This window comes from Mya arenaria, chromosome 9 (assembly GCF_026914265.1).
Source record: "Mya arenaria isolate MELC-2E11 chromosome 9, ASM2691426v1".
NCBI classification, from domain to species: domain Eukaryota; kingdom Metazoa; phylum Mollusca; class Bivalvia; order Myida; family Myidae; genus Mya; species Mya arenaria.
The window spans coordinates 37,408,597-37,474,785 of NC_069130.1; the positions used below are offsets into that span (position 1 = coordinate 37,408,597).

The 66,189-nt window shown below is 35.3% G+C and overlaps 3 protein-coding genes across 8 annotated transcripts; 2 read left to right on the forward strand and 1 right to left on the reverse strand.

Moving 5' to 3' along the window:
- Positions 1–5,044: 5,044 nt before the first annotated feature.
- On the reverse strand, positions 5,045–41,974 carry LOC128246766 (zinc finger protein 768-like). Of its 6 annotated transcripts, none has more exons than XM_052965192.1 (5): positions 41,850–41,974; positions 41,459–41,550; positions 40,439–40,595; positions 39,034–39,633; positions 5,045–6,895 (listed from the first exon to the last, which is right to left on the reverse strand). In XM_052965192.1, exons 2-5 carry the CDS (start codon positions 41,543–41,545, stop codon positions 6,309–6,311), a joined length of 1,431 nt encoding a protein of 476 aa, XP_052821152.1. In that variant the 5' UTR covers positions 41,546–41,550; positions 41,850–41,974; the 3' UTR covers positions 5,045–6,308. The 6 variants fall into 6 exon arrangements, with proteins under 6 accessions (XP_052821152.1, XP_052821149.1, XP_052821153.1 ...); XM_052965189.1 differs by lacking the exon at positions 5,045–6,895 and adding an exon at positions 9,883–13,600; XM_052965193.1 differs by lacking the exon at positions 5,045–6,895 and adding an exon at positions 15,332–18,209.
- On the forward strand, positions 36,561–50,372 carry LOC128246767 (hyaluronidase-1-like). Its single transcript, XM_052965196.1, has 6 exons — positions 36,561–36,590; positions 43,259–43,871; positions 46,728–46,978; positions 48,033–48,173; positions 48,745–48,952; positions 49,516–50,372. The coding sequence occupies exons 2-6, from the start codon at positions 43,560–43,562 to the stop codon at positions 49,957–49,959; spliced, it is 1,356 nt and encodes a 451-aa protein (XP_052821156.1). The 5' UTR covers positions 36,561–36,590; positions 43,259–43,559; the 3' UTR covers positions 49,960–50,372.
- A 3,014-nt stretch (positions 50,373–53,386) lies between these two features.
- LOC128245981 (hyaluronidase-1-like) lies at positions 53,387–58,300 on the forward strand. Its single transcript, XM_052964195.1, has 5 exons — positions 53,387–53,494; positions 54,656–54,906; positions 55,961–56,101; positions 56,673–56,880; positions 57,444–58,300. The coding sequence occupies exons 1-5, from the start codon at positions 53,387–53,389 to the stop codon at positions 57,885–57,887; spliced, it is 1,152 nt and encodes a 383-aa protein (XP_052820155.1). The 3' UTR covers positions 57,888–58,300.
- Positions 58,301–66,189: the final 7,889 nt, after the last annotated feature.

Here is a 66,189-nt window from a genome sequence, read left to right on the forward strand (position 1 = left end):
ATCCACTTGCAAGACGACTGGCAATGAAAAAACATAGAAGGGCAAGCGACTTTTCCATGTCAGTTAAGAGATCGCACATACATCAAGTTCTTGAAGAGGAAGACGAGGAAAACTATGAGGTCAGCGATGATGATATTCAAATTCTGCTTGAAGATAAGTAATTCCTGAGACGTTGACAGATATGCGCAAAAGACTTCTACGCGAATATTTGGCAAACATTTCAGCTTCAAATAAACAGAACGCCTAAAAAAGCGGCATTCGAAGAAATCACACATCTACAGAATAAATTGGAAAAAAAAAATATTTAAAAATAGCCTTTAAATAACGCTGGTGCAAACTGAAGTTCTACAGAAGGAATTTGAAAACAAACAAAAACAACATTGAAAAATATCCTTGAAATTATGCTGATGCAAGCTGACGTTCTACCGACAATTAAAACTACAGGGATCCCATACAAAGTTGGTTGCCTTTGTAAAATGTATTCAGAACAAAAGAGCGCCAAACTACATTATCAAAGTCTTCAACCGATCACATATATCTTTGTTTACAATATAAAACGTTCTCAAGAAGAATAGGCTTATCATTGAGATGTTTCTTGAAATGAACAGCGTCACCAGAAGGATTTTTGAGATTCTGCACCTTGACCTCAACGAGTGCTCGGAGGCTCAAGGAAGTCGCATTGGGGAAAAAATTAATTTATACGACGGGAGACAGCTACAATGCAATATATCGACCGAAGTATGTTTAACTGGACCGAGAGTTTCATAAAGCTACATAAAAATTGCAGGAAATAAGTTGGTCAATTTCCGCAATAGTATACTGTATTCCTAATACTTACCTGCATCATTATAGTAATACCTTTAAAATGTTTATTGTAATAATCACAGTCACGTGATATGCCACGTTAAAAAATGTTTTACATTGCTGTTACTGCATGCATCATATAGTATGATACACACCTACAACTTTGTACATGAAACATATTTATATGTTTAACATAAGCAGCACCTGAATGTATGAATATGTTTTATGTTGTTGTTATTTAACTCTTACAATGTTGTTATTTTGTCTGTATTCAATAATACATAAATAAACTGAGCTTTGGCCTATTTTAGTGTTGACTATATTTTATGTGTTCCGTTTGTTTCTATGGGAATTTTGGGTCAAATTCAATTCTTTTATTATACCTCCTGTTGAGCCATAGAAACGATTACTGCATCTCACGAGTTGCTACGACATGAACACAAATCTCCTTCGGTATGTATTCGACATTGATACGAAATATACGGAACACCTCGGTCATTTTTTCATCGCAAACAACCTCGAAAGTATGTCAATATATCAGAATAAATTGTTTGTTTAATTTTAAATACTAGTACTAGTATTTATCAATTGTAGTCTTTTAAGGGTTATTTCGTATATCTAAATCACTGTCAGAGAAGTGTTTTATTGCATAAACTATTAATATGCGCATGAGTAAATTCAAAATGCTTTACTACTCACTTGAAAATACTACGCAGTCTACTTGCAGCGTAGTTAAATGTAAATATTTCCGATGTGTTAACCGTCCATATACAACCGATGTGGTTTTCGATGGAAAATGGCCGAGGAGTTCAGAATATAATACGAAAATGCACGTGTAGGTAGGGTGATTATGTGATTTTAGTTACTTCCAGTGTGTCAGAGTTGACAATAGTTGTGGGTTTTTTCCCGCTTTTTTCCGTTAACGGCAGATAACAGTCGCCATATTTAGTAAACTTGTGAACGATTATAGGTTTGAGTTTGAATGACGCAGCACAATTGTTTGAGGATTGGTGAGCGATTTGGGGCCCTTAATGGTACTCTTGCAGAAAAGAACTTAAAATCATATGCTATATAACATTTAATCGCCATTCAGAGCTCCTCGGCCATTTTCTACGAATACAACCTCGGATGTATATTGACAGTTTACAATGTCAGAAATCGGTACACTTTGACTACGCTGCAAGTACATGTAGATCGCGTAGTAATTTCAATTTAGCAGTCAGACTTAATGTCTTAACTCTTTGGAATCTTAATTATGTTTTCAATAATTCACTTTAATGGCATCATCTTAAACTAAAATCTAAAACACTACATTTAATTTATAATATAATTTAAATTTCTACGAACTACTTCTACTGATATACCGGTATACATCCGTGGTTGTTTTCGGAGAAAATGGCTGAGGAGTTCCGAACGATGTAATCGCCGGTTAACTGAAATATGTGTAAAGTGATGAAACTGAAATTACCACAAACGCGATGGGCACAAAGGAAAACGTTAGTTGAGCTATGAGCAGTTGTGATAAAATGGACAAATCATATCTTTTGCGGAGTTTTTTTGTCCATCAACTTTCACTGAATGTGATATTTATACCATCATGGAGATACATGTCCATTACATATGTCAGCCAGGTGTTTTCATTAGCGGGTCCGTGGTGGGATGGGGGGGGGGGGGTCGCACCCGGCGCGCGCCCAACTGAAATCGGTCGTTTTTACCTTTTGATTTTATAGGAGAAAAAGAAATGAAATACGTCCAAAATGTACTATTTTGGACAAGAGTTTGTTAAACAATTTTTGGCAACACTCCTGCTAAGACTTAACATATTATATATTTAGGTTCAGGGGGAGGAGCATAAGTCAAATGGCCATGCCCCTAAGTTACGCCCCCTCTTAAGTCAAAGCAAGTTTACAACCATTTACACGGAGTTTCGTCAATATAATTATACATTTAACGTTGTCAATGGATTTCGGGGTCAGGATATTTAAAAGTTTCGTCAATGTGTATGCATTTCTAGTTCTGAGTTATATGTCAGGGTATAAACACTATATAAGTTGAGTTCGATATGCGTATGAGTCAGTGCGATGTGCCGCTATGAGAAAGTTTATGAGAGTTTATTACCAAACAACGTTAAAACAATGCAAACTGATATATAGCCATTGATTTTGATTATTCCGATTCATATATAGATTGAATATGAATGTTTAAAACGACACAGCGCTGGCTTCCATAACTTTAATGTATATATTTATTTTCTTGATGTTTACTACACATAAAACAAAAGGTAATATAAAACGTGTTCGCTGACGTTCTTTAGCTAAAAACGACACTGCTCTTCTCAATCGGAACTCCTCGGTCTATCTCGAAGCTTGCCGGAGACGGCCGAGTTGTTACGATTGTGCGCTTCTGAATCTAGTCTTGAGACGTATATATGCAAAAGTCATTAAACACATTGATCATCTGCTCAGGTAATAGTTCAATGTAGCTCTTTGTAGTTCTCAGGAGCTCTTAGTAATTCTTAGTCGCTCTTAATGGTTCTTGGTAGCTCGTAAGTGTTCTTAGTAATTCATAGCAACTTTAAGTAGTTCTTAGTAGTTCTTAGAAATTGTTGGTAACACTGAGTACTTATGTCTACCCCCCCCCCCCCCATAGATGGGAAGACATATTGTTTTTGCTCGAGTTGACTGTCTGTCTGTCCGTCAAAAATCGTGCCCGCTCCATTATTATGAACTACTTGAAGAATTTTGAAAAAACTCGCCACAAATGTTCACCATATTGAGACGATATGCAGAGCGCATGTTACAGCCATCTGGTTCTTTGTCCTTTTAAAACTTCTTAGTAGCTCTTAATAGCTCGTACTAGTTCTAAATAGTTCTTAGTAGATCTAAGTAGTTTTAATAGTTGTTAATACCTGTAAGTAGTTCCTTCTAGCTCTAAGTAGTTCTTAGTTGCTCTAAATATTTTTAGTAGCACGATGAAGTTCTAAGTAGCTTCGAATAGTTCGTAGTAACTCTTGATAGTGCTAAGTAGTAACAAGTCGTTCTAGGTACCTCCTAATAGTTGTTAGAAGCTCTTAATAGTTCGTAGTAGCTTCGAATAGTTCGTAGTAGCTCTTGATAGTGCTAAGTAGTAACAAGTCGTTCTAGGTACCTCCTAATAGTTGTTAAAAGCTCTTAATAGTTCGTAGTAGCTTCGAATAGTTCGTAGTAGCTTCGAATAGTGCTAAGTAGTAACAGTGTACATGTAGTTCTAAGTAGCTTCGAATAGTTCGTAGTAGCTCTTGATAGTGATAAGTAGTAACAAGTCGTTCTAGGTACCTCCTAATAGTTGTTAGAAGCTCTTAATAGTTCGAAGTAGTTTCGAATAGTTCGTAGTAGCTCTTGATAGTGCTAAGTAGTAACAAGTCGTTCTAGGTATCTCCTAATAGTTGTTAGGAGCTCTTAATAATTCGTAGTAGCTTCGAATAGTTCGTAGTAGCTTCGATTAGTGCTAAGTAGTAACAGTGTACATGTAGTTCTAAGTAGCTCTTTCTAGTTTTAAGTAGTTCTTAATAGTTTGGCTTGTAGTACTACAGAGTTCTTTGTAGCTCTGACTAATTCTTATTAGTTCTTAGTAGCTCTCAATAGTTCAAAGTAGCGCTTAAATGTTCGTAATAGCTTTTCTTAGCTCTTAGTAGTTTCTAATAATTATAAGCAGTTATAAGAGGTTTTTAACATTAGTAGCTCTTGTAATTGTTAATAGCTCTTAATAGTTGTTCGTCTCTCTCTCGCTCTCTCTCTCTCTCCCTCTCCCCCCCCCCCTCTCTCTCAGTAGTTCTAATTGGCTATTAGTATATTAGTAAGTCTTAGTACTTTTAATATTTCTCAGTAGCTCTTAGTAGTTCTGTGTGTGTTTTGATACTTAGCAGCTCTTGATAGTTCTTAGTAGAACGTGGTAGTGCTTAGCAAGTCTCAGTAGTTATAATATTTCTTAGTACTGTAGCTCTTAACAGATTTAAGTAGCTCTTCGTAATTCTTAGTCGCTGTTTTTTTTCAGTGGCTCTCTGTAGCTCTTTATAGCCCTTAGTAGCTCTTTATATTTTTAGTAGCTCTAAATACTTCTTGGTAGCTCTAAAATCTTCTTAGCAGGACTTAGTATTTCTTAGTGACTCTTAGTTGCTTTCAGAAGTACCGGTTTCGCGCTCGCTACATCGTATCACGTGACAGGAAAGAACCAATGAAATATCAACATAATTATTACAATTCATTTTTATTCAACACATACAAGCAATGCAAATATATTATATTGAAAGCATGAGCAACAGATTCGTACAACTACACGTTACTATTGGTATCCATAACGTGGTGGATATTATATGCCCTAAATTATTAAATAGAAGATGTTTATACACAATTGCACATAAATAAAACATAATTTAAAGGAACTATAAAAGCAATTAATAACAGCAACCTCTAAACAACTATATTCAGACAATACCTGACTGTTGTTAGAAAGCAGGGTCCCATTTCAAAAAAGACCTTTAGGTTTAAGATCGTAAATTTCAAGGACGTGACGCTGTTTGGGCGAATATAATGAAAAAACAAACCAAATCGAACGAACGTTATTTGTATAGATTCTGCTGGTGCCCCCAGTGTAAGCTTTGCAACTACGATATCTTAATAAAACGGACGTGCTAGGAATAATATTTAGAATACAAGAACCCTGTGGAAACTAAAAGCAATTAAAGCAACTCAAGACAAACAGTAAAATCAACGGTTATTGCAATACTTATGTCGATTGTTTTGTTATTGAAATGACCTTTAAATTCACTGAAGGTCTGCGCCTCGACACCGACGATGGTCCCTATATCAATGGACAGTTCTAGTGTGTGTTACCAATTCTTAAGCCTCATGTATGCCAAGTGTTTAAGGACTCTTTTTTATTTAAAAGACCTTTAAATTCACTAAAGGTCTGCGCCTTGTCACCGATGATGGCGCCTAGTGGACAATTCATTTTTGTGTCACCAATTCCTAAGCCCAATGTATGCAAAGTGTTAAGGGATTACATTATTTTCATTTTGCTCACAAACGCATCCATGTGATGTTTTCTGAGAACCTGGGAACATGATTATGAAAAGTCTCAAGTCCACGTCTAAACTCAGAAAAGCAACGTTACTACATACAAAAAAATCTCTTTATTCCATTCGTTCTACAAAAATAACTATAAATCATTGTACAATTTCAAATAGTAATAAAAGTCATTAAACTTCATCACCAATACTCAACTAGAAGGAACGCTACAGTGGAATTAAGATTTGCAGTTTTGCCACATGAGTCTAAACGCAAACTTGAGACTGTTTGATATAATTCTATTCCAGATAACAAGTGTGTGCCTTTATAAAGGAAAACGATGTGTTGGCATTTAATAATGACCTTGATCTTTAAACTAAAACCACAAATAGAAACCCCTTTTAAGCAGACGAAGTAAAAAATCCAGTACGATTTTAATTTTACAATTAAAATATTGGCCTAAAATTTTGGAATGCAACTTCCTTTTTTCATGTGGCTTTTCAGGTTAAACCTTTCTCTGAACTTTGACTTACACTGTGGACACTCGTAAGAATATTCCCCTGTATGTATTTTAACGTGCCTAGATAAATCCGAAGGCTTTAGGCACCTCTTGCCACAGTATGCACAAATATGTCTTTTCAAGACCCACTTATCCTTTTCTTTTCCATAATTATCTTTTGTAAAAGGCAAACACTGGTCTTCTACACTCGACGGTAGAACAATTCTTTCATTTGGTGCCACTGTAAGCAGAGGAGAGGGAACTACATGCATTTCCGGTGGGAATGTTGACTTCCGGTCGGTTGGCACGTTGCCAGAATCTGACACAGCCTCGCTATAAGGAATAAGTGTAACGTTTGGCGGTGTGCAAAGGTCAAGTCGACGTAAGGTGGTGAATGATTGGTCAGCTTTATCACGTGACTGCTGAAAACTCTGCGCATGCGTGACGGGACTGACCGTTTGGTAGAACACGAAATTTTCTTGCTGCCCTTGGTCAGACGATGTGCTTGGAACTTGCTGGAATGTGCGGGCATCCTTGTCGTCGGTCCCTTGCAAATGAAAATAAAATGAATTGTAAACATACGTGTTCAATTTAAAACTTCAGTCTGCTGTTCCCTCAAACTATACTAACGGAATAAAGATATTTTACCTGCAACACATGTGTTTCCTAAGAATTCTTGAAATAACTTAATTATGAAGATTGTCATTACTATTCTGTCTCGTACCGATAGTCCCATTGATTGGTTGATGCAAGTCATTTCTTATTAGGAAGCATTAAGTGGGTAAACCATTACCTATTTAGAAGCAAGCCAAGTCTATTTTATAACAAGCAATACTAAGCATCATTATATTTTGCAGGCATAGTGTGATCTCATTTTAAATACACGTATTGTCACTTTGGGAAGTAAACTTGAACCCATTTGAGAGGCAAACCATTGCCTGCTTAGTTAGCATATAGTGAGCATACTTTGACCCATTTTAAAATATGTCACCGTTTTAGGAGCACTTACTGTCAGGGATTCCTCAATTCATTTTAAAAACAAGTCACATTCTACAAGAATATTATTTTAGAGGCATATACTGAGACGATTACCAGTTTTAGAAGCAAACCATGCTATAATATTAGAAGAACATTAAAAGAACATACCTTAGCCAACTTAAAAAGGTAGTGTGGTATATTTTTGGTAACTGAGCTCATATCAAACTTACGTATTCACTATTGCTGAATTGATTTTTAAACAATGTAGATCTATTTATAAAAAAACAACAACAAAAAAACAGGGTCTTGCAAAACATGGGATTTGATACACACTTTTTGTCATTGTTTGTTAAATATTACGTTTTGTAACCAAATTTTACATTTTGCAGTTATGGATTTGGACATCAGTCAAAATTTGCAAAAATAACCAACTACAGAAATCAGACAACATGAAGGCTCTTGCAAAACTGGACTTGAATCTTTCCAAAACACCATTTATATCATTATGTCATAAGAGTCATGTCTTGACATGCTTGTTTAAAATCTAAGCATTAATTCCGGAAACTGCTGACGAAGCAGTAGACAAATTAACGTATTAAGGCAGAAATATACTTGTGGTAAATTCGTATTTGTGAATTTATTAATATCTTGATAAAGGATTGCTGTTTTACCTGGCGAATTTCAATATTCTTTACTAACTTATTTCAAGGAATACATGGATAAATGTGGTAATCTCAAAAGAAAAACAAGAGGCCCATGAAGGCTACTAGCATGGCTCTTGTATAGGTTTAAAAGGGAGACAACACTAGAAAAATACTAAACCTTCTGTCCAAAGTTGTCTCCCCTGGTTTTTGGTCATTTATAATACAGACTGTAACCATCTGTTTTAAAAGATGACAGACACAACAATGAATTCACATCTCTCTTAACAATGTTATCTCCCATAAAAAGTACATTTCAAGTGCCATTATCCACTCATATATCGACTGATCTGGCTGGTTTTCGAAAGGAACTGATTCTTCTTTGATATCTAACTACTGTATAAGTAGTATTCAGTTTTAATAAAACTTTATAGCGTTCTAAAGCAATTATTTACAGATGCATGGACGCACACACTGAAGATGGACACCGTGCCATTGATTAAGGTCTTTTGGCCATTGGCCAATAAGAATTTTTGGAAAAAAGAATATGTCTTCGCATTAAAAGTGGCAGAACTTTGTCAGAATAAAAACACACTGCAGTGAATGGTATTTAATAATCATGAACTGAATTTCTTACATAACCAAAGTCATATTAAAAAGATAATACCAAAGTTATATTGACAAAGTAACACCAGAGTAATATTGACAAGGTAACACCACAGGTATAGTGACAAGGTAATGCCACAGTAATATTGACAAGGTTACACCACTTTGATATTGACAAGGTAACACCACAGGTATAGTGACAAGGTAACGCCACAGTAATACTGACAGGGTAACACCAGATATATATCGACATGGTTACACCACAGTAATATTGACAATGTAACACCACAGTTATATTGACAATGTAACACCACATTGATATTGACACGGTAATGCCACAGTAATATTGACAAGTTAATACCACAGTAATTTTGACACGGTAATGCCACAGTAATATTGACAAGGTAATACCACAGTGATATTGACAAGGTAATACCACAGTAATATTGACAAGTTAATACCACAGTAATTTTGACAAGGTAATGCCACAGTAATATTGACAAGGTAATACCACAGTAATTTTGACAAGGTAACACCACAGTAATTTTGACAAGGTAACACCCCAGTAATATTGACATGGGAACAGCAGAGTAATATTGACATGGTAACACCACAGACATATTGACAAGGTAACACCCCAGTGATATTGACAAGGTAACACCCCAGTGATATTGACAAGGTAACACTCCAGTGATATTGACAAGGTAACACCACCATTATATTGACAAGGTAACACCCCAGTGATATTGACAAGGTAACATCCTAGTGATATTGACAAGGTAACACCCCAGTGATATTGACAAGGTGACACCCCAGTGATTTTGACAAGGTAACACCCCAGTGATATTGACAAGGTAACACCCCAGTGATATTGACAAGGTAACACCCCAGTGATTTTGACAAGGTAGCACCCCAGTGATATTGACAAGGTAATACCCAAGTGATATTGACAAGGTAACACCCCAGTGATATTGACAAGGTAACATCCCAGTGATATTGACAAGGTAACACCCTGTGATATTGACAAGGTAACACCACCGTTATATTGACGAGGTAACACCCCAGTGATATTGACAAGGTAACACCACCGTTATATTGACGAGGTAACACCCCAGTGATATTGACAAGGTAACACCACCGTTATATTGACGAGGTAACACCGCAGTGATATTGACAAGGTAACACCACTGTTATATTGAAGAGGTAACAGCCCAGTGATATTGACATGGTAACATCCCAGTAATATTGACATGGTAACATCCCAGTGATATTGACAAGGTTATACCACAGAATTATTGACAAGGTAATACCACAGTGATATTGACAAGGTAACACCACATTAATATTGACAGTGTAACACCACAGTAATATTGATAAGGAGGTACCACAGTTACACCACACTAATATTGACAAGAATTGTTCAGCCTTCCCATGATATCAATAAGAACATAAATGTGACTGACAGTGATTTTTTACCTTTAATGAACATATTCAAGAAATAATTACACATGCAAATGAATTGTACAAAGATAACAAAACTAAAAATTCAGGATATATTACAACTGGAGTATGTACAGTTCCAGGGGCATATCTCTAGACCTAGGGCCATGAATTCAACCAGTCTTAAGTCTAAGTCTAGACTTTGACTCAGAAAAGCATTTCCATTAAGGATCAAACAATCATTTTTTTATTCCATTTCAGTTAAGAATTATATAAGTATATTAAGGTACAACATTGAAATAGTTATAAAAATGAGCAAATTTCACCATCAATGCTATGTAAGAGGTAAAGTTACTTAAAATTTGTAATATTTAGTCTGATACTCAAGCTTAAGATGGTTTGCAATCACTGCCCCAGAATTGATATTCAGGCCCCATTTGCTAGGAAGGCTCAGGGGGCATGCTAACTTGCAGATATTTCAATGAATGGTAGGCTTTGATGTGCATTCCTATTTTTCTTGAAATGAAAAAAAATATTACAAGTTCCAGAAACATGTGCTTAACCGGGCCTACCATTTCTAAATAGAGATATGCAAATGCGCTCAAACCTTGGAAACAGAATTTGAATATAATAAATTAGACCGAAATATAGAAATGTATTGAATTGAAGTAGTTTTAGGCTTCAACTGCAAGATTTATCAAGTTTGTATGTACATGTAATAAAACTAAGGAAACATGTTGTTATCTAAAGCATTCAACTACAAGAAGGTACAATGTAAAATGATGCACATGCTGGATTTTGCATGAATCAGAGGGATGATAACAGAAAGGGCAAGAAGCAGCTCCCTCCTAGAATTCATAAGCTTAACCCCTTTATCTGTTTACACATTAACAACTGCAAATCAAGACAAAGTAAAAGTATTTCATGCAAAAAAGTTTCATTTTCATTAACTACACCCTCTCTCATTAAAACTATTCAACAATACAATGTTCCCTCATTTGGCACAAAATGTGAAATATATAGTACAATAACTTGTTGTCCATCCAGAGGGCAAAGATAAATTCATTTTATTTCTGTTTATGCCTCTTACAAGTGACATGACGCCAAGCCACCCTGATATGAATATTCATAACTGTTTAACCAATGGAAGGAATTACTAGCTTCATGATAACCTTGGACAAACTTAAAAAAATATTTATTTAAACAATATATTCTTTCCTTAAAGCTGCACTCTCAAATAATGACAGTTTTGACCTTTATTTTTTATTCAGAATCTAACAGAAGCTCAGTTTGGCATCAGTGCCTTCAATTCAGTCATATAAGTAAACTCGCAATAGAACTTACAGGTTTCAGTTGTTTGGAATTGCCAAAAAAATCCATTTTTTAAAGCATTAGTTATGCTTTTAGCCATAAAACATCAATTTTCAAACATCAATATTAAAATTGTGATCTGCTCTTTAGTCAGCATATTAATATTACTAGTTTCCAGATATTTACACAAAAATTGGCTCATTCCAAAACAAAAAATAAAAACAAAGTTGTCAAAAAAAATCAATCTGTGCGAGTGCTGCTTTAAACAATATTGTCTTTTTAAGCAGATTCTAAGTATAATGAATTAGGGTGGTCATAATTCAAATTTAGTGTCAAATCAAAAGATGGTAAAAGAAGTGGGCTCCCCAGATCCACAAACAGCAGATTGTGGACTTAAGTGCATAAGGATTTTTATTATAATTATACCTATCATAAATCCACAAGCATTTACATATAGCAAAATACGGTAGTCCGTATTCCACTCCAGCGCAATACAGCTGTATTCCACTCTTGTGACATCACGTCATAAAAAGTATCGTTGCGCGATGTTAAAATGATGGAATAAAACATAATAGTGCATCGTTAAAATGACATTCACTATGAAAATATGTGGCTTTGAAGTGATCTACCCAGTAATGTGTATAATAAAAAGGTCATTAGTACTGAGTTTTGATCCGGATTGTTGTATTCAACTCTCGTGGATCTTTGCAGATTTCGAAGAGAGCTGAATACAATCTCCCATATCAAAACAGTACAGTACTAATAACCTTTAATTGTATTTTTACTCAATATAGAAACAGAGGGCATTTTCAACTCTCTTGTGCCTAGTGAAGTCTATAAATACACATACCGGTACGAAAAAAGGTTTCACAACTGCTCTTAAATATGTAATTTTCTACATGTAGTTTGTCTTTACATTTATGCATAAAATACAAAAGCATGAGTCTATGGAAAACTGAATTTCAAAACAAAAAACTTTCCCCAGGCATCTTTGAAATTGTTCAACACCAGTGTATACCACAGAACACCACTGAACACCACAGTACACCACTGTACACCACAGTACACCACTATACACCACAGTACACCACAGTACACCTGTAATCTAGTATGTAAACATTGTCAGATTAACCTCATGTACACTATTGCTCTGCTGCATTGAGAACTGTGGGACATTTTGCTACGAAAATCTTGTAATCATGAACATGAGGTAGTTTTATTGGTGCTAAATTGGGACCACTTCGGAATCTTAGCAAATGAAATTAGGTCCTGTATTCTTTTTTATATTTAGCAACAAAACCTCTTTATGCTGTCATGGTTCATCTTTAAGATGAAAGGTATCAAAGTTGTAACATGCAATTTCATTAGTAGAAGAGTTTTCTCCCCTACCTCACAAATATTCATGAAAACAAGATTTTAACAGTCAATTTTCCCATTGTACTAATGTCTGAACTGACGCCTATGCAAGTACAAGTTATGTTTCTGACTGAAATTTCTCCCACAGGCAGGGCATCTGAATGGTCTTTCACCGGTGTGTGTTCGAATATGTCTCTCCAAATCACTCTTCTTCAACAATCTTTTATTACAAATATGACAAATTTGTTTCTTCAACAAAATTCTGGTTTTACTCCGACCATAGAACTCCTTATTGAATTTCACTGCTTTGAATGGATTTATTGGTATGGATTCTAACATAGGCTGGCTAGGGTCCTGATATGACTCTTCAATAACTGTTTCCTCCCCTTCTTCAATTTCATAGGTGGTCTGCGTCAATGAAGAGCTTTGTTGAGTCCAAGTCGCTGAAGAGCTTGCATCAGAATATTTCCATGACCTTGACATTGCTTCATCAGCAGGTCCTGAACTAAGATTAACAGCACTTGAAACACAATAGTAACCAGAACTACTGTATGTAAGACCAGGATTGTTCACATCATTTACTGCAATAGCAGCATTTTGAGTTTGAGAATAGTTTGCAGTGATGTTCCCAGAACTGTCATATAAAAAACTTGGGACCAAAGTGCTTGGATTTTGAAAGGAGTTAGCTTCAATTTGAGATGTTGAAAGTGAAGACACATCAATAATGCTTAAATTACACACTGGGTCTTCTGACTGGGCAATATTAGGCACTGTTGTCACAATGAAGGTCCCTGCACCATCACTATTGTCATGGTAACTATACACCACCCCCTGGTCAGTGTCCTCTTGGTCATCATCTGCTGTAAGGTCAATCTGGTCGGCAGGTGGGCTGGAGGCTGGTTGAGAAGGCTTGGCTTCAGCTGAAATATGGAAATAAAACTTCAAGAGGAATTCTGACGTTGCTATAATTATGGGCATAGTAATGGTAATAGTGTATCACCGTTAAAAATATTTTGCTTGTAGTTCTAAAATGTCTTTCAGACATTATTTAAATAAACACCAAGAACAGGTCTTAAGTATATCTAAAATGTTTCTGGTGTGGATTGAAAATTCTGACTCAAGGGGCTCGTGCTAAAGCCAGTAACAATGCATGCAGAGTTTCCAGCTAAGCAGCTAACACAAGGGTTGGATTTTCCAACCACACCGCAAAAACATGATTGGTTTGTTTTCTTGCATACAGTATACTTTAAAAATTAAAACTTTTCACCAAAAGGTGTGTTACAGCATACATTATGAAGTAAATATGAACTTTGGATGAAATGGTCAAAAATATGAAAATCTCAGTTGCTGTCAAATTGTTAATAAAAAAATCATTTTTTTCACAGAGTTGGAACACTATTGTAATTCTTATTTCTAAAACATTTCTTAATTTAATTCTACCATTTGAAATGTCATAATTTAAATAAAGCTTAAATTTATATACTAACATATCAGGATATCGATTTTTCCTGCACTGGTCACATGTCCAGAAATCCATGTCCGGTATGCAAGAAAACCTTTTTTTGCAAAGGTTTTTTCTAAGGTTGGCTGCATGCAGTTAAAGGCCTAGTTTAACCATTCCATAAGTCTGTTGGTCCTTAAATATAATCTCGATTGAACTCTGGTGTCTGTTTTCCTAAATAAGGGGCTGTATTCATAAATAAGGGGTTGTATTCATAAAGTATCTTCAGTCATGTCCTAACTTAAGTCGATTTCTTAAAAATTGTATAGCCCAATTAAAAGGAATTTAACATTCAAGTATGTTTTTTTTTATAAGGGCAATGAAATTAATGGTTTTTGGAAATTCTTGTTTTTATTTCATATGACTGAGGAGTGACTAAAATCAGGGAGTGACTCAAGTTGGGAAATGACTAAAGAAGTTTAATGAATACTACGGTAACCAAGATCTCCGATCTCAGTGCTTATGATCATTCAAAGCATACATGTACTTGAGCGGCCCCTTTTTTAACACAGCCGTGAAAGGCATCAGGGGCCATATTCATAAAACATCTAAACTAATTTCATAACTTAAGTCATCTTCTTAATTTAAGTATCGGACATATCTTATGATATAATTTCTTCATAACATCTGAAATAATTTATTATCATTGATCTGATTCACATTCTTTCATATTAAAAACACTAGCACTATTCTATAAATTTAACTATAAATTTTTTTGGAAATTGACTCAGAAGTTGACTTAAGTAGATTTATAAATACTGGCCCAGGGCTCGCAACAGGTGCTCAGGTCAGCCAGAAATAAACAATCTAGACAATTCTTAAACTAGGCCTTTAAGCGAAATTCCTACTAATAGCATGCACATCCTTTCTACAAAGTTAAATATGTATTCAAATTGATCTAACAATAAAAACATGCCTGTTTGGTTTTATATTGGTGTTATTTTTTATGACATTCATGCTGTCAGTATAATCAAAGTTATAAAATTATCCTGAGTTTTTTTTCCTGTAAACTGAAAAAAGTTTGTGAATCTGTAAAAATGATGCCACCAAATTCCAGACAGGCGCGTAGCTGCCTATACGCGAGTGTGCGGCTGAATCCATATGATTCTGACAAAAAACAACAACAGCCATCTGCCGTGTCAAGGTTTTATTCGTTGATATATGATCCTAAAACTGTTAATTTCCAAGTTCTAAATAAAGCAACACAGAACACCCAGAATGCACCATTGTTCCGGGGGACCAATATCCCCTAGCCCCCCTACCACAATTATGAATCCACATGAATAGAAGGCCAGCTAAGCCCCTGCCAGAGATCAGAATTACACATGAGTGTGTAGTGTGAGTTATATATTTTTAATCAAGAGTAATTGTTTTTTCTACTATCCAGTCAAGGACATTGTTCAATAACTAGTGTGTGTATAAGATAATACCATTGTAATTTATCTGCACGTTACTGTACACTTAAGCACCGCCTACTTATTACCATTCCAATATCACAGTAAATGTATAGACAAAAAAACAACAACACTCTCCAACATCTTATATAAAATAGTTGCTTAAGATAAAGCATCAGAAACTAATGAATTACATCGAAATAAGGTGATTAGGAGTACAAATTTAGCAGAAAAGGACATTACTGATGTGTGTTTTTTTAACTTCCATACACTTTTGTGTACACCGTACATATAATGCACTGACATTTCATTGAACAAAGCCAATGGTAGTAATAATACTGGGAACACATCACAAAATGAATCTCGAAATAATCAGTATTAACAGTTACTTTTAAAAACTTAAGATTTTACATTCTGCTGATGTTGATTTCCACTACAAATATTCATGAAGCAATTATGAAAAAAATATTGTCAAATAAAAAATGCATGCACAAGTAACTGCTTCAATAATTTTTTGTCCACAAATTTACTCCAATGATATTAAAACATAAAACCAAAATATTTTATCTGCAAATTTACAAAAGTGTCCACCAAGTTTAATATTAACTGGTAATATACTCTTTATTCACTGGGCTGGAATTCATAAAACATTTAAAGTCATTTCTTAACTTCAGTTGATTTCTTTAACATTTCTTAAATTAGTCAAATTTAATGAAAGTAGAGCCAATGGTGTTTTTTACATACGTATGTATATTACATAACATGAAAATGAGATATTTTAAATATTATTAAGTTATTATATCATATGACCAGTGAGATACTTCACTAAAGAAAATGACTTAAGATAGTAAATGAATTAAGTTAGTAAATGACTTAAGATGTTTTATAAATACTGGCCTTGGTGTCTAAGGAGTGGCAATCAGAAAGTTTTTGCTTCGACAACATTGCTATAACAATATTCCATCTGCTTTTTTTTAAAGTAAAGTAAATAAAACTTAATATTATGTTAATTCAATTCATGTACTGGTATATCAAAGTGGTGTCTAAATTACAGCTCAAACTCATATAATAATAAATTCAATTTTATTCTAAGTGTTTTATTTAAAATTTGATGTCTTTATAAACCATGGTGCTGATAATAATTCAGTAACCACCTAAGATTTCACTAATTTTTTAGATTAGAATCCAAGTGTTTTGATTGGACTGTAAAAATAACTGGCCAATGGAATCACTGAGGCATGTCTAAGGTCAAGAATAAGAATTATACTGAATACAGCAACATAACTGATCACAAATCACATGTACTTCAACTTTTCATGTTACTTATAGATCACTGTTTTGAACCAGCCAATCACGGCCGAGTATTTGTGCACTATAACTAACCCGTATTCATGGGCTAACACACTTAGTTCTGACTGGGGGCCATTTCAATAAAGATCTTAGTCGAATTGAAATAATCTTAGTGTCATATTTGTTTCATTACTATGCTAAATATATAGTGTAAATTGTTTAAAGATGCACTCTTACTCCTAAATAAGACTTATCACAATTAATACAACTGTTTTAATATACGAAAATGGATGAATACATGTAAATGTTGAAAACAATGGTTCTAATGAAGGATATACCAAGTTTTATTTGAAAGACAGGTGCAGAAAACACGGTTTTTCTACCTCATGAGGCGAAAGTAGATCACAGTAAATCTTTTAGCACTCACCAATCATTTAATATTTTTGTGTTTTCAGCTATTAAATATACGTTTTTTTATATTTTCCATAAATGCATTATTTTGTAAGTTTTTAAAGGTTTATCACACAAAATTTATGATTATCATATATGTGTATGTATTGATTTCGAATAACAGTGTCACTTTAAAATGGACACATTGTTGAGGCAATAAAAAAAATCAATGTCTTGCTATTGGTGATGTTTACAGAGATTTAAGATTGATCAAGTTGCAACTATAATCCTTTATTGAATTGGCCCCTGAATTCTAACAAAGGAACAAATGATGAACAAATTTCTTTATTAAATACAAGAAAATCTGTGATAATGTAAACAAGATCTAAACAATAGTTCAGTATGTACGTTATAATAAGAGCCACCGAAAAACTGAGACAGTCAAAGGTGCAATGGACTGCACCATAAATCATTTACTTCATGATCATATCTTTTTCATGTAATGTCGTTTCTCATGACTCCTCACAGCATGTTGCTGAGTGAACCCCCTTCCGCAAACACGACACTTAAATGGCCTTTCTTTCGTATGTACCAGCTCGTGTCGCTGTCGGTCCCGATTTGACTGGGAAAGTTTTCCACAATACGCACATGGGTATTTGTAAAGACTTAACAATCGTGGCTTGCCAGAAGATTTTCTTCCTCTTGTGCAGTTAAATAGTTCTGCATCTATCTCTGATGATGCTGTAATATCTGTATTTTGTTGCATAGATAAATCCATACTTTGTTGCCATGGTGAATCAACGCTTTGTTGCGCCGGATCATCCAATGGAAGTGGATCTTGAACTTCTGGTTTTGCCAAATTCAAGTGTACAGGAATTGGCAAACTTGTTGCCATGGAGATGTTGTTGCTACGGCAACTGGTAGGTTTTGGCTTGATGTAGGACGGCCACCATTCTGAAAGGGGGATAGAAATTTACATGAAAAGTGATGAAAAATGTTTTTCTTTTTATTTAGACAATTAAACAAGAATATCTTATATTGGGGACTGTGAAGTTCGACCATTTTGCTTTTCTGAAACGTAACATTTCATGTAAGATCATCCCAGTATGTCTCTTGAGAAATACATTGTGTAACCACATTTGAGTATGATCATAAACCATTCCTACATTTATTTGGTAGATTGTACACATGCGGCTGATTGTATAGAACTTTGTTGAATAGTTTAAGCCCCGAATTATAAATATTCTGGTTTTCAATAGCTAAACCTCCGGTACAAACAAAATAATACCGTCTTAGTATACACATACTACCTCGAAAAGAATAGAGTCATTGGTCTTTAACATGAATTTTAATAGCTCGAAATTCACCTTTTATTTGTACCGGCATGGGAAAACCCAGTTATGTGAATTCCGGGCTATATCTTTTAAATGACATTGTTTACGACATAATTGTAATATCTTCAATCTATATTGCTCTTGAACCATTATGGTCACATTCTTGATCTGATCATGTATTTCTTACAAGGTTTGAGGCTAATTCAGCTGTACATGTTTTACTAGATATAGATATATGAGCATCATAGATTGTTACAGAGTTAAAAATAGTATTGTTAACAACGTTGTTAACCTCAACAATCCGACCATAGTTGATCAAGACTAGTAATGTTGATCTTTGGCAGTTACATGTATCAACAATATATACATGTCTGTCATAACTGCCACATACATTGCATGGCCAAGAGATATGGATGAAATGGTCAAATGGACAAAATAATATTCCAACCTTTTATTTACATTTTGTATTTCATAGTCATTGAACAATACAGAAGACTTTATGACCTAAAAAAATATAGTAATAATTGTACTATGAGTTATGAGTAAAGTTTAATAAACATTTTATACATTTTCAATACGAATGATACTTTAATCATAATATAGTGATTTTTAAAAAATAAACAATCATAAAATCAATTTTATTCACTCATTAAGACTCACTCAATGGCATTAGTTCTTTCAGGTCTGTAATTCAAATTACTAAAGTGTGCATTTAAAAAAAACACTGAAACATCATTAAAATTATATCTTTATTATAAGCTTTGAATGCTGAATCTAATCATCTTTATTACTATGATAAATTGTACTAGCATCCTTCATGCTAATTTAAGGCCACAAAAATTATGAATTATAGTGTCATTCATTTCTCCATCACAAAATAATTCAACATTACCGAAACTAAATTTAAAGAAAAATATACCAGCCACTGTTTGTTGTAAACTGTTTGCATATTAGCACCATTGGGTATAGTATTTTATCATCATAATGTACATTATTTCATGACCATACTGTTCAGTATTTCATCCCCATAGTGTATATTATTTCATCACCATACCTTACATTATTGCATCAAAATACTGTATACTATTTCATCATCATACTGTATAATATTTCATCACCAAACTGTATATTATTTCATCACTATACTGTATATTATCAATTTACTGTGTATTATTTCATCCCTATTCTGTACTATCACCATGTTTATATTATTTCATCCCATGCTGTTTATTTTTTTATTTCCATACTATAATCACAGTACTGAATATTTCTTCAGCATCTTACTATACTATCACCATACTAAATGTTATTTCAGAACCATACTGTTTACTTATTACTGTTAACAGTTAAGTATTTCGACACCAAACTGTACATTATTTCATCAACATATTGCAAATTATTTCATCACCATACTATACATTATTTCATCAGCATACTTTACATTATTTTATCAGTATCACTATACTGTTCAATATTTCATCACCATACTGTACATTATTTCATCACCATACTGTGCATTATTTCATCACCATACTGTACATAATTTAAAAAGCATACTGTATTATTTCAGCACCATACTTAATATTATTTCAGCACCATACTTAATATTATTTCAGCACCATACTCTATATTATTTCACCACAATACTCTATATTATTTCAGCACCACACTGTAAATCATTTTAGCACCATACTGTATATTATTTCAGCATGCATACTGTTAATTATTTCAGCACCACAATTTCTTTTTTAACCTCACCATACAGTACAGTATTTTATCACCAAACTGTATGTGTTTTTATTATTTCATCACAATAATGTATATTATTTCATCACAATAATGTATATTATTTCATAACCATACCATATTTATTTCATTTTCACACAATTCTTAGCTAAGTGTCTTTTCTCATGATTTTTCATCGAGTGTTTCTGATTAAACCTCATCCCACACACGCTACACTCAAACGGTTTCTCATTTGTGTGGATTAATTCATGTCTTAGTCGATTCCTATTTGACTGGAATAGCCTTCCACAATATGTGCACGCATATTTGTAGAGATTCAATAATCTTGGGTGACCAGAAGATCTTCTTCCTCTTCTACAAAATTGTTCAAAATTTGCTTCATACTTAACGCTTATATTCGGTTGTATGAAGCTGTCCATATTCGCTTGTGTGAAACTATCCATGTCTGGTTGCCACTGGGAATTTAGCTGTGAAGATTCAAGGTATGCAGGGAGTTCAAAACTTGTTTCCATGGAGATGCTGTTACTATGTTTACTGGCTACCTTTGGCTTGACGTAAGATGGCCAACGTTCTGAAAGGCGGAGAGAAATGTGCATAAAAAAATAAATCAAACAATTTTCAGTAACACATTTTGTCGGCTCTAGCTAGCTTTGCTACAAAGTAAACTTGTCTGATATGTAAATCTCAGTTTAGACACATAATTCCAACAATAACTTATGCGAAGACATGTAGCTGTCCAATTTAAAAATTGGTCAATTTTTCAGAACTTTACTTAAGTTAACAACGCTGGTAACCTCATCGTTTGTCCACTTTAATATCATTACTGCTGTGAATTTTTTTGGATCTGCTGTATTTTTAACAAGAATTGAGACAACTATTTAAGCTGAACTTGTTTATATTTCAACATGTGAGCACACCATAAAATATTTCATGTTTTAAAGTTAACAATGATGTTGTTAATCATGTTGTTAACTTTCTGAACAATCAGCCAAATGTGTATCAGATTGTATCAGAATCATTTTGTTTGTTTTTTCAACATGTGTCTGTAATACAGTTTTCAAATGCAATCTTAGAAGAAGAAAATTTACAAACCATTACTGTTTTTTTTTTTCTACCAATAGAAGAAGTAAATACAACAGTTTCTAATCAAAAGGCAAATATAAACTAATTGCTAGACTTCTATTCAATTTCTTTTGAGTAAGGGCCGGGGGTAACATTTTTATTTTTCATCTTTCTTCAGTGACTGTCAATATGTGTTCAAGCCCTTTCTTATTGCATAAGGGGCCATATACATGTGTTTCTAGACAAACCAAGAACACCATTGTAACAATTCCCCTTTTTTTACATGTGAATGTTTACATCAACACGGTTTGGTATGAATAAACACTGTTCACTGACATTACCCGATGGATACGCAATTACCGACCCGAGCTCAACATTTTTAGTTGAGTCAATAAACTTTAAGAGAAAGGTGGAAAAAAGAGGGGGCGGGCGGGAATGAAAATCTTGAGCAATTAATTTATAAGCACCTAACGGCAAATACCATCTTCACCTCTCTATAAATTATGCCACTAATTCTAGTAAGAGTTTAAATGTTACTGGGATATGGGAAAACCAACAAAATCATTTTAATATTTTAATTTTCTAAATCTAAAACTATAAATAAACATTAACAATATACTGGATCAATAACAACATTTAAAATACTTAAAGCAATATACATGCATTAATAGTTTTGAATATTAATACAATAGTTGTTCTTTATCTAAATATATACATAAATTTTAAACATAACTTTCTTCTATCATTGGTCATGAACAACAAAATGATCATTTAAAAAACTTTTAAATGGCAAGAAAAAAGCATTTGTTAAAACTTCTTTAAAGGGACTCACTCATGTTTTGTAAAATGCGCTCTTTTTTATGATGAAATCAAGTGTCGCAAATCATTAGGATTTTTAAAACTAAGTCACTGACGGCTTAAGAACCTTTCAACAAAATGTTAATATAGGCTGAAATATTGCCTTTGAGTCCACAATTTTGAAAAGTATATCAGCAAAAAGGCTTAAAGGTTAAATTATCCCTCAGCTGATGTAAGAGTCCTCGTGGGCGAGTGGTTTTGTTGTCATTTTTCTAAGTTGGTTCACTCCCAAATAAAACTGGGAATTTTTTGCGTATTTGCAATTACGATATCAAAAAATAATATAATTATAACAATATTAGTGTTTCAGATGCATTCCTGTTAAAAAAAAATTGGCCAATAAACATGAGCAAGACCCATTAAATGGTAAACTAAAGTAAGCTCTACTTCTATAGTCTACCTTAACATGTAGGCACAACAAATTACAATAGAAATACATAAAGATAAACTTTAACACAAGTCAATTACTGGCGCTGCATTAAATAAACACCTTAGATATCACTTAATTATAAGAATAGAATCCAAGTGTTTTGATTGGACAGTAAAAATAACTGGCCAAAAGACTGAATGGAATCACTGAGGCATGTTTAAGGATAAGAATAAAATTTATATTGAATATGGCCCTTCCACTTGAGATAAGAACTTTTACTGTTAACTCTCAAATGACATTTCATCCTCGCCAAGATTCTGCACATGGTTTCGGGTCAGACATATCGCTCCGCCCTGCATACATGTGAAAGAAGAATTTAAGACTTTTGCATGATGACAATGACACCAAGGCTATTGTTGGCCATGAGGTTGAGTTTTTTGCATGATGAAGACACCAACGCTATTGTTGGCTATGTGGTCATGGCTTTGGCATGATGACAATGACACCAACTCGTTAGTTGGTCAGGAGGTTAAAGTTTTGCCAGGATGACAATAAAACCAACACTATTTTTGCCAGGAAGTTAAGGTTTTGCTAGGATGACAATAAAACCAACACTATTGTTGGCCGTGAGGTTAAGGTTTTTGCATGAAGAAATTCACATCAAAGCTATTGTTGGTCATGAGGTTAAGGTTTTTGCATGAGGACAATGAAACCAAAGCTATTGTTGGCCATGAGGTTAAGGTTTTGGCATGATGACAATGAAACCAAAGCTATTGTTGAAAATCAAGGTTGAGGTTTTGGCATGATGACAATGACACCAACGCTAGTGTTGGTCATGAGGTTAAGGTTTTGCTAGTATGACAATAAAACCAACGCTGTTGTTGCCAGGAGGTTAAGGTTTTGCTAGGATGACAATGAAACCAACACTATTGTTGCCCATGACTTTAAGGTTTTTGCATGAGGACAATGAAACCAATCTTTTGTTGATCATGAGGTTAAGGTTTTTGCATGAGGACAATGAAACCAAAGCTATTGTTGGTCATGACTTTAAGGTTTTTGCATGAGGACAATGAAACCAAAGCTATTGTTGGTCAAGACTTTAAGGTTTTTGCATGAGGACAATGAAACTAATGCTATTGTTGGCCATGAGGTTAAGGTTTTTGCATGAAGACAATGAAACCAATGCTATTGTTGGTCATTAGCAAGTTTTTTGCATGACAACACAAAGGCTATAACTATGCATGCAAAGATAAAAAGGAAGATCAAAAAGAAAACATTCTGACATGTTTACAGATGTAGAGTGTACCGTAAGTGTAATTATGTCTTACAAAAAACAGCACTGAAATCATGCATTTGAACTGCTTTCACTATCCAGTTAACTCTTTTCTTTAGAGAAATGCCATATTATAGCTTTAATATATGAATTATAAAAAAATCATTCTCTGATTAGTTGTATTCTGAATTCTTAACAAAGGAACACCACATCATATGTCATAAGCACCTACAACCATTTGTGGGTAATCATCCAGTTTGTGATGGTAATCAAGTTATATTGAACAGTTAATAATTAGCATCAAATGCTCATGGCTATAAATAAGTACATAGGGCTAATTCCGCCTTCAATATGGGAATAGTGTGTGTGTAATGACATCATACTCCATAGCTTAAAATAAAAGTCCATATCTGTATAATGTTCTTAGTTATGCAACGATGCCTCATTCTCGGCATACAATGACTCCTCTTCAATATAGTGTCTCTTTTCGTGCATCTTCATCGAGTATTTCTGATTAAAAGACTTTCCACAAACACCACACACATACGGCATTTCCCGTGTATGAATACGTTCATGTCTGACCCTATTGTGCGATGTCTGAAACAGTTTTCCGCAGTATACACATGCATGCGAATACAGATGCAGAGTCCCCTCCTTAGCCTTCCGGCCTCGTTTACATAACCTCGTCATATAAGTATCAGCCAACGGTAAATCTTCTGTACTTTGTTGTTGATTAATTCCCAGTTCGGATAATTTTATGGGTATTACAGGGATTTTTTTAACAATTGTGGCGGCATTTTCGTCTGTCTGCTTACTGGTTTCCTTTGGTTTGATGTGTATTGGCCAATGACCTGAAAGGGGAAGTGAAAAGTGCATCTTAGACTGCCAAATCAGAAACAAGATTGCATAAGGTAAGGATAAGTGTGCAGTATTATATACAGTGTCTTCAAGCTTGATACAGATTCCAGGAATGCGACTGACCTGGCAGCCTGAACCCATTTCGTTGAGGGTTTTTTTGGGGGATGCTTAAAATTGGCAGCTTCCTATGGATTTGCGAGGTTGCCTTGCAGAGGGTGAAAGCTCTTTTGAGGGCTTTTCTGGCTTCAAATTGGATAAAAACTAGAGTGCAATAATGTTTTCAACTGGGAAGCTCAAAACCTATCCGTCCACCAGACGCTAAACATAGAAACCTAATGAGGTTAAAGTGGGGAAAAGAAACAAGACCCATAAGATAGGAGTAGATCTTAACCATTTTGGATGTTACAGCTACAGAGAAAATACCCTCCATAACCCCTTTCCCTATGACCCCTTTATTGACAAACCATGTAACTAATTTTAATTTTTGAAACTTATGTTACACATGTGGTTAAGTCTATGTATTAAACTAGTTACGACCCTTAGTATATCACTGGACTTCTACATATGAATGCAAGGCTCTTAATATCATAATTTTATGTAATATATATATGTAAGTTACACCATGATATCAGAGAGAATAACTGAATTGATCATTTCTAAATTTATGATATTAAATAAAATACAAACATTCAATTTAATACATTATGAAGAGAACAACCATTTCCATGTGTGGATTATCACAAAAGGGCTGTTCTTCCATAACACGTGATTCATGGTCCTCTTCCTTCGTGTGCATGAAAATCACTCTAGTAGAAATACGCAGGGGCTTTCCACAAGTTGCATTCGCTTCAGTGTACGTGTTCCCTTCAGTGACAATTCATTTAATACCCATTTTCACAGAATCAAACTAGTTGTGGACATACATTTCTGTTGTCAAGTTATGAAATATCAAGCAGAAACTTTTTTTGCCATAAATAGAGAGGTCTATATTGGGAAAGCGTGAGGTCTTAATAATGAAATATGTTTACTCATCTTTCTTCTTATTCCAATATTAACAGTTATTCTATACCTAATTTACTCTCGTACACAGCTGTGAAAACCATATTAGATTCACCTAGCGGTTTTCAGCAGCTGTGTACTTGTCCAAATATATCTCCTTATTGAACAAAACAAAGTTAACTATCATGTAATCATTATACAAGCATATTATGTCTCTGTTTGGTTAATCAAATTATGGTGTATCTGTACTTTTACTCAAAATTAACAATTTTAACTCATACAAATGTAACTTATTTTCAATGTATGCACACATTGATTGAAAAGCCCTTAACAGAAAGCTTGGTATGCTGAAAAAAGAAAACAGAGGCAAGCAGGTATTCATGGGAAATCGGCCTATAGTCTTCGGCCTATAGTCTTCGGCCTATAGTCTTCGCTTGACTCACACTGCTTATTCACAGTCCAGTCAAGTAATTACCAGTGATTGCAATTGTGATTAACACAATTTCCTTTATAGGCTGAAACTTCTTGCAGTAGTATTTGTAATTTATAAAATAAGTACAATAAAATATCTTTTTTTTTATTCAATTTGCATGAAATACAAACATGACATACATAACTAATGCATTTATAATAATAAAACAACAAGCTGTATACATGTAACTAGATTCATAAGTATTGTACGTTTATTTAATAAGTTTTAAAAGGGAAGTAACTCCTTAGATTTTGTATGAAATGGCTATAAATCTAAACTTCTTAATATCATAAAACACATTGGTAGCTAAAAGATTTAAAGATTTTATTCATTTTTACCTGACACTGCATTATTACGGCAAATTCATGTCAACGTCAAGTCATATTACAGTTATGTAAAAAATATATAATGGTTGTTAAATACATTCAAACAAGCAACATCATATGATAAAAATATTGTATAAAATATTATTATTAGAAAATTTATACAAAATCTGAATAAATAATAAAAGAATACATAAAACATAATACAAATTATATCTGATCAAAATTTCCTGATCTTAATTTTTATTGTATTTAATTACTGAATATTTAAATGACAATAATAACTTTTAACTTTGTGGCAGCTTCAATTTATGATATTGGATTTAGTAACAAGAGTGCTGCAGAGATTTTTTTGTTGCTTCAGTACAGTCAAAAAAGGGGCATAACCATACAAGCTACAAATCACAAGAAAATAGAAATATTAAGCTTGAGTAATGGCTCTTACTATACAGTGCATATTGACAAATGGTAACATGTGTCCCAAGTTTTGGTGCAATATCTTGAACAGTTTTTTATTACATGGCCATAAGGTTAGGGTTTTGGCGTGATGACAATGAAACCAATGCTATTGTTGGCCTTGAGGCTAATGCTATTGTTGGCCATGAGGTTAAGGTTTTGGCATGATGACAATGACACCAAGGCTATTGTTGGCCATGAGATTAAGGTTTTGACAGGATGACAATGACACCAAGTCTATTGTTGACCATAAGGTTAAGGTTATGTCAAGCTATTGTTGGCCATGAGGTTATGGTTTTGCCAGGTTGACAATGACACCAAGGCTATTGTTGGCCATGAGGTTATGGTTTTGCCAGGTTAACAATGACACCAATGTTATTGTTGGCCATGAGGTCAAGGTTTTGGCATGATGACAATGACACCAAGGCTATTGTTGGCCTGAGGTCAAGGTTTTGGCATGATGACAATGACACCAAGGCTATTGTTGGCCATGAGGTCAAGGTTTTGGCATGATGACAATGACACCAAGGCTATTGTTGGCCATGAGGTCAAGGTTTTGGCATGATGACAATGACACCAAGGCTATTGTTGGCCATGAGGTCAAGGTTGTGGCATGATGATAATGACACCAATGCTATTGTTGGCCTGAGGTCAAAATTTTGGCATGATGACAATGACACCAACACTTTTGTCGGCCATGAGGTCAAGGTTTTGGCATGATGACAATGACACCAAGGCTATTGTTGGCCTGAGGTCAAGGTTTTGGCATGATGACAATGACACCAAGGCTATTGTTGGCCATGAGGTCAAGGTTTTGGCATGATGACAATGACATCCAAGGCTATTGTTGGCCATGAGGTCAAGGTTTTGGCATGATGATAATGACACCAATGTTATTGTTGGCCTGAGGTCAAGGTTTTGGCATGATGACAATGGCACCAAGGCTATTGTTGGCCATGAGGTTAAGGTTTTGGCATGATGATAATGACACCAATGCTATTGTTGGCCTGAGGTCAAGGTTTTGGCATGATGACAATGACACCAATGCTATTGTTGGCCTGAGGTCAATGTTTTGGCATGATGACAATGACACCAAGGCTATTGTTGGCCATGTGGTTAAGGTTTTACCAGGATGACAATGATACTTATGTTGAATTATTTAAATAATATAAATGCAAACAATGAAAAGTTACCCCTAAGACGAGTTAAAGAAAAGTCAACATTTTCTCAAAATGATTAAATGATCATCCAAGCTAAGTATATAAGGCATTACTGGACTTCTAAGTGCAAAGCTTGATGCACATATCTACATCACTAATAACATGCCAATTAAATATGTTACACTGAGGACACAAAACATTTTGTTTATCTTGCATAAAAGACTTGTTATTTTAAAAAACATCCAAAATGAGATTATATCTTCCCTTTTCATTCTTCTAACACTATAAATACAGTAAGTCAGTATTACTAATTAGCCACAATCCAATCAACTATACCCAGTGATAAAAGATTGCTGACAAAAGATTAGATCACTGATTTGCATATTTCCGTTCGATGTTTTATGGATTAAACCGTTACTAACGGTTTAAGACAAATGCATAAAACATTAATTTTTGAACTTAAATATAAAAATCTGTGATTTTTTTTTTTTTCAGCAGTCTTAAATTAATTGTTTCCATGTATTTTCACAAAAATTGGCTTGTTCCAAGACAAAAAATAAAAAAGTTGTCAAAACAGCAAATCTGTAAGAGTGCAGCTTTAAACACTACTGAAAATATGAAGTGATAAAATCTTTGGACAACAGAAATATTATGTTTAAGATGAAAGAACAACATTGGTATGCAATCCACTATGTAATTTAATTATTCACGGCACAGAATACACATGTACGCATCAAGTATATGTTAGGGGCATATCAAGCCCCAAGGCTATGCCTGGATGCCGAGAAGACATGTGATATCTTAGTGTTGACTTTCTCGAGAACGAACTATCACATTCGCGGCATTTGAATGGTTTCTCTCCAGTATGGCGCCTCAAATGACGCACCAACACAATCTTTTGCCCGAAGCATTTATTGCAAAGTCCACACTTAAACACCGTTCCTCCGTCAGGGGTCTTCATTCGTAACACCATGTCCTCAGCCTCACCAAAATCCCTTGTTTGAGGAGCGGCTCCACTTACATGTATCATTGAACCACTCGGCCAAAGCATAGAGTTAATTGCTTTTTGGTCCAACTGGGTAGAAGATGATTCTGGCCTCATTGACAGAGGTGAATCAAACTTCGTAGCGAAAGCATCAGTTGAAGATAAATCAAACTTGGAAGACGGTACATCAAACTTGGTAACAGAAGTATCAAACTTAGGAACAGCATCAAACTTAGTCACAGATGCACCAAACTTGGTAAAGGAATTAAGCTTGACATTTTGCTGTTCAAAGTTCAAAGAAGTAGCTGATTTGATTGAAGAATCATACTTGGTAGAAGACGGAAATACTGAAGGTCCAAATCCAAGACCCACAGGAAAGGGAGGAGCATGGAAAGTTTCTTGCACTGAAAGTACACAAACACATCCTCTGTGAATAAATCCACTTCAATTCATTGTTCTTCTGTGTCAAAACACTTTCAACTTTGCAAGTCGCTACTTCAGCACACATATTGTATAGGTCACTGATATGGTGAAGGTGTTTTGGGACACACATAATGGCAGCAAGTTGATGTTCATCACAGAGGTTCCAAAGCTAATTAAAATACATTCACTATTCCATGGAGAAACAAACATGTAACTTTTTTTTTGAAATTAACAATACTAGAACAACAGCTGGGTTTACAGCACTGTTTTAAACTCAAAAAGGCTCAAGAAATCATAAATTTGAGCAATATACCATTGTGAAATATTTTTACTGCACAAACTAATGAAAGCAGAAACTAGCAACACAAAGGTATTGATACAAAAGAGTTGTATAATTTCAGGGCTTTTTCTATAGTACCTACGTGTCTGACTATCGAACCCATTCTCAAAGCAAAAAATATGATATTTTTCCCATCCCCATAAGAAAAAAAAAATATTTTTTTTTTAGAAAGTCTTTTTACCTGTACTGGTTCACTTTCAACATCCTAATACATGTAAATTATGTGATGTATTTTTTTTTTGATAATTGAACTCGGAAATCATTGATTTTCAACACATTCAGAGACTTCTACCAGAATGAAATATTATCTGTCATGATTTATTGCAATATATATTTTCACCCAAGGATTGATATTTCAGCCATTTTGGGTCTTAAATAAACTAATATTAACCATTTCCTAATTCGCAGGAGACTAGACAGCTTTTTCTTTTAACTGTAAAATTTCCCAATTTCGGCCTTTTTACGACGCAAAATTTCCTAAAATGTCTAGGGTCTTTTTCCCAAATTGGGTAGAAAAAGCCCTGAATTTGCCCAATGCATATATGCTAAAAATATATGACGGTGTTTTCAACATGTCATGGGTTATGTGTATGATTGTGACTCAATAAATGAAAGTTTCTTGGCTCAGCAATAATTGCCATCTGACCACAACTGTCACCCCAACAGCATATTGTTTGCCTAGCATGTTAAGACCATTCACAGGCTTGAAAAAAAAAGTATATATCTTATAACTGGCACTGCTCAACTTTTTAAACATCAGTGTTTTTTTGGTCCTTTATAGGGGCCAAACTTTGGCCCCATTCCCTCATGACTAGATGTACTATAATACATGTATATAAACGGCTAAAACACGGTATTTGTCCATTTTATATTTTTTGGTTGTTATACATAGATTGAAGGAAAGTGTGTGATTTCAAACTTAATTCTTTGCAGCCAAAGCATGTAACCTAGTCCACTCCTGCTGGCCTCCAAATTTCAAGTGAAAATATCAATTTGTATTCGAGTAACAGCAAAAAACATATCCCAAAAATGGCCATTTTCAAGCGTTATGCTGTCTCATTTGATTTTTTTATATATTCAAACTGTTATATATCTATTTTGCATGATGATTTGGAAAAAATGCATTACCTCAGCTTATAGAAAATTTCAAGTGCTAAATTTTGGTGGGTAAATCAAGAAAATAGACAAATTATTACTATTATTACTTATTAACATAAAGTGGTGCTTTTGCCAATTTTTCAAAATCACAATAAGTATCCCTTGTTATATGCATGAAAAACATTGAAAATTCACCCATTTACAAGTGATAACTGTTTTGTAAGACTGATTATTAATCAAACTTCCAATTTTTTGTTGCTTTGGGCATTCATGATTCACATTCTTAAAAAGAAGGAGGTTCACCTGTAAGATTTTCAGGGTTAAAAAATCTGTAGAGTCCGTAACCATGGGTTTGTATCTACATATGTATTAATGACAGAAATGTGGCATTCCACAAATAAAAACCTCTGTATGAGTATGTTTAATGGCTGAAATATTTTTGGAATATTTTGATTTTAAGTTGCATTTTTTTACATATTTAAATTAATGTTACGGACACTACAAAATCTGCCTTCAAATTTTGATTTGAAATTTCCATTGTTTTCAATAGCATATTTCCTTAAATTTTTTCATGGTAAAAGCAATTTTTTTATTGTGCAATATTGCATCATCTTTTAACTATTGGAAAATACCAATAAAACGGCTGATGCAACAATATTTGTGATGAATTATTGCATCATCCAAAACAACCGCCTTTCTAAGAAATACAACAGTCCAGCTGTAATGATGGAATCTAAGAAAATGGCTTATTTTGGGTAATAGTCGGTCAGATTCCAGCAAGAAGTCCTTTCAAATGGAAAACACTAAAGGTGTTGGTTCCAGTGATGCTCTAGGTATGTATTATCCTTATCTAAACATTCCATGCTATGTTACGTAGGGTCCGTAACCAAAACCATATGTCTGTCCATGATGCCCTGAATTAATGCAATTGTCCACATGAAATGCACATGTTGTGATGCTTATTTGTTGAAATTGCCATGCCCAACATATAACAAACTAAAATGGTCTTAACAGGTTGTTTAATGGAAATCCTATGACAGTATGACACACAATTTCATTTTGTGTAGCCTATTACGGAGCCGAGATGAAATATTTTTACATAAAGATTGGCGTGTATGCCAATGAATACAATCAGTGTTATAATATACAGATCACAGACACAGTGGATACTTGTTAAATGTACAGAATTGAAGCTTAAGTAATATTTGATTTGTACTTGTACTCAGGTTACAGACTCTACAAAATACGGCCACTTGTTTCTAAGTCTACTGTAAGTATGTTCAAAAACATTTTTATGAACAGAAACAATACAATTGAACCATATAGGGACATTTATACCTTTCGAGGTTTTTCTTTTCACAAAACCTGTCTTTATATGAAGATTTATATACCATATATATTAATATTCTAAGGTATACATTGAACCCAACCGTTTAAGGTTAATTAATATTCAGAATGTCTTTTTACAGAAGAGAGCCGAAAATCATCACTGCGATCCCGGAAACTTGAAAAAAATGCTGAAATGAATGCTGAAAAGAATGAAGACATAGAAAAGAAGCAGAAGGAGAAAAACAGGCTGAAAGTCAAGGCATGGAGAATGCGTCAGAAAACAGAAAACTCCACAAAATATTCTGAAATCAAAAAGAAAGACACAGAAAGAAAGAAGGAAGCTCGAATGAAAGTGAAACTCATGGCCAATTCAGATCCTGAATTAAAAGCCTCCTTAAGAAAGAAAAAAGCTGAAGAAATGAAAAGATACAGACAGAGAAAAAAGATGAAAACAACATGTTCTTCTGAAGATCCTGGTGTTAAAAAGAGTAAGAAACCGGCTCTGGAAGAAAAAAAGAAAAAAGCTGTGAAGCGAACACAAGCCTGGAGAATGCGAATTAAACTTAAGTCTCCTACAATTCCAATTGTTAACACAGTTGATGAAAATGACAGTCATGGAGAAAGCAGACAGAACAAAAGTATTTTATCCCGTGCAACAGTATACAGACGAGCGCAAATGGTGAAAGGCATTCTGCCTAGGACACCAAAGAAGAAAGCCGCCATTTTAAAGAAGCTTATTGAGTCACCTTCAACATCCAAAGTACTTTCTGACCAAGGAGTAACAATGACACCAGCTTGTAAGAAGAAACTTGAAGTAGCAGATGCTATAGTGAATTCCTTGAAAGAAAGTATTTCCGAAGTAAACATTGGTGTTCGAAAAGACAGAGAAAAGAAACATGCATATGATGTAATACGTGATTCAGTACTAAGGAAATACAAAAAGATCACAGTTAGTAAATATTTCAATGTGTCTTACAAGACAAGGAAGATGAGAAATGAATGGTGGAAAAAGGAACAGGGAAAAACAAGATGTGATGTGATAAGTGATCATGTGAAACAATCAGTGAAAGAGTTCTACCTGAGTGCTGAAATTAGCAGAGAGGTGCCATCCAAACGAGATGTTGTTAGAATCAAAACTCAGACTGGTATGAAAGAAACACTACAGAAACATGTGATGACAATGACACTAGAAGAAGCACACAAGTTATACAAAACAAGAAACCCCAATCATAAAATAGGACTTACATCATTCAGCAAACTAAAACCAGTTAATGTAAAGAAAGTGTCAGAGACAAGCAGACGGTCATGCCTGTGCCAGACTTGTTGTAATGTAGCCCTGAAAGTAGAAGCACTTACAACATTGAAACGAGTTGTAAAAGAGACTGACATGACAGAAGACATTAAGATTGATAAGAAGAGTCTGAGTGATGCAACATTCTGCAGCTATGAACAAGAGCCATCTTTAAAATGTGTGTCAAGGAATTGTGAAAAATGTGGAGTACAAGGCCTTCAAAAGTATTTGGCGACTATGGAAGAAAAGAACAGAGATGGGATGGTGTCATGGTATCAATGGGAAAGCATTGAAATAAAGAAATATGACAAAGTAAAGCGCTGCGTTTCTTGTGTGCCCAAAGAAGCTGATTTCAAAGTGTTTTTGACAGCTTTAGAGAAAGACATGATGGTGTACCCAGAGCATGCATTTAGAGCATCCTGGCAACAGAAACAAATGGGTGTATGTGTAGAGAAATTAACAAAGGGATCTGTAGCCATGGTAATGGATTTCAGTGAGAACTATGCATGTGTCTTCCAAAGTGAAGTGCAGTCAGGGTTCTTTGATAGAAACCAGGTAACTGTACATCCAATGATGTGCTACTATAAAGAAAGTCTTGATGACAAAGATGTTACAGTAAAACATGCCATCATTGGAATAAGTGAAGAAACCAAACATGATGCGGATTTAGCAATTGTCTTCGAGAATCAAGCCATTAAATTACTAGAAAGCAGAGGGGTGAAGATTGGTGAACTCCATGAGTGGACTGATGGGTGTGCAGCCCAGTACAAGGGGAAAAAGGCGTTTGCTGATATCAGTCTCAGAAAGCAGCCCAAAATGACTCGAAACTACTTTGAAACGTCTCATGGAAAGAATGTCTGTGATGGGTTGGGTGCAACTGTAAAGAATGCTTGTTATCGTGCTGTAATAAGTAACAGGAAAGTTCTTGGCAATGCTGAAGACGTTTACCAATTTTGTCAAGAAACTCTGAATATGGAAGTAGTGGACACTGTAAAAAGCACTCTGTCGAGAAGAGAATTTGTATTTGTTGAAAATGTGAATAGAAACCGACCAGAAACAAATGTACAAACATTAACTGGAACATGGAAGCTGCACTCTGTTAAGTCTGTTGGTAAAGACTATGAGCTGAACTCAAGGAAACTTAGTTGTTACTGTGATGCTTGTGTGAATGGTGTAACATCAAAATGTGAGAATGTAGACATAGTTAATAAGTGGGAGAAAAGAAACCTTGATGTTATTAGTAAAGTCCAAGAAAAACTAAATGTAAAGAAGAAACAACCATCTAACAAGGAGCAGCCTAAAGCAACCTGCAAAGAACAAACAAAAGGACAGAAACAAATAACTTTGAAAAGAAAATCGGAGACCAAGCAACCAAAAGCCAAGAGGAGAAAAATAGAAGAGACAGCAGCAACAACATCCCAACAAGATACAGCCTTTCAACCTGGTGATTTTGTTACCGTTGGGCTCAAACCGAGAAAAGGACCCATAAGTGTTTACGTTGCTGAAATTACAAGTAAATCTGAAACAGAATATGGGCTTAAATATATGAAGAAAGCTGGAAACGCATATGTGTGGCCTGAGAAGTCAGACGTTTCTCAGGAGCCAACAGAACATATCATTTCAAAGCTAGAAGCTCCTGAACTTGTCAATGAAAGAGGTCATTTTAAATTCAATACACAGGAACTCAGCAAAGTTAGAGTTAATCTGTTGAAAATACACAAACATGTGTATTTCAAATAGAAAATGTTGAGCATGTGTTGGTTCTTACAATGTGTAGAGTCCGTAACCGTAGTGCAGTCTATTTCTATCTCATACAAAAAATATGTTCTATTGATATAAACAGCAGAAACTGACTATACTTGATAGGAAAAGTGTTTATTTTAGAAAAACAATGTGCTTGGGGCACTTGGTTCTACAAACTTTAAAAGTTACATTTAAAGTTGTGTGATCATTTTTGTCAATTTTTAGAGTTCATCGCAACTGGGATGAAATATGTTTTTTTTTATGCTTATCTCAAGCAGAGATTTTATGCATTTGTTTGTTAACATTCTAATTGTTAGTTTTCTGTGTTAACCTGAATAATACAGACTTGTTTCCATTAAAATCTTTGTTGTTATATGCCTGTTGTAGTGTACACTGACCTGTATATAAAAGTCGCCAAAAAAATTAATTTATAAAAGCGACTGTAGGAAAACAAATATCATTTCCAATGACTGAAACTTTAAACTAAAAATGGACAAAATTTCATGGCCCTGCATGGAAATTCATTTTTCCACCTTGGTGAGACACTTAGGTGGACAAATACCGTGTTTTAGCCGAAACGTCAAGTTGGTTTACATACATGTAAGACAAAGAGACATGTTATTGTGTGGATTTAACAACATAAATACAGAGCTACAATTAACACTAGAAGTTGACAAACATTTGACATCAGCATTCATTAAAAAGTTCTAATTAATTAAATGTTGCATGAATATTTTACATCATCTGTACAAGTTGATGTTGCCGATTGTTTTTATTGCAGAATGGTGCTCTAGAACAAACAAGCAATGACCACTGTGTGTCAGTAAATTGCAAAATTTCAAGAAAGCATGTTTGTCCTATTAAAACTGCAAGGTGCACACTGCATACACGTCTTTCTGTGGACCCTGCGCGTTAACCCCTCCCCACATTTTTCGCTATTCAGCAACTTTTTAAAAACCACTTAATTTGAGTCAAAAACATGAAATACCAGATGAATCACATTATCTTTTGCATCGTAGCTGTATACATAACCTGCTGTGTAAATCAATAAAATGGTCCAGTGAACACAGATTTATTTTAGCGCATTGTCATTGTGTACTATAGGGTATGGGTTTTTCCAGATATATGCATAACATCAACATGTTCTCTAAAATGGCGGCCTAAAGCATGCTTTCCATCAGGAAAAAAGACCGTTTTGGGGAATTGAGTGGTTAGGTAATCATTGTGCATGTTACAGAAGCGGAAAAAAAGACCCCAGAATGTGTACTGGTATTGAGGAATGCATGTTTAATGGGACATGATACGGTATGAGATGATGAGATGAAGCTTAGCCCATGAATTTTGGAGCAGAAGAATCTCTTTTAGATGGGTTTTCTCATGCTGGTACAAATAAAACAGCTATTGCAGTTCATGAAATAGTTCAAAAAGCGTATTATTTTTTAAGTAACATGAGTCTATTAAAAGGGTACAATGTTGTTTGTATGAGGATAAGTATGGATCAAAGACCAGAATGTCTACACACACTTAAATGTTAACTAGTGGTACACTGTACAGCATCAACTGTTTGTACATAATTATTATTGTTGTAGCAAAATGATATGTAAACATTCAGGGCTTAACAATATGCATAAAAAATGAATGCATTAAATATACACCAGGGGTTTCAAAATGGACTGATAACCAGTCAGCTTAAAAACTAAAAGCAATTAGTGTTGGCCACCCACCTTTCTGTATGCTGCCCCTTTGAAACCTTGTGGGGAAGTTCCCCTAAATCTCTGCCTACATTCAGCAATCATCTTCTAATTTGTCCAAACAAAATGAAATCACTGATACACTGTACACTTACTTTTATAAGTGTATGTATTCAACAATATCCAATAAGCCTATTAACATAAAATAGTGATGAAAGAGCGTGTGTGTATACAAGCAAAAAACCCTTTCAAGACTTCACAATAGCACCATAGGTGTACGCCAACTGTCTTCCATTCCTCTCAAATATCAACAAAGTCAAGCCAGAGTTATGTGCCTTGCCTATTGGTAAAATCACCGTATAGGCAGTAAAACTCTGTCAATGGGATAAATCTTACACAAAGTTATGTCATACATGATGAACACTTACAAAAATGCACTAGTATACATGAAATACCTTTAAACCCCAAGCTTTTAAAAGCCATTAATAGATTTGAGAAGGCTTCAAGCAAGCTATACTATTGAAAATCAGGGCTTTTGTTTTGTTTTGATTAAAATAATGCACATTAAGTTGGCATAATTTGTGTTTACCAGAGCTCCAGATAAGAATTTTCAATAAGTTTAGGTAAATGTACAACCCACTCACAATTTTTGCAATAGAGAAATCAGACTGTTGCATCAGGTACATGTAGGTATACTGTTCTATTTTTATCAATAAAAACAGTGCATGGAGAGCCTATCTCGTAGGTAGGGTTGGGTAACCTGAACCAAATGTATTTTCTTAAGCCCAGTCAATTGGAAGCCAGCAGTCATGTTTGCAATGGCTGTTTCTGCTTTATAGTATGAATCAATTCCATTAGCTTGCGGTCATTTTTTAAATCCTACCATTTTGATTGATTAATTTCCAGACATTTGAAGTTGTGTGTGATTAGTAGTTCATATTACTAATAAAAAACTTATTTATATATCAGCAGTTGCCTGATTTTCTTTGTTCGACTGCTGACAATGACAAGGCCTTGAAAAAACATTTCTGGTTCAAGTAACCCAGCCCTACCTACGAAACAGGCGCAGACCCTACAGTTTTTATAATCAGTTGGTTAAAATAAATAAAATCAGTTTAATACTGAGTATAATTTTAACACCATTCCCCAATGATGATTAAAACATCCTTACACAAAATCTATTTTTTTTTAAAGCCTACCTACCCTACATCTTTTTTTTTGTTTTTGGACAATATGTAACCCTAACTATACATTATTACTTTTTTAAATCAGTAGAACTCGTGCTGATTGTTTGTGATTTTATAAGCTTCAAAATACTTTTAATTGCCTTTTCTGTGATTAAAATTTCATACATGTTCTAATAAAGCTTATCTGGAGCTCTGGCGTTGACTTGCTGATTTAAAAAAATATTTTGTGAGAAAGGTTTTTTTTTCAGTGATTCAGAAAATTTGTTTTCATTACAATATTTTGAACATAATTATTTTCATAACTGTTACAAAAACCCTGAATTGTACATCAAGGCACAGTTCTTCAAAACGTAATATATCTTCAATTGAATTTTTAATAGCAGAAGTAGTATGGATTACATGCAGTTACTGAAGAGGAGCAACTGAAGAATTGATAATTAGTATTAACAAGAAGTTATCTCAAAAAGGCTACTAGAAATCAATCTCAGAATTTTATTAAGTTTTAAAATAAGGCAAATAAAAGATATATATGTCTCCAAAATCTTCCTAGAGCTTGATTCCTGGCTAATAGCAGTAGTAGAAAAAAGCAGGCATTGCATTGGTAAAAATGCTTTCAAAGGATGCTAAAATTCTGGATTTGATATAACAGGGCCTGTTCAAAGAAATCATGTCAGCCAGTAGCGTAAGTCGAAGAATTCAGGCTTTAACAAGAAACTTAAGTTTTGAAAAAAACTGAGCCTTGATGTGAAAAGATTCATGCTTAATCCAGACTGCACTTACTATAAGCTTCTGAACCATCGTCTGTAGTTTCTTCCCCTTGGTCAACCTCACCCCCGCTGGTTGTGACAGTAAACGCGGGGCCCTGGGGCCAAGTCTGGGTAGGTGGAGCTTTTGGTTGACCTGGTTCAACTCCTGTGATTTCTAGCTCCATTTCGTTCTCAGTTATTGGTTCAATTTTTATACTGGTTGGGTTCGACAAGTTTTCACTTTCAAGAGTGGAATCAGGAGCTAGTTTGTGTCCAAGTTTGTCCATTTTCTTCAGTTCATTGTCAGACTGTTCACTCTCATTAGCACAACTGGTTTGGGTATGGTTTAAGTCAAGTCCTGCATCGAATGTCACTTTTGTTGCATCAAAGTTCACCATATTCTCACCTTTATCCATATTCACATTACTCTGACTAGCTGAACCAGTTTTATCTGCCAGCATCTGAGCGATAGTCTTGTCACCTGTATGTTTATTATACCCCTCCCCAAAGTTTTTCAGAGCTGGGGGTTGGGCAAGGGTTTTGCTAGATTTAGGCACATTTTTTTTGCTAAAAGGGTCCAGAGGTCTCTGGTACGGTGACCCTCTGGTTTCGGTTGGTGCCTTGCTGTGGTGTGCTGCAATAAATCAATAAGTAATTTTCTAATATTAAAAGGAAACAATTGATGCATAATATTTTTGAAAACAAGAGGCCAATAAGAGCCTTCTGACATGATTTTTGTTTGTTATATACTGAACTCACATTCAAAGTTAAGCAATCACTAAATCAGTGAAACCTAGGTTATGTTTTCCAAAGGGCATGTACTTCAATAATTTGGCAACTCTCAAAGAGAGTTGTCTCCCCTAGAAATACTGCAGCATTTCATGGGCCTTAAATCCTTACATGCATGGAAGAATCTGGCTGGTTTTCGAAAGGAATCGAGCTTTCAGGGTTATCTAACCACTGTGGCAGTTTGATTAAGATACAATACAATCTGAAGGCTGTTTCATTTTCACTAGCAATGTATTTCAGATGATAGACGACAGACACTGTGCCATGGCATAAGCTCTCTTGGCCTTTGGCCAGTAGAGCTAAAAAAAATAGGAAATAATTAAATTTTATAAAAATCAGGTAAAATGGCTTAGTTTGTAAACTGCTTGATTCATTTACTATCATTATAAATTGATCCTGACTGTAAATGATTTAACAATGACTAAGAATGGGGTAAAAAGTATGGTTTTTTATCTTCATGTTCTGTGTAGCATGAGCCAATTTTCTCAAATATACATTCATTCAAAATATTAATTGTAACTCTGCATTTGTATCGATAAGACAATGCAAATGCATACAATATTTAACCTAGGTAATATGGTCACCATAGATCAAATCAAAATTTACTTCAGTTATTGAACTTGAATAATCCAAGAACATCATATTCTTACTTTTCAAGCAATGCCCAAGAAACTGAGACTTTATTTCTTCGTGCCCTTCAAGGAAGCCCTTTCCAGTTCCCGAGCCCAGCTGGGAAATGGTTCCATCATTAACGCCTGCTGTTAGCACCAGCGATTCATCATCAGCATGATCTGATAGCTGCTGTAACTGAAATTGAGAAAATACTTCTGTTTCATACACATAATGTATACACAATATAATGTTAGTTGACCGCAAAATCATGCCCTACATCAAGGTGAGCCATGCTAAGCAGTTGATTTGGCAAATGCTTTATCTGTCCCATTCAATTTTTACCAGAGGGAGACTGTTGCCGTAGGTCAGTCAGGTTTCTCAATATCTAAATTTGACTTAGCAATATTGATTTATCATGGACATAGTCAAATAACAATTTGTTTTTGTATTGTATTTGCAGTTTTTTGTTACTTTTTATTTTAATGGTAAATTTTCTCCAAAACATGGAAGTGCAAGTCTTAACACTACAAAATATGAAATCATCATCATCACCATCATCAATTGGGAAAAATACCTTCATCTTTAACAATTTATTTTATTTATGCTTCCTAAAGAGATGGCTTAAATCAACATTGATATCGACTTTTGAGATTTTCAACTTCCAACATTTCACCTTTAAAATTTTAATCCAAAATGTTTGAACCTTTAGCTTGCAACAATTACATAGACACATTGGCTGCCAAATATTAAAACAGCATCATGGGACAAAAAGTTATGTTCCACTGCTTTTTAGTATATCAGGGGAGATAACCCAACAGTTATTAGAGCCAGAGTTATCAGCATTATTGTACATATGCATATTGATTTGTATCTTGAAACAAGTGTTCCAATTCTATCGATAAATCTCCATGGTTTTTGAGCTATAGTTAAAAAAGATCTTTCATTTTGCACTACCTGACCACAACAACACTCGGATATGAAAATACAGTATCTAAAAACATTGCAGTTTTAAACAGAAGCCATGCCATCTATTAATACGGACTGACTAATGAACCTACCAACAGCTGTATCTGGGCCTTGATGACTGCACGCAGTACTGCCTTGAATCCCGGCACTTCCTTCAGGTTCTCCAACTCCGTCCCCATCGTCACTATGAAATTCGATCAAACATTTATTCAAGAACTGCCATTAAAATGAATGAAGCTTTGAATTTGTTCCCAAAATTTCATTATAAACATGGGTTAATCAAGAAAGCAGTCTATTATCTAGTGACTCGAAACGAAATTAGCTGAGGGCACAAGAAAATGCAAATCTGCAAAACTGCAGATACTGCTGTAGTGAATTCGAAATAAAAAGGTCATTTTATGTGGAATCTAAAAGCTGTGGGCGGTTGTCAGTTGTACAGGCAAATACGTTGACATTAATTTCAATCATATCAGCCCGGCTTACCTTCGTTTGCTTGGCGCTATCTTTGATATTTAGCAAAAAGAACCATAATTTCCAACAATGGGAATTTCTTGTTACCTCCACTGATAATTTGTTGAAGAGCGTAACATTTTAAAAATGAACCCAAAGAAAATTGACGAAAAGAAATATTATTGAAGCAGGTAACAGTTTCTTGGTTTCGTCGCTTTTGGGCAAGTGAATTGTTGTTGTTGTTGCAATATATTGACCCCCACTACGTATTATTTACTCAATGTTTGTTTCGCCGATCCAACGCCCCTCATGTTTATAAATAACGAATAAAATGGAAATTATCCCAAAATATTATATTTCGGACGAATGTTTACTGTACCATACTGTAGTAGGCACGGAACTGGTTTATAGGTCCGTGCTAGTAGGTAGCTTCAGTGTCGAGCATGCTTTTCTCTGAAGGGATCTGTTGGCCTTGTTGGCCTCACACGTTACATATCTATATAAATATATATACAGGCGGTGCTATAAGCTAGGCTATAGGCGATGGGTGCAACTACCCAACGTACGTAGTCTCGTGACTATGGTGTTGAAATACATAAGAGGATAGTACTTAATTGATCGTAAAAATTGCATTTATAAACCGTTTTTAACTACTGCAATTTACCATTTGTATCGTCTATGTATACCATAGTATTTCAGTATTTCGTTTTCAATAATTTAAGAAAGCCAAATTTTACTGTCTATTTTTTATTGTAAAGACACGGAAAAAACTGCACAGAATAAAATCCCAGATTGTTTTTATTAGTTTGACCCACGAGCAATTGAACTTCATACATCATTCTGGGTAGTACGGTTTTTAGGTACTTTATCTTGTAAGAAACTTGAACATATTATTATCATGCATTCCGTGTTTTCGGCCTGTCACCTCAATTTGACTTTTCTGACATACTAGTAAGATAATATATTAGTTTTGTATTGAAGACATTTATTTGAATTTTAAAATATCTTTATTTTTTGTACAAGTTATAAAACAGCTTTTAAAAATAACATGCCATTACAAATTGGTCTACTTTTATTTTCGACACAAACTAGATAAAACAAAATACAGAGTGTTTATCACTTCTTTTTTGGACAATCCGCTTAAAGCTGCACTCTCACGGCTAGATTGACTGCTTTGACAACCTGCGATCTGATATATTTTCAGCAGTCTTATATCACTGGTTTCCAGCCATTAACGCAAAAAATGACTGATTTTAAGACAAAAAACAGTTGTCAAAACGGCCAATCTGTGAGAGTGCAGCTTTAAGAACGTCTTAAGTAGAGTTTATGAGGATGATTATAATCGGATTGGGACTTGAACAATCATTATTGTTCTAATTGAAATAGCGGAAATTGCTACTTCAAGCATTCATATATTCTATGAATCACATGACACCTCGTAGATGCTTAAAACTGGAGTACTTTGTCAGCAGTCTTATATCACTGGTTTTCATATATTTAAGCAAACATTGGCGCATTTCAAGATAAAATATAAAAAAGAGTTCAAAACGGTAAATCTGTGAGAGTGCAGCTTTAAGTCAGACAAGTGGATGTCATCCGGTTCTCCAGTGACCATACGCGTACCATCGTGTCATCGAGAGTGATAAATATAATGTTGGAATGACTTGGTTCATAATCGTTGTGAATTTATTAAGTTTAACATGGAGTATATATGTTAAAGTTTATTAGTGGTGAAAATAAATCATGAACGGGATCGTAATTGTGTTGGTTCTCTTAAAAGCTGTTATTGTGAACACAAATGTGTTAACAAATAATGTTATACTCGCTGGGCTTGAAGAGAATTTCAACAAACCGTTCATAACAATTTGGAACGCCCCAAGTCTTACCTGCTTCCGAAAATACGGAATTGACCTTGACCTTAGCTCATTCGATATTGTCGCGAATAAAGGTGACACGTTTGAAGGGGATGAAATTGTAATATTCTACGAAAACCGCCTTGGGTTCTACCCGTGGATAGACGAAGACGGGAATTACATCAACGGTGGTCTTCCACAGGTACGGGTTTTATACATATAAAAGGTACAGTCGAAACTCGCTATGTCGAACTCGGTTGTCTCGATTTTCTGGTTAGACCGAACTTTTTCGAATGTTTTGTATTTCGGTTATATCGAATTTTCAAAATCTCGAAGCATTTCCCGAACGACTTCGACATAGCGAGTTTTGACTGTATTAATTTTGTTGTTTTCTTGAGAGCTACACCATCGGTGACGCATATGTATATAGCGTTGGTTGAAGGAACGTACCTCAATCATTTTGAATTGTATGCCCTAATACTTGAAAGAGATATCTGTCATAAGCTTCTAGTATCTGCTGTATGGGCGAGGCGTGTACCCCCTGTACAACACATTGATGAAAGAACCGATTTCGAGCAATCCGAACCTTTATATTCGGCAAAACTACAGTGAACCTGTTAATCGTTCCATGTAAATACATCTTCTTAGCCTTTGCTTTTCAATTCTGTTTTAAGAGTTATAAGCACTTGCCATTTCGGGGGAAAACAAATCGATATGTACACCCGGACGTACTCATTCGGAATTCCTCGGCCATTATCCACCGAAAACAACCTCAGATGTATGGCGAAGTAGTTCATAAAATTTTAAATACAAGTAATAGTAAAAATGAATTGTAGTGTTTTAAGATGTATTTTTATCATATACATTCAGGTTGTTTTCGATGGAAAATGGCCGAGGTGTTCCGAATGGGGAGTACTGGCAGTATTTGCAAATAAGACAGGAGATGATATAACGTATGAATTCAAGTTATTCCCGAATGCTGAAATAACTGTTAAGAGAGAACACACTGTCTTACCATCTTGAAGCTATGTTTCATTGTATAATTCTAGTAGTATATTATGTATAGTATCTATAATTACAGTCTGATCTCAAGTAGTCTCATTGACTGTTTAATGCCTCATTTATTTCATTAATTGATGGTTTTGATTGATGGATTTATTTTCAAATGTGACCAAAAATTTACCTGCCTTGACAAATATGTAATATATGGATGCATTCATTTATAACGGGGATTTGGTTTTATGGTCATTGCTGTTCGGGAATTATTAGTTACACTGTTAGTAGCTGGGGGTATGTGATGTACACCCCCATTGGTTTCATACCATACGAGAACGAACTATTACGGTCATTGCTGCACGGGGATTTGGCACTACGGTCATTGCTTTACGGGAATTGGCAGATCGGTCATTGTTGTATGGGGATTTGGCACTACGGTCATTGCTGTACGGGGATTTGGCAGATCGGTCATTGCTGCACGGGGATTTGGCACTACTGTCATTGCTGTACGAGGATTTGGCAGATCGGTCATTGCTGCACGGGGATTTGGCACTATGGTCATTGCTGTACGGGGATTTGGCAGATCGGTCATTGCTGTACGGGGATTTGGCAGATCGGTCATTGCTGCACGGGGATTTGGCACTATGGTCATTGCTGTGCGGGGATTTGGCAGATCGGTCATTGTTGTATGGGGATTTGGCACTACGGTCATTGCTGTACGGGGATTTGGTAGTATGGTTATTGCTGTACGGGGATTTGGTAGTATGGTCATTGCTGTGCGGGGATTTGGCAGTACGGTCATTGTTGTACGGGGATTTGGCAGTACGGTCATTGTTGTACGGGGATTTGGCAGTACGGTCATTGCTGTACGGTGATTTGGCAGTACGGTCATTGTTGTACGGGTATTAGAAAATACACCCACTGCTGTATGGGGACTGTTCATGCGTATTTCGTGAAAAATACATTCATAGTTATGTGAATTCCTGGTTATCAGTTTCCAAATATGATAGCATTTTCAGAAATCTTTGTATGTTATTACAACTCCGTAATGGAAACACCACGTGGGTAATAACAACTCCGTTATGGAAACACCACGGTGGGTTTTTCTTAGAAATAAATATGTGTAAGACATTGTTTCAGGTCGGTAATAGATCAATCCATCCCATGTAAGCTATTACAATACCGTTAGTTATGAAAACATCACGTTGGCATTTCTCGGAAATATTTTCGTGTCATTCATTGTTTAGTCAGTGTTTGCAAGAAGATCAATCCCACTTTATAATGTTCAATGTAGAGACGAAGACAACATACAAATCAGAAATTCGCAGTGGTTGATATTTGCGCTGGAAAGTTGATGTTTCATGCCGAAAACTCATTTTTCTTAAAGCGTTAGTAACGCTTTTAGCCACAAAACTTTTTGAACGTAAATATCAAAAACTGAGATCTGATAATTTGTTACCAGTCTTATATCACTGGTTTCCCGATATTTACGCAAATATTAGTTCATTTCAAGACAAAAAAAGAAATATGGTGTCAAAACGGCCAATTTATGAGAGTGCAACTTTAATGAAATTAAAACAAAATTGGTAATCATGTTTCCTTCGTTCTATTTACATGAGGTGCTACGATATGTAAACAAATACAATATTGACCACAAAAATGTCTTATTTTAAAATGTCTTTAAAATCAGTCTTCGAAAAGTTATTTATTTGCACGCGAAATTGCACTGATTTAAAGTGCTCAACGACCCCCAACACCATAAACGTGGAAAAGTTCAACATATACGTACACAAGTTTAAACAACTTTAATAAGAAAAACGCGATTTTTTAATCTACTTTTTTATTTACTGTTACGTGACGGACCATCTATATATACTACTCCATACAGTATACAACTAATGTTCTGCTCAATCCATAACAATTCTGTTCTAAATACTTTCAAGAAAACGTTCATGGAAATAGGTCTAGTTAAAATAATCAAAATTGTTGAAACAAACCAATCAAAAGATGTTTATAATCAATAATATATATATTTATTTTTTTCAAAATGCTACCTTTGTAGCTTGCCGATTACAGCGTCCATATTCAGAAGGTGGTCGATGACGTCAACAATTTCATCCCTGACGTCAATTTCTCTGGGCTCGCGGTAATCGACTGGGAACGATGGCGTCCAATATTTGAAAGAAATAACTACAACGAAGAACAGCGAGTCTACATCCGGGCGAGTGAGGCGCAGGTCAGGAAGCTACACCCCGACTGGTCAGTAAAGCAGGTACATTCTCATGCGGAGACGGAGTTCCAGCAGGCTGCCAGGTTTGCCAAAATTAATATTAGCGATATTCGGCGAGTTTTTAACTGGGAATTTTGTGACACTTACCTATTAATTGAAAATACCATTTATAAAGGCTAATTTGATCTGTACACACATAATATGCTTTTATATCATTAGAGTCAAATCAGTTAAACATGTTAAAACATTTTTGTTTGTATCATTCTATATTGTGCTTTCTTAAAGCTGCACTCTCACAGATTGAACGTTTTGACAACTTTTTTTTTTTGGAACGAGCCAATTTATGTGAAAATGCATGCAACCAATAATATAAGCCTGCTGACGAACAATCAGATCGCAGATTATCATATCTAAGTTTAAAAATTGATGTTTTATGCATTTTTCTTAAACCGTTTAAGTAACGTTTTTAGCCATAACACATTCATTTTCGAACAGAAATATGAAAATCTGCGATCTGATCTTTCGTCAGTAGTCTTTTATCACTGGTATGCAGATAATTACACAAATAATGGCTCATTTCAAAACAAAAAATAAAAAAAGTTGTCAAAACGATAAATCTGTGAGAGTGCAGCTTTAATAGTGTGAACCGTTTTACGTCTTGTGCCTTTTCTCGATTATCTTTAAAGCTTGGCTCTCAATTGGTCCTGTTGTCATTAAAGCTGCACTCTCACATACATTTTGACCGTTTTGTGACCTTTCTTATTTTTGTCTTTGAATGAGCGCATTGTTGTGCAAATGTCTTGAAACCAGTGAAAGAGGACTGCTGGCGGAAAATCAGATCACAGATTTTCATATTTACGTTCGAAAATTGATGTTTTTATGGCTAAAAGCGTTTATTAAAATGAAAATTTCGGCAGTATTCAACAACAACTAACTGAGATCTGTTCTATAGAGAGTTATCTCATATGACTGCATTGAAGGCATTGATGCCCAAATCAGCTGATTCTGAGACAAGAATTAAAAAAAGGTCAAAACTGTCAATCTGTGGTAGTGCCGCTTTAACTAAGACCACAGAGAGTATTAAGCTACAGGGCTTATCCCTGCAGTTTCCGACTCATCAAACCAACTTCGTTTCAGACGTTTAATGGAAGGCACCCTCGTGACATGTCGGCAACTCCGACCACGTGGCCACTGGGGCTTTTACGGGTTTCCAGCCTGCTATAACTACCACAAAGGAGAGAGTACCTGCAGTAACGAGACCAAGAGCCTCAATGACAGGTGCTACCATATTTTAACACAGAACTTTTTGCTCCTTTTTGTCGATTTTTCTTGTTGGACAATAAAACTAACACACTTAGGACAAGCACGGTCACGTGACATACATTGAACGTCATATTAAACCATGAGGCGGACGATGAAATGACTCTTTGTTCTAATACAAATCCAGAGTTTTACCCAAGCAATGTTATCCTCTGATTACATAAGAAACAATCGCCACTTTAATATACAATGGTTAAGTTAACAATGTTGTTAACGTAATATCGTCGATAACTTTTAAGTATATTTAATGATCCTGAAGTTTAATTCATGAACACACATGTGAACTGCAGGGTTCTTCACAAGGTTTGAGACAAATGTATCAGCTTTACTTGTTTTATTTGACTTTATTAGCACATCATGAACTATTTTACGTTTGAAAGTTAACAACGTTTCGTTATTCACGTTGTTAACTTTAACAATCGGCCACGTACATACTTAAAAGATAATGCCGTACATGCTAGACTAGTTCATCAAAGCAAATTTAATATTCATGGTTCAACTATCCTCAAATATGCATTATTTCTTGTAGGCTGGATTGGTTATTCAACATTAGTTCTGTGCTTCTACCCTCGATCTACCTGTCTGAAAAGATCGGAACCCACAATGCCCGTCAAGCACGCGCGCACGGGGAGCTTGGAGAGGCGCTGAGAGTTGCAAATGCGTATTCGGTACATAACACACCTCTTGTCGCTTACTCAAGGTTCCGGTACGGAGATACGGGGAGATTCTACGACTTGGTAAGTACTAGAATGAGGCTCATTGAGATTTTCAACAGTAGTACTGCACTGTTACTAGGTTTTTGATGAAATTGTCCCCTGCTTCCCAAGGATTTTTGGTTAAATAAAGTAATTGTTTGAAAATGCGATAACCCCCAGTGTTATGTTCACCTTCACTTGAGGGGTAAATAAGTACTAGGTTTGAAAAATTATGTGAACTATACATTATATTTCAGAAGAAGACTATTTAACTATGCAGTAGACCTGTGCGTTTAATCAGATTCACAAATGTTCTCACAGAGTACTTAACATTCTCAGCAGTCAGGAATTTGAAATATAACAAACTAGAACTTGTTTTATCAATACCGAGAAGATTGGTAGACAGAACAATGCGGACGAAAGGATATGTACAAAACCCATCATTCCATCAGCGATATAAAGACTACATATTCTCTAATTTGTCTAAACCCCTGGGTTGATTTCGCTGGGACGAGCTCTCTTTGGGTCAAAACACTGGTACTATGTAATAAAGATATACACTAGTTTTGTAGACGACTGTCTGTAACGTTTTTGTCGACTTTCAGGCGGACTTGAACAATACTCTACGCCAATCAGCGGAGGCTGGGTTCAGCGGTGTTGCATTATGGGACAGTTCAGAGTCCTTCAAGACGCGGACAGAATGTGAGGCTACCAAAGCGTACCTGGACAACCAGCTGGGTCCGTACATTCGGGAGTTAAGTAAAGATGCATTGGAGTGCAGCAGGAACATTTGCAGTGGCCATGGACGTTGTGTCAACACAACCTTCGGGATATATTATACAAACTTACACAGTAAATTCTTTTCAAAATCACATGGATATCGTGTGTATAAATACCTTAAGAATACTGCACTAGATTTGATAACGAGCATTCTTGAAGGTTTTAAAACTGTATTGAGGCTCATTTTGAACGATGAATTGAAGGGAAAGACTGTTTCTTGTGTGTGTTTCAATGGTTGGAAAGGAGAAAATTGTTCTAGAAAGGAGTAGCAATATTGTTGATTTAAATGGATATAGGAACATACAGTCGAACCCTGTTGGCTCGAATTCGTTTGGCTAGAATTCCTCGTTGGTTCGAACTGGGTGTAAAGGACCGATTTCTAGAGAAATCTATATACTGAAGGAAATCATTTCCGCATGGCTCGAATTTTTCGTGGCTCGAGATATTTTTGCCGGTCCTTGGGAGTTCGAGCCAACGGGGTTCGACTGTAATACATGTACATGTACTTCTTATTGCTGTAAACATACCATTGCAATGGTGTTGAACGTACATATAACATAACATAACAACACACAACATAACATTACCCAACATAGTTTTTGAGCATTAATGTCATAACAACCTCTTAGCCATACACAATAGCATACAGTGAAATACAGTTGCAAAACGTCCTAAGTTGATAGTGATGTTGTTGTGTTGTTTTTCACCCAATCGTTTCGAAGAAAAGTGATGGAAGTAACGTTGGTTAGTGGTGGGATAACGCTTTATTGTGGTGGTAAACACGACCAGAGGTAAAACAGTTTATTAAAAATTGAAATGTTTTTACAAGGATATGTGCAAGATGACCTCCTGTTATCATTGATTCAATGTATGTATTTGGTTTTCTCTACACTGTAAACATGACATTTTATATGGCAAGTATGATCCGCGAGCATTAAAAGTTAAAAAAAAAAACAGCGTAAAACACGACCATAACATGGCAAGTCAGGTTTCGTCCGTAGGAAATAGTTAATCTATAGTCTATTTTGATTCTGTTTGCTGTAAATAACGTGTGATATTGCACGTTAGGGTGTCTTTTGAGAAACAAATATTGTAACATTAATTACAATAATTACAACTACTGAAGTGATTGATATTTCACCTTGTTAAGTATTAAACGGTCAAGCTTTAGCACGTTTACATAAAAAAGCACATTTTTTACGAAATTACGAAATAAAATCCAGTGTAGGTAGCATATGATTGGGAGGAAAATATAGGGTCGGTCGAGTTTGTGGAAACAAACATTTTTACGCCATATTAGTTTTTCGGTAAATGCAATGGAAGTTTCAGTCACAAGTCTGGCAGTCAAAGTTATTTTGGGAGCTTGTTTATGGCACACAAAAAATCAAAGCGGAGACAAATGGACAACCTCAGGATATCATATCTAAGTCTATAAAACACTAACTATAACTAGTCCTCGGGGCAACAACTCCATCAAGGGGGCGGCATCTACCTCAGGCGCCTAATAATAATAATAATAATAATGATAATAATAATAATGCCTTAAATGGTTGAAAACATTTTAAATTAGGAGAACTAGGGATGACTGCTCATAGCCCACCAGTCTCGAATGACCTATAAAATAGAGGGTACTAAAGGTACCAAGTACTTCAAAATCAATGTAAGACCTCCAATCTCTGATTCAAGGAAACCACATACTGAGAAACTTACATGTGGCTAGCTAGCAATAATAATCATGAATAAAAAGGCAGTCTCTACTCCCAGCACTTAAATAAACAGAATGTCTCTGCAGGCCAATCCAATTCCTCTGAATTAGTTCTGGCTTCCATAACTTTAATGTTGATATTTATTTTCTTGATGTTTACTACACATTAAAGTTCTGGCTTCCATAACTTTAATGTTGATATTTTTTTTTTGATGTTTACTACACATTAAAGTTATGGCGTAACCCCCATACTAAAGTCAACCAGAATCAACTGAGTGTGATGTTGCAATCTGCAATCACATGACCATGATGACGTCGATGGATTCTATTTTTAGCATCGGATTCACATTGTTCATTTAGTAGAATGCAATTGCAGTAAGGTTGAAAATACCTTTTGATAAGTAAAAACAATGAATTCATTCCAAATTTGTTATTAGTTATTTACTTATTATTCGAAATAGAAAAAAAACATCAAAATAAACATTACATTTGTGATGTCAAATGTAGGTCACATGGGTATTTTCTGAAAATCTTGTTATCACGTGATTAAATTTGAACACAACTATGACCTAGTTAAGGAATGCTTATAATCGGAATTATTTAAATGGTAAATCAACTATCTAAAAAGCGTTTTTTGGTTTTGAAAATGTGTTTGTGAACTACATTTTACTTCATTTACCTGAGGATACAGTTATTTTGTCTGTACAATGCATATAAGTGAAATAACAGCGTGGCATAAAATGTCACGAATTCTGGTAGGGTTTGGATACGGCGTTCTCTTTAGCGAACACATCTTAAAAGGTAATATATAATGTGTTCGCTGAAGTTCTTTAGCTACCTCTGAATCAGCTCCAATAATCAGCCTCAAACGCCCCGAATTTAATGTGTGCACACACAGCCCCAGCAACATTCTAGAAGAATACATGTACTTTAGATGTATCAATATAGTTAATGAAAATGTGAAAATGTCGGAAAAATTGACTTTCTTAATTGTTTTGTCCGTCGGGGCTTTCCTTTTCGTTATTTTATTGATCTATTTGCTTTCATCAGCAATTTTCTGGTTATTTTTTATAATTTGGGTCAGCTCTTGGTTTATAACTATTATTTTATTTACTACAGATAACGGGGAGGTCGTGTGAGTATTTTGTAATTTATTTCTGTTGCGAAGTACTTCTTTTGCTGTCAGTTTTGGTATTTTGTTGAAATATATTGAGCTTACTTCTTTACGGCTTGCAGGCTTTCCTGTTTCTTGCTTAAGGCTTTTGGATTTTAAATATTATTTTTTTTCTATGAAGAGTATGTTTTGATGGTGATTCTCCTTTGGCATATCTAACGTCTTTTGGAGTGCCGTTTGGATTACTTGATCGCCCTCATCATTTTGATCTTCTTTTCCTTTGTCTCTGTCGTCGTCATTGAAGTTAAAACCTAATTCTATATTTTCAAAAGTATTCAAATCCAAAATCTTGTCAAAGAAGTCTTCCTCACCACTATCCTTCGAAAGGTAAAAATCACCGTGAAGTAGGGTAACGTACTTTCCCTGTGAGATTTGTTGTTTTTTTCTTGTAGTTTTGTTTTGGCATCCAATTTTGAGTCTTTCCTTTGGTGTTTAGTTTCTGATTTATTATCTTTAGCTTGTAGCTTTGTTTTGTCGTCCTTTTTTGGTTCTCTGGTTTGAGGTTTAGTTTTGGTGTTGGAATTCTGATCTTCAAGTGTTGTTTAGTTTTGGCATCTGTTTTTGATTCTTTGGTTGTACATGTAGTTTTTGTTTGGGTTTCCATTATTGATTCATTGGTTTGAGGCTTTGTTATGGTTTCTGGTTTCTGGTAAGTTGGAGTTTTGTTTGAGTATATTTTTTTATTATTTGGCTTGAAGTTTCTGGTTCACTATGTTACTTGTTGGCCTTTAATGGTGTAAGATGTCATTTCATTCGAATTTTCAGCTTTCTGTTTAAGACATGTGGATAAAAATAATTTATGTTCATATGTTTAAAGATGCACTCTTACTCCCGGGGATTTGGCAGTACGGTCATTGTTGTACGGGGATTTGGCAGTACGGTCATTGCTGTACGGGAATTTGGCAGTACGGTCATTGTTGTACGGGTATTAGAAAATACACCCACTGCTGTATGGGGACTGTTCATGCGTATTTCGTGAAAAATACATTCATAGTTATGTGAATTCCTGGTTATCAGTTTCCAAATATGATAGCATTTTCGGAAATCTTTGTATGTTATTACAACTCCGTAATGGAAACACCACGTGGGTAATAACAACTCCGTTATGGAAACACCACGGTGGGTTTTTCTTAAAAAATAACTATGTGTAAGACATTGTTTCAGGTCGGTAATAGATCAATCCATCCCATGTAAGTTATTACAATACCGTTAGTTATGAAAACATCACGTTGGCATTTCTCGGAAATATTTTCGTGTCATTCATTGTTTAGTCAGTGTTTGCAAGAAGATCAATCCCACTTTATAATGTTCAATGTAGAGACGAAGACAACATACAAATCAGAAATTCGCAGTGGTTGATATTTGCGCTGGAAAGTTGATGTTTCATGCCGAAAACTCATTTTTCTTAAAGCGTTAGTAACGCTTTTAGCCACAAAACTTTTTGAACGTAAATATCAAAAACTGAGATCTGATAATTTGTTACCAGTCTTATATCACTGGTTTCCCGATATTTACGCAAATATTAGTTCATTTCAAGACAAAAAAAGAAATATGGTGTCAAAACGGCCAATTTATGAGAGTGCAACTTTAATGAAATTAAAACAAAATTGGTAATCATGTTTCCTTCGTTCTATTTACATGAGGTGCTACGATATGTAAACAAATACAATATTGACCACAAAAATGTCTTATTTTAAAATGTCTTTAAAATCAGTCTTCGAAAAGTTATTTATTTGCACGCGAAATTGCACTGATTTAAAGTGCTCAACGACCCCCAACACCATAAACGTGGAAAAGTTCAACATATACGTACACAAGTTTAAACAACTTTAATAAGAAAAACGCGATTTTTTAATCTACTTTTTTATTTACTGTTACGTGACGGACCATCTATATATACTACTCCATACAGTATACAACTAATGTTCTGCTCAATCCATAACAATTCTGTTCTAAATACTTTCAAGAAAACGTTCATGGAAATAGGTCTAGTTAAAATAATCAAAATTGTTGAAACAAACCAATCAAAAGATGTTTATAATCAATAATATATATATTTATTTTTTTCAAAATGCTACCTTTGTAGCTTGCCGATTACAGCGTCCATATTCAGAAGGTGGTCGATGACGTCAACAATTTCATCCCTGACGTCAATTTCTCTGGGCTCGCGGTAATCGACTGGGAACGATGGCGTCCAATATTTGAAAGAAATAACTACAACGAAGAACAGCGAGTCTACATCCGGGCGAGTGAGGCGCAGGTCAGGAAGCTACACCCCGACTGGTCAGTAAAGCAGGTACATTCTCATGCGGAGACGGAGTTCCAGCAGGCTGCCAGGTTTGCCAAAATTAATATTAGCGATATTCGGCGAGTTTTTAACTGGGAATTTTGTGACACTTACCTATTAATTGAAAATACCATTTATAAAGGCTAATTTGATCTGTACACACATAATATGCTTTTATATCATTAGAGTCAAATCAGTTAAACATGTTAAAACATTTTTGTTTGTATCATTCTATATTGTGCTTTCTTAAAGCTGCACTCTCACAGATTGAACGTTTTGACAACTTTTTTTTTTTGGAACGAGCCAATTTATGTGAAAATGCATGCAACCAATAATATAAGCCTGCTGACGAACAATCAGATCGCAGATTATCATATCTAAGTTTAAAAATTGATGTTTTATGCATTTTTCTTAAACCGTTTAAGTAACGTTTTTAGCCATAACACATTCATTTTCGAACAGAAATATGAAAATCTGCGATCTGATCTTTCGTCAGTAGTCTTTTATCACTGGTATGCAGATAATTACACAAATAATGGCTCATTTCAAAACAAAAAATAAAAAAAGTTGTCAAAACGATAAATCTGTGAGAGTGCAGCTTTAATAGTGTGAACCGTTTTACGTCTTGTGCCTTTTCTCGATTATCTTTAAAGCTTGGCTCTCAGTTGGTCCTGTTGTCATTAAAGCTGCACTCTCACATACATTTTGACCGTTTTGTGACCTTTCTTATTTTTGTCTTTGAATGAGCGCATTGTTGTGCAAATGTCTTGAAACCAGTGAAAGAGGACTGCTGGCGGAAAATCAGATCACAGATTTTCATATTTACGTTCGAAAATTGATGTTTTTATGGCTAAAAGCGTTTATTAAAATGAAAATTTCGGCAGTATTCAACAACAACTAACTGAGATCTGTTCTATAGAGAGTTATCTCATATGACTGCATTGAAGGCATTGATGCCCAAATCAGCTGATTCTGAGACAAGAATTAAAAAAAGGTCAAAACTGTCAATCTGTGGTAGTGCCGCTTTAACTAAGACCACAGAGAGTATTAAGCTACAGGGCTTATCCCTGCAGTTTCCGACTCATCAAACCAACTTCGTTTCAGACGTTTAATGGAAGGCACCCTCGTGACATGTCGGCAACTCCGACCACGTGGCCACTGGGGCTTTTACGGGTTTCCAGCCTGCTATAACTACCACAAAGGAGAGAGTACCTGCAGTAACGAGACCAAGAGCCTCAATGACAGGTGCTACCATATTTTAACACAGAACTTTTTGCTCCTTTTTGTCGATTTTTCTTGTTGGACAATAAAACTAACACACTTAGGACAAGCACGGTCACGTGACATACATTGAACGTCATATTAAACCATGAGGCGGACGATGAAATGACTCTTTGTTCTAATACAAATCCAGAGTTTTACCCAAGCAATGTTATCCTCTGATTACATAAGAAACAATCGCCACTTTAATATACAATGGTTAAGTTAACAATGTTGTTAACGTAATATCGTCGATAACTTTTAAGTATATTTAATGATCCTGAAGTTTAATTCATGAACACACATGTGAACTGCAGGGTTCTTCACAAGGTTTGAGACAAATGTATCAGCTTTACTTGTTTTATTTGACTTTATTAGCACATCATGAACTATTTTACGTTTGAAAGTTAACAACGTTTCGTTATTCACGTTGTTAACTTTAACAATCGGCCACGTACATACTTAAAAGATAATGCCGTACATGCTAGACTAGTTCATCAAAGCAAATTTAATATTCATGGTTCAACTATCCTCAAATATGCATTATTTCTTGTAGGCTGGATTGGTTATTCAACATTAGTTCTGTGCTTCTACCCTCGATCTACCTGTCTGAAAAGATCGGAACCCACAATGCCCGTCAAGCACGCGCGCACGGGGAGCTTGGAGAGGCGCTGAGAGTTGCAAATGCGTATTCGGTACATAACACACCTCTTGTCGCTTACTCAAGGTTCCGGTACGGAGATACGGGGAGATTCTACGACTTGGTAAGTACTAGAATGAGGCTCATTGAGATTTTCAACAGTAGTACTGCACTGTTACTAGGTTTTTGATGAAATTGTCCCCTGCTTCCCAAGGATTTTTGGTTAAATAAAGTAATTGTTTGAAAATGCGATAACCCCCAGTGTTATGTTCACCTTCACTTGAGGGGTAAATAAGTACTAGGTTTGAAAAATTATGTGAACTATACATTATATTTCAGAAGAAGACTATTTAACTATGCAGTAGACCTGTGCGTTTAATCAGATTCACAAATGTTCTCACAGAGTACTTAACATTCTCAGCAGTCAGGAATTTGAAATATAACAAACTAGAACTTGTTTTATCAATACCGAGAAGATTGGTAGACAGAACAATGCGGACGAAAGGATATGTACAAAACCCATCATTCCATCAGCGATATAAAGACTACATATTCTCTAATTTGTCTAAACCCCTGGGTTGATTTCGCTGGGACGAGCTCTCTTTGGGTCAAAACACTGGTACTATGTAATAAAGATATACACTAGTTTTGTAGACGACTGTCTGTAACGTTTTTGTCGACTTTCAGGCGGACTTGAACAATACTCTACGCCAATCAGCGGAGGCTGGGTTCAGCGGTGTTGCATTATGGGACAGTTCAGAGTCCTTCAAGACGCGGACAGAATGTGAGGCTACCAAAGCGTACCTGGACAACCAGCTGGGTCCGTACATTCGGGAGTTAAGTAAAGATGCATTGGAGTGCAGCAGGAACATTTGCAGTGGCCATGGACGTTGTGTCAACACAACCTTCGGGATATATTATACAAACTTACACAGTAAATTCTTTTCAAAATCACATGGATATCGTGTGTATAAATACCTTAAGAATACTGCACTAGATTTGATAACGAGCATTCTTGAAGGTTTTAAAACTGTATTGAGGCTCATTTTGAACGATGAATTGAAGGGAAAGACTGTTTCTTGTGTGTGTTTCAATGGTTGGAAAGGAGAAAATTGTTCTAGAAAGGAGTAGCAATATTGTTGATTTAAATGGATATAGGAACATACAGTCGAACCCTGTTGGCTCGAATTCGTTTGGCTAGAATTCCTCGTTGGTTCGAACTGGGTGTAAAGGACCGATTTCTAGAGAAATCTATATACTGAAGGAAATCATTTCCGCATGGCTCGAATTTTTCGTGGCTCGAGATATTTTTGCCGGTCCTTGGGAGTTCGAGCCAACGGGGTTCGACTGTAATACATGTACATGTACTTCTTATTGCTGTAAACATACCATTGCAATGGTGTTGAACGTACATATAACATAACATAACAACACACAACATAACATTACCCAACATAGTTTTTGAGCATTAATGTCATAACAACCTCTTAGCCATACACAATAGCATACAGTGAAATACAGTTGCAAAACGTCCTAAGTTGATAGTGATGTTGTTGTGTTGTTTTTCACCCAATCGTTTCGAAGAAAAGTGATGGAAGTAACGTTGGTTAGTGGTGGGATAACGCTTTATTGTGGTGGTAAACACGACCAGAGGTAAAACAGTTTATTAAAAATTGAAATGTTTTTACAAGGATATGTGCAAGATGACCTCCTGTTATCATTGATTCAATGTATGTATTTGGTTTTCTCTACACTGTAAACATGACATTTTATATGGCAAGTATGATCCGCGAGCATTAAAAGTTAAAAAAAAAAACAGCGTAAAACACGACCATAACATGGCAAGTCAGGTTTCGTCCGTAGGAAATAGTTAATCTATAGTCTATTTTGATTCTGTTTGCTGTAAATAACGTGTGATATTGCACGTTAGGGTGTCTTTTGAGAAACAAATATTGTAACATTAATTACAATAATTACAACTACTGAAGTGATTGATATTTCACCTTGTTAAGTATTAAACGGTCAAGCTTTAGCACGTTTACATAAAAAAGCACATTTTTTACGAAATTACGAAATAAAATCCAGTGTAGGTAGCATATGATTGGGAGGAAAATATAGGGTCGGTCGAGTTTGTGGAAACAAACATTTTTACGCCATATTAGTTTTTCGGTAAATGCAATGGAAGTTTCAGTCACAAGTCTGGCAGTCAAAGTTATTTTGGGAGCTTGTTTATGGCACACAAAAAATCAAAGCGGAGACAAATGGACAACCTCAGGATATCATATCTAAGTCTATAAAACACTAACTATAACTAGTCCTCGGGGCAACAACTCCATCAAGGGGGCGGCATCTACCTCAGGCGCCTAATAATAATAATAATAATAATAATGATAATAATAATAATGCCTTAAATGGTTGAAAACATTTTAAATTAGGAGAACTAGGGATGACTGCTCATAGCCCACCAGTCTCGAATGACCTATAAAATAGAGGGTACTAAAGGTACCAAGTACTTCAAAATCAATGTAAGACCTCCAATCTCTGATTCAAGGAAACCACATACTGAGAAACTTACATGTGGCTAGCTAGCAATAATAATCATGAATAAAAAGGCAGTCTCTACTCCCAGCACTTAAATAAACAGAATGTCTCTGTAGGCCAATCCAATTCCTCTGAATTAGTTCTGGCTTCCATAACTTTAATGTTGATATTTATTTTCTTGATGTTTACTACACATTAAAGTTCTGGCTTCCATAACTTTAATGTTGATATTTTTTTTTTGATGTTTACTACACATTAAAGTTATGGCGTAACCCCCATACTAAAGTCAACCAGAATCAACTGAGTGTGATGTTGCAATCTGCAATCACATGACCATGATGACGTCGATGGATTCTATTTTTAGCATCGGATTCACATTGTTCATTTAGTAGAATGCAATTGCAGTAAGGTTGAAAATACCTTTTGATAAGTAAAAACAATGAATTCATTCCAAATTTGTTATTAGTTATTTACTTATTATTCGAAATAGAAAAAAAACATCAAAATAAACATTACATTTGTGATGTCAAATGTAGGTCACATGGGTATTTTCTGAAAATCTTGTTATCACGTGATTAAATTTGAACACAACTATGACCTAGTTAAGGAATGCTTATAATCGGAATTATTTAAATGGTAAATCAACTATCTAAAAAGCGTTTTTTGGTTTTGAAAATGTGTTTGTGAACTACATTTTACTTCATTTACCTGAGGATACAGTTATTTTGTCTGTACAATGCATATAAGTGAAATAACAGCGTGGCATAAAATGTCACGAATTCTGGTAGGGTTTGGATACGGCGTTCTCTTTAGCGAACACATCTTAAAAGGTAATATATAATGTGTTCGCTGAAGTTCTTTAGCTACCTCTGAATCAGCTCCAATAATCAGCCTCAAACGCCCCGAATTTAATGTGTGCACACACAGCCCCAGCAACATTCTAGAAGAATACATGTACTTTAGATGTATCAATATAGTTAATGAAAATGTGAAAATGTCGGAAAAATTGACTTTCTTAATTGTTTTGTCCGTCGGGGCTTTCCTTTTCGTTATTTTATTGATCTATTTGCTTTCATCAGCAATTTTCTGGTTATTTTTTATAATTTGGGTCAGCTCTTGGTTTATAACTATTATTTTATTTACTACAGATAACGGGGAGGTCGTGTGAGTATTTTGTAATTTATTTCTGTTGCGAAGTACTTCTTTTGCTGTCAGTTTTGGTATTTTGTTGAAATATATTGAGCTTACTTCTTTACGGCTTGCAGGCTTTCCTGTTTCTTGCTTAAGGCTTTTGGATTTTAAATATTATTTTTTTCTATGAAGAGTATGTTTTGATGGTGATTCTCCTTTGGCATATCTAACGTCTTTTGGAGTGCCGTTTGGATTACTTGATCGCCCTCATCATTTTGATCTTCTTTTCCTTTGTCTCTGTCGTCGTCATTGAAGTTAAAACCTAATTCTATATTTTCAAAAGTATTCAAATCCAAAATCTTGTCAAAGAAGTCTTCCTCACCACTATCCTTCGAAAGGTAAAAATCACCGTGAAGTAGGGTAACGTACTTTCCCTGTGAGATTTGTTTTTTTTTTCTTGTAGTTTTGTTTTGGCATCCAATTATGAGTCTTTCCTTTGGTGTTTAGTTTCTGATTTATTATCTTTAGCTTGTAGCTTTGTTTTGTCGTCCTTTTTTGGTTCTCTGGTTTGAGGTTTAGTTTTGGTGTTGGAATTCTGATCTTCAAGTGTTGTTTAGTTTTGGCATCTGTTTTTGATTCTTTGGTTGTACATGTAGTTTTTGTTTGGGTTTCCATTATTGATTCATTGGTTTGAGGCTTTGTTATGGTTTCTGGTTTCTGGTAAGTTGGAGTTTTGTTTGAGTATATTTTTTTATTATTTGGCTTGAAGTTTCTGGTTCACTATGTTACTTGTTGGCCTTTAATGGTGTAAGATGTCATTTCATTCGAATTTTCAGCTTTCTGTTTAAGACATGTGGATAAAAATAATTTATGTTCATATGTTTAAAGATGCACTCTTACTCCCACATAAGATTTACCACAATAAATACTATTTTTTATTATTCCAAAAAGGGTGAATAAATGTCGAAACAATGGTTAATAAAGGATACCTACTTTAATTTGAAAGAAATGTGCATAAAACACAGTATTTCTACCATTTGATATGATAGTAGATCACAGTAAATCTTATAGCCATTCACCAATCATTAAATATGTTTGCGTTTTCAGCTTTTAAATACACGGTTAACTCGTGTTTTCAGTAATTATTAATTAATATTTTCCATAAATGCATTTTTAAGCAAGTAGTTAAAGGTTTACCATTCAAAATATATGTTTGTTATACATGTGTATGCATTGATATTGAATAAAAGTGTCACTTTTAAGGGTTTATCCGGCCGCGCTTCCTTAATGTTTGATATGGTTCTAAACAAGATGATATATTTCGGTTCTAAACAAGATGATATCTTTCCACCTCACTCTCTTGGTGAACCTGTGGTCCTCTTTCGTGGTGTATTACGGCTAGACATCTTATGCACTTATATTTAGGTGTGTTGTTTGTACATGTATTTGGGTGTTGATTTCCTTGTAAACCCTTTATCAATGTTTGGGCTGCCACTGTCACTCTCGAGCCTGAATAATATCACATATTAGCATGTGAAGTATTGTCCTAGGAGATATAAACAAATAATTCGGTATATGGGAGTGACTTTTGTAGATTTTTCTATTTTTCAAACTGAATAATGGGCTTGGCAAGTAAATGGAGAACACTTATGGATTCTTGAGGCTGGAGCTGAGTCGTGAACATGTTTTATGGTGAAATGTTACAACCTGGGATCTCCTTTTTGCATTGTAGTACCACACTTGCTCACCAATATCTGATTGGTGTGAAATCTTCTTTTGACACATATTTGTTATTCGTTTTCATGTTCTCGGCTAAATTCCCTAAATTCTTACTTGCTATGTTATGTATCTCTGTTAGAGTGTCTACTAGTTCAAGAACATATGTTGCGGTTAAATGTGTTTTTCGCCTACAGGTTTCCCAAAGGCTAGGTCGATAGGCCATCACAAGTGAAGGTAAATTGGTACACCAGTCACGCTGGTCACTCTGTACAAATGTTGATAACATGTTCTGTATCATCCGGTTTATTTTTTTTCTATTAGGCCATCTGTACTTGGGCGTCCCACTGATGTTCATGTTTTGTGTATTCCTAAACTGTAACACACTTCTTTGAATAGATCTGAGTCAAAGTTTGATCCTCTATCTGAAAATTATTACTCTTATAACTAAGGGAGTAAGTAGCAAACATTCTGATGAATTTATTGATCAATTTCTGGCCACATATTTAGCATCAATTTGTTTCTGTGGAATGGCTTGTATCCATTTCGAAAAGAAGTCACAAACAACTTCATGTAGTATGTACCTTTTTTGTCGGTTTGAGACAGGGTACGGGCTCTGGATATCAATGGCTATTCTTTCCATAACTTGACCAATTTATTTGCAATGGACCTTTGGCTTTTCTTTGGGGTTGTTTTCTGCAAGTATATGTGTCGAAAACAAATTTCTAGGGCTTTCTGGGGCCACAATCAACCTTATCAAAAAAAAATTCACTAGGAACTTTTTGAAGGAGTTTCTCATTTTCTATTTCGAGTAAGTCAAAGTTGGACCACTAATGTTTGATGTTTTGCCCTTGCTTAGAAATATCCTGACATTTTGGTTTGCCCTCTCTATTCAGGAAATAACATCCTTCAATATCTCGTCTTTTCGTTGCTCTTCAGCCATGTTCTCTAGTCTTTCCACTTTGGACAATTCCTACTCTTCGTTTGTTTAGGAATTGGGTTGAGTTGTGTTTACGCATTGCGTACCATTACAGTGTCATTTTCCTGGAATTTCCTCTCCATTCCCTCACAATGTTGGCAGTCTTTTCTTTTTTTCTTTGTTTCTTTTCATGGTCTTCTTGACAAGATATCACAACTGTTATACACCCTACCGACTCTGCATTCAATGTTGAAATTGTAGTTGGCTAGCATTTCTAGCCACCTAGCTAACTGCCCATCAAAGTTTCTTAAGTATATGATCCATTTTAAATTACCATGGTCAATGCGGATTGTGAAAGTATGGTCATAGAGAAAATGGTGGTAATTCTTGATGGCTAATATTATTGCATACAGTTCTTTCCGGGTAATACAATAATTTATTTCGTGAGTTTGAGAAACATCGTGAAAAGTAGCCAATAACCTTCTCTTGTCCTTCTTGGATCTGGATCTGGAACTACGCCTTAAGCTTCCTTCAACGCATCAGTATCTCATATAAATGTTTCAATTGGGAAAACAAGAATTGGAGCTGAGCATAGTTTTTGTTTTAGCTCAGTAAAGAAAGCTTCTTCATAGTCATCCCATGGGAATAGATGGCTAGCATCGGTCTGAGTGGACAATGGTTTTGCACTCGTGGCAAACATGTGGGACCATTTTACGGTAATATCTGCATAAACCTAGAACTGATCTGAGTTGTTTGACATTTCCAGGTCTAGGCAAGGAACGGATCTTCTCAGTTTTCATTGTGCAAGCTTCAATTCCAAATTCACTTATTCGATGTCTTAGGAAACTTTACTTTGTTTGGAAAAGATGACATTTCTTTGGACATAGCTTTGTTTGAAGTTTGCTTCTCTTAATCTTTGAAACATTAGTTTCAGACTGGCAAGGTGTTCATGAAATGTGTTGGAGAAGCAAAGATCATCCAGATAGACAAGACATATTTTGTAGGTTTAAACCTTTCATTACCTTTTCAATAATCCTTTCAAAGACTGCTAGGCAGGTTGCCATGCCAAAATGCATAACACTACAATGGTAGGTTTCACGCCCTATGGTAAAGGGTGTTGCTGGTCGATCCTCCTTAGCTTCTGAAAATTGATGGTAAGCAGATCTGCAGTACATCGAAGAGAAATACTTGTTTCCAGACAAAGATTCAAGTGGCTGATCTATTCTTGACAGGGGATGAGCATCATATTTTACTATGACATTTACTTTCCTGAAATCAATACATAGTCTGACGGACTTTTTGTCGGATTTTGGCACAACTACAACAGATGATAGCCATGGACTTTAATAGGACTCTATTAAATCGTTATCTTACTCTTTTTTTGATAATCGCAATCGTTGGCAGGGGTGCGTTCAGGTAAATTGCCCCCGTATCTATTGCAAACTCTACTTAATCAGAATGGCCAATGTCATCACCTGAGAAGCAAAATGCATCTTTGTGTTATACAAGTTAGTCAGTTTCCCGAACTGTGTTGGTTTTACTTTGGTAGTCTGGGAAACATCTGTTGATCTTTGGTGTATTTGAGTTGTTATTGCTATTTGATATTGGTCTCTGTGACCTATTTGTCATTTTGGGGGGAGTTATTTCTAGGAGGACCCTGACAAGTATTTGGCCTGTCCGGGTATCTAGGGTTGGTTCAGCTAACTTGCTCTTGGTTTTTAAATGGTCTGAAGTTCTGGTTCTGTTGCGTTAACGTATTAAGGGCTTTGGTCAGTTGCTCAATTGTATTTAAGTGTGTTGTGGTTTTCCTCAGCTACTTTATTTTCAGTGGTATGGTTTATCGAGGGATTCTGTCGGATACTGTACGTGTTACGGTTTTGCGGATACTGCCCCACAGAATTTCTCTGATCATGTGCTCTAAGTCCAGCTGTCACTGGGATTGTCTCGTATCTTGCTTGTCAGCTATTTTATAGGCCTCAAGTCTTGTTGCCATTTGCTCTGCTTAGGAGAGTGTTATGGGTCTGCTTCTCTCAATTTCAATCTCATCTCTTGCTCATATGATGAATCAAAGAAGTGATCCTTGTAAATGGTCTCCAGAAATTCAATGTGGGCATTTTGATAAGCTAAGATTGTCATCTTTTTATTGTCTTGGGCAAGGTCGGAAATACTTTCTCCTACTTTTCTGATTCGTCCTCTCAGCTTAACTCTGAAAACCTTTTTCTGATTAATTTACCCACATCTTTCTCTCAGTTTCTGTGTAAATGTTTGTCCTTTCAATTCTTTGCAGTTAAGTCAGAATACCTCTAGTCCTCCCTGTTAGGCTGCTAACTAGGTAAGTTGTTGTAAGTATGGAGACCCACGATTTATTTGCCTGCATATTTCAAAGGAATTAATGTACTCAAATACGTCATATCTTGGATATCTAAGATGTGAATCAGGCTGTTCAGTGTTATAACCCTTGTTTTGAGGGTTATCTATTCTTGTCCTGAAAGGGTAGGCAACTCTATATGTGGTGTCAAACTCTATCATATTGGTTCCTATTACAGTAAAGGAAGTCTATATCTGGGTCTGGGGAGGGTTAAGATATGTTGTGTTGACCCTATCCGGAAGGTGAGTACACAGACTCTGATCCTTGTGGACATTTCGTGAATCTGATGGGTTCTGTAACTGGGCTTTGGTTGGGCGGGAATGTTCGACCCATCAAGGGAGATAACTAAGTTGCCCATATTTCGGTCACGTTAAGGTGTGATACTAAAATAATTGGTCTCCCTTTAATCAGTGCAGCAATTTTAATTAAGGCTCGTGTTTCTTGTATCGTCATGATCTCCCTCTATCAACGCACTATTAGCGAAACAAACATATGTTACGGGTTTTGTTATTGATAGCAATCAATAATCGTGACTGTATTAATCTGTATAAAATTCACATCATGTTATGGCTGTGCAGTAAAGTAACATATTTCAGGGTAGTTTTTTTGGCAGGTAAAATTGACTGGACTGGACTGCAGTCCTAGAACGAAGATCATGCTATCCGGATAACGGCCCTTGGGTTTAAAGGATTGAGCCCCGTGGAGCGATCCCGTCACAAGTTTTTGGCCCGGTATGACAAGATGGTCAATCCTATCCG

What these genes read in the sequence shown, in the direction of transcription:
- LOC128246767 (XM_052965196.1), top strand. Translation starts at nt 43,560, where the DNA reads ATGAACGGGATCGTAATTGTGTTGGTTCTCTTAAAAGCTGTTATTGTG. An exon ending in TCAACGGTGGTCTTCCACAG is followed by an intron (nt 43,872 to 46,727) that starts GTACGGGTTTTA and finishes CTACCTTTGTAG; the next exon opens with CTTGCCGATTACAGCGTCCA. An exon ending in GAGTTCCAGCAGGCTGCCAG is followed by an intron (nt 46,979 to 48,032) that starts GTTTGCCAAAAT and finishes ACTTCGTTTCAG; the next exon opens with ACGTTTAATGGAAGGCACCC.
- LOC128245981 (XM_052964195.1), top strand. Translation starts at nt 53,387, where the DNA reads ATGCACTCTTACTCCCGGGGATTTGGCAGTACGGTCATTGTTGTACGG. An exon ending in GTACGGTCATTGTTGTACGG is followed by an intron (nt 53,495 to 54,655) that starts GTATTAGAAAAT and finishes CTACCTTTGTAG; the next exon opens with CTTGCCGATTACAGCGTCCA. An exon ending in GAGTTCCAGCAGGCTGCCAG is followed by an intron (nt 54,907 to 55,960) that starts GTTTGCCAAAAT and finishes ACTTCGTTTCAG; the next exon opens with ACGTTTAATGGAAGGCACCC.
- LOC128246766 (XM_052965189.1), bottom strand. Translation starts at nt 41,545, where the DNA reads ATGGGGACGGAGTTGGAGAACCTGAAGGAAGTGCCGGGATTCAAGGCA. An exon ending in AGGCCCAGATACAGCTGTTG is followed by an intron (nt 40,596 to 41,458) that starts GTAGGTTCATTA and finishes TCTCAATTTCAG; the next exon opens with TTACAGCAGCTATCAGATCA. An exon ending in CGATGGTTCAGAAGCTTATA is followed by an intron (nt 13,601 to 39,033) that starts GTAAGTGCAGTC and finishes TCCATATTTCAG; the next exon opens with CTGAAGCCAAGCCTTCTCAA.